At 41.7% G+C, this 71735-nt stretch overlaps 4 protein-coding genes across 4 annotated transcripts; all 4 read left to right on the top strand.

Annotated features, from left to right (window-relative positions):
- The first annotated feature begins 22114 nt into the window (after window positions 1-22114).
- On the top strand, window positions 22115-30746 carry LOC128399196 (vomeronasal type-2 receptor 26-like). The gene is made up of 6 exons (XM_053360443.1): window positions 22115-22272; window positions 23747-24038; window positions 24503-24820; window positions 25590-25817; window positions 27553-27679; window positions 29733-30746. Exons 1-6 carry the CDS (start codon window positions 22115-22117, stop codon window positions 30632-30634), a joined length of 2025 nt encoding a protein of 674 aa, XP_053216418.1. The 3' UTR covers window positions 30635-30746.
- A 788-nt stretch (window positions 30747-31534) lies between these two features.
- On the top strand, window positions 31535-42277 carry LOC128399195 (vomeronasal type-2 receptor 26-like). Its single transcript, XM_053360442.1, has 8 exons — window positions 31535-31706; window positions 32803-32983; window positions 36910-37201; window positions 37871-38580; window positions 38671-38734; window positions 39385-39612; window positions 39962-40088; window positions 41376-42277. The coding sequence occupies exons 1-8, from the start codon at window positions 31535-31537 to the stop codon at window positions 42275-42277; spliced, it is 2676 nt and encodes an 891-aa protein (XP_053216417.1).
- Window positions 42278-47083: 4806 nt separating this feature from the next.
- Window positions 47084-56743, top strand: LOC128399194 (vomeronasal type-2 receptor 26-like). Its single transcript, XM_053360441.1, has 6 exons — window positions 47084-47088; window positions 47177-47468; window positions 47951-48373; window positions 49952-50179; window positions 53826-53952; window positions 55842-56743. Exons 1-6 carry the CDS (start codon window positions 47084-47086, stop codon window positions 56741-56743), a joined length of 1977 nt encoding a protein of 658 aa, XP_053216416.1.
- Window positions 56744-57648: 905 nt separating this feature from the next.
- Window positions 57649-71344, top strand: LOC128399193 (vomeronasal type-2 receptor 26-like). Its single transcript, XM_053360440.1, has 7 exons — window positions 57649-57814; window positions 60892-61051; window positions 65233-65524; window positions 65996-66737; window positions 67811-67995; window positions 68439-68565; window positions 70443-71344. The coding sequence occupies exons 1-7, from the start codon at window positions 57649-57651 to the stop codon at window positions 71342-71344; spliced, it is 2574 nt and encodes an 857-aa protein (XP_053216415.1).
- The last annotated feature ends 391 nt before the right edge of the window (window positions 71345-71735 follow it).

The following is a 71735-nucleotide window of genomic DNA, read 5'->3' as shown; positions in this document are numbered from 1 at the left end:
CTGGACATGGAACACAACCATAGCAGCAAAACTTTTCCCCTTCTTTCGTTTTCTTCTGATTCCCAGCGTGGCAGTGGTCATTACACAGAGAAAAGGGAATCACCTATCCATAGCAGAAAAGCAGTTTAGGAGATCAGATAAACTAATTGCTTATTTGATTTCAATTAATGAAGTTCACTACACAGCAAACAAAGGGTTAATATAAAAAAGCTGCAGTATGCAGCTGCGTTAACTATGAATCTCATTATTTGGGATCCCTTCAAACCTATGACAAACTTTGCAATCATTTTGCAGGAAAAAAATCACATTCTAAGGTTCCCCAAAATATTGTCTGACTTCCCCAACATGGTGCAATACTGGACAACCCCAATCCAATATTGTTCAATTCACACCAAACCTGTGCCAAACTTTTGCATTTGTGAATTGTGGGTGACCAGTAGGGCACTAAGTTGGTCAGGTCAGCCACACATAATGAGGGCTCCCCAAAATGCACAGTTTGTAATGCAAAATGCTGCAAAACAATTGAAAAACAGTTCACCAGGACTTCATTTTAACCCTGCCTGGAGATGGCCTTTCAGCTGATTCCCTGGTGGCCTGTTGGAATGTGGAGTTAACCAGGGCTATTGACTGTTTGGCTGCAAAGCGCCCTCTTTGATTGCATGGAGCCCGGACAGCTCCATGGTTTTCCATGGATCTGAGGGCAATGAAACAATTGTTATGTACTGAAGTTCTCACCCTGGGCCAGCAGGGGGATACTGTAGATAGTTATGCAAATGAAGGATCGAAAGTGACGTTCAGTGATTGGATAGTTTTAGAAAGTTGCAACAGTTACGTTGTTCTGGAGCTCTATATAAGCAGACTGACTGAGCTCTTCAGTTCAGTTCTATTGTGGCCTCTGAATAAACAAGAGCTGTTCTTCACTGCCTCTATTGCATCTACAGAAAACAGCAGCAGAAGACTCTTTCAGGTGGTTCGCAATTTAGCGGAACCACCTGCTCCATCAGGGCCCATTATGGTCCACATGATCTCCTGCACTGATTGTTTTTGCAGATAAAGTCACTCAGATTCAGGAAGAGGTAGACTCCACTTTGGGAGCAGGGGTGGGGTGGGAAAGTGCTAGAGTCCTGTCTAGTCAAGTTGCATGGGATCAATTCCAATCTGTTACCTCCGAGGATGTAGACAGGCTGCTTGGAGGGGTGAAACCAAGCACCTGTCTCCTTGATCCTTGCCCATCCTGGCTTATGAAAGCTAGCAAGGAAGGGCTGGGAGATGGGCTTCACGAGGTGGTGAATACTTCTCTCTGTGAGGGAGCCTTCCCAGACCTGCTGAAAGAGGCGGTCATTAAATTGCTTCTTAAAAAAACATCTCTAGACCCAGCCAATATGGCCAACTATTGCCCAGTCTCAAATCTTCCATTCTTGGGCAAGGTGATTAAGCAAGTGGTTGCTGAACAACTCCAGGCACGCCTGGAAGAAGCGGACCATTTGGATCCCTTCCAGTCGGGATTCAGGCCTCATCATGGGAATGAAACTACCTTGGTCACGCTGTTCAATGATCTCTGGTGGGCTAGGGACAAAGGTGAGAGCTATTTCCTAGTTCTGCTGGATCACTCAGTGGCTTTAGATATCATTGACCATAACATCCTTATGGACCATCCAGAGGGGCTGTGAGCTGGGGGCACTGTTATGAGTGTTCAGACCCCTGGGCTCTCACTTGTGGGGTGCCTCAGGGTTCTGTCCTCTCCCCCATGCTTTTCAACATCTACATGCAGCCGCTGGTCCTGAATGGGGTAACTGTGCCCCTGAAGGAGCAGATGCGCAGCCTGGGAGTCATTTTGGACTCACAGCTGTCCATAGAGGTGCGGGTCAGTTCTGTGTCCAGGGCACCTGTTCACCAGCTCCATCACCCGCGGACTGTCTCACCAGAGCGGTGCATGCTCTAGTTATCTCTCGCTTGGATTACTGCATTGAGCTCTATGTGGGGCTACCTTTGAAGGTGACCCGAAAACTACAACTAATCCAGAATGTGGCAGCTAGACTGGTGACTGGAAGCAGCCACTGAGACCACATAACACCAGTCTTGAAAGACCTACACTTGCTCCCAGTACGTTTCCAAGCATCAGATGTCAAGGAAATAAACAACTATCTGACTTTTGCAAACAATACATGTTCTATTACTTAGTTATTGTCTCCATACAATAGAAAAAGCATTCTTCATGAATGATGAATGCGTCTCCTTCAAGAGCATCAGGAAAAGTTATAACACAGCAATAGATGACTAAGATACTGTACAGGTAGATGTGAAATATACAGGAAAGGGGGGCACTCACAGAATGTTATCACTTGACGTCTGGCCTTGGAGTAATTGGCTGACTGAAATAATATTTTATTTGCATTATATTACTCCCTTCTTTATGAATATTGCTTATGAATCTGCACTTAACACAGACCAAGTATGAAAAATGAGCTATTTTCATATAGCAGATAGAAAAGTTACAAAATTCTATCACCTTAAAAGTGTGATATTTCATGAAGTTCAGGCTTGGGGCAATTAGCAGATTGAAATAATATTTTGTTTGAAATATGTTACCTGCCAAGGCTGCAGATCTTGAAGTTCAAACTTTTTGTCTTCTGCTCTGTGCTTTGATCTGTATGAATAAATAGCATGCAAAGCATGAGCCACAACAAAGACAGCATTGTAGATATTGTAGCTGTGGCCAGTCATGCCTATTTCAAACAGATGCCCAGGAAGACACTCTAACTTCTCCTCCCCTGTACATGTTTCAATATTTTGCATGAGCAGATCTGGAAATGGACAGTGAAATGCTTGCTCCCAGAAGTCCTTGAGAAAACCACCGCCTGGATACCAGTAAGGTTTGATGATCTGAAGAAATTCATGGAACTCAAGAAGCTCTTTTGAGTGAATAGTGAAGGAAATGGCACCTTGAAAGAGATCAAGATCCCCATACCTTTGAAAACTCAATAATCCGAAATCAATTTGTGTTGTCATGATCCACACCTTTCTAAATGATGTCCTTTCCTTATTTCCAGAATCTCATAGAAATATAACAAATCTCAGCCAGGTCAATGTCTGAGAATCTCCATAGATGATGAAAATATTGCCTTTGTCATTTGTGAGACACACATAATAACTTTCAAGTATGTCATAAGTTCAATGAGCATATCGGAATGAGCTGCTTTTTCCGTTCTTTGTGTGAAGGATGAGCAGATCCCATGCTGGTAGAACAAGTGCTCCAGGGCACACAAGAATTTTTCTCCTCCGTCATGATCCGTAACCACCATGTGGTAAAGGGAAAGGAAGTGATCGATATCACTCTCGTCTTGCAGAAATGAGCCATATACAAGCTAACGGGATAAAACCAGACAGTATATAGGTAAGTATATAGATAAGTATAAACAATTACTTTTAGCATGTGACTGTTTATTCAACAAATGTTTGTTGAAGCAATTGCTTGCTTCCAGACACTTAAATTGAAGGATACTGCCAGTTGAATTTTCTAGAGTTGTGGTGATACTTACGTATTGAAAAACTGTGGTTTGCATGTTCAAGGTGCTGTGTGTGTGTGTTTGCGGTGCATGTTTTGTGGATGTCAACGTAAATGCATGGTGGGACATCCTGAACTCCTTCCTAGTAATATCTCTGGGGCTTCTTCAAATAAGGGAAACATGAATTGTCATAAACTATGAATGGGACAATAGAGAGAATGACACAAGACGTGTCTTAAAATAGACAATTTCCATGGCAGGATATCTACCACAATATAGTACAGAGCTACACTGGCTAGAGAATACTTCTCCCTATAGTCATCTGAGTCAGATGATGAGTAACGTACAGAACTTCTCTAGCCCTGCAAAAGGTCCCAACAAAATAAGAGTGGATTACCAATCAGCAGTCCAGTCAGCAAGTGAGCCACTGCATTTTGCACTAGCTGCAAAAGCCAGCCTCAGGGGCAGCCCCACAAAATGTGCATTGCAGGAGCAATTCATTCTGAAGGCTACCAGTGCAAATGAAACACTATCTGAAAGGCTTGAAGGCCTGGAAAAGCATGTGGAAGGAAGAGAAATAAGAGTGGATTACCAAAATGATGGATTATGCTGAATGGGCAAAGATGCTCATGAAGATCAGACATCAAGATGATAAAGTTTTTAAACAAGAATGGGACAATTTGGTTCAGTACCTTCAAATCCACTGTAGCTATTTAGAAACATTAGCAGCCTTGATATAACATTTATGAAGTAAAATGAATTAAAGTAGTAAATAAGGAGATGAAATAGAATGGATAATTATATGCAAGAAAAGAGGATAAAATATGGAAACCAGGGTGGGACAGGGGGAAGTCTGAGGGGTTTATATAATCCCAGTTTTGTATATATAGAAAATGTTTGGTGTGTATGGAAATAATGTTAACATAAGAGACTTGGGGGGGGGGTAAGAAAAAAGAAAGCAAGCCTGGGAAAGCAATTGATTAATTCTTTTCTTGTTGATGAATCTGGGAAGGGGGTGGGGGGGTTGTGTGTTTGAAGAAGAGTGTTGCCACAGATTTATTGTGTAGAGAAATGTTGGTTTCCCAGTCCTTTCATTAATCTAGAGTTTCAGAAGTGGTCTTTGTTGTAAGATTTGTCGCTTTGCATCCACAAATGGCTTCACTCATTATGATGATGATGGTGATTTTTAAAAAGTGTCACTGTGAGTTAAAACTCTGAAAAAGTTATTATCTCTCCATGCAATTATCCAATTTATTATAATTTGTTCAATTAATCAAAGCTCATGAGACTTTCCAGTAGCCACTTCTTAAGAGGCTTGTGGGAAGAGGAAATAAGCTGCACTGCAAGGATGCTTGATCTCTTTTTGTTGCTGCTTTTGCAAGTGGCTTTTGTGTACAAAGCAAATACTACCAGCTGTCCCACCAGTTATCCTGTTCCTGTTCCTCATGAGTGGTACCAGCCAGGTGACCTTATCATCGGTGGGATTTCTTCTCAAATCTTTTATGTATTTGATGAAGTTTTCTTCAAAGAAGAGCCTTCACAGAATATGTTCAAAGCTCCATAGTAAGTGTCTCCCCACATATCCCTTCAAATCCCCATTTCTTTAGTTTCATGTCTTACTGATTTTAAGTCTTAAAGTAGTGAGTTTTGACCTCTGATGTATATAAACTGCTTTGGTGACCTTTTCTGCCTAAAATTGGGCCAGTAGGGCCAACCATGAGTGCTTCTCATTCTCAGTCACTGTCTGAGTCTTCTAAGCAGACAGACATTAAAGAGACTTTCGTTCTCCCATACTAAAATTCTTTCTATTTTGTAGAGCAACAGAGGAATGGACAAGGAGACAGTCACCAAGGGGTATTCTGCAAACAAAAACTACATCATCTGAAAATGCTTTAATTTATAGGTTTGCTGTCCCACTTTGATACCTTGTATCTCATCACTTTCCCTTATATTTTTAAACTTTTAACACCAATATTAAGAATAACAGAGACACTGGCCAACTGTGTTACATTTTATATCCAAGGCAACCAAATTTTACAGTTCCTCATCCAATGGTTCCAGGGCAGCTGTGTCAAGCTCTTTTTGTACTCTCTTCAGAATTCTTGTGCTTTAAGCAATTCATTACAAAATGATATTCCTTCTGGGTATTCCCACCAATATTGTATTCATTTATTCAGTCATTCAATCATTCTCACATTAGGTTTTAAGCAGAACTAAGAGAAATAACAGCAGATTTAAAATGTGTATACGCAATCAAAGCTGGTCCTTCGGAATTCGTGTTCAGAGCTGGGGGCATTTTTGAGCACTGCTGGGCACTCTTTTGAGCACTCTTGATTCAAACAATGGGTTGAAGGTGATTTGCTGAAGTGTGATAATGTATTGTACATAATTTAAGTGGAGAGAGAAAGTTATTTTCTACATTTAAATAAACTCAAAAAGATTAACAGACCAATCCTTTATTTTTGAGAGCAGTTGCCGACATATATAATCCTTCTTTTTCTTTAAAATCCTTCATGGAATTTCTTTCAGAATTGTAATCCTGTGTCCTATAGCTGTTAACGTAAACTGTAAACTGTAAATTTTAAACAATCCCCTTTATTTGATTTGGCATAAGCTGACTTAATATGGAATATGGAAGACTGTCAATGAGGGCCTCAAGTTTCCTAAATCTGTTTTTTTTTTAAGAAATATTTTTTATTATTTTCCTCCTTAAACAATATTTTCAACAATACAATAAGAAACCCAAAGACTTTCTGTTCTACTGACCGTGTGATTTCCCTTCAGCTGGTTTTCCACTTTCAAATGCCATCTCACACTTTAGTTCTTTAACTTCTATTGCTCACATTGCAGGATTTATTTCAGTCCTGCTAGTGTCTTCAATTTTTACAATTATTATTCAAATATATAGTAAATTTACTCCAATCCCTTTGAAATTTTTGATTGTCTTGATCTTGAATCCTTCAGGTCAGTCTGGCCAGTTCTGCAAAGTACATCATCTTGCCACTCCGCAATCGTAGGTACCTCCTGTAACTTCCACTTTTGGGCCATTAAAGTTCTCGCTGCTACTGTGGCTTACATAAATAGTCATAGAATCATAGAATCATAGAGTTGGAAGAGACCACAAGGGCCATCGTCTTTGATCTATCTTCACAAATTCCTTTCCCATCAAACCTAGCAAAAAATGTTTCAGGTTTTTTGGGGAAGGTATATCTGAACATCTTTTTTAATTCATTATAGATCAATTCCCAAAAATCTCCATCTGATTCTTTACATTTCCAGCATGTTTTATCTCTCATTCTATACATTTTAGCTAACTTTTCTGGTGTTAGATACCATGCGTACATCATCTTCATTATATTTTATTTTAATGCCATACAAGCTGCAAATTTCAAATTTTCATTCCACAGTTTTCTCCAGAAATCACATTCAATATTATGCCCAAAATCTATTGCCTTTTAACATCAAAGTTTCCTCCGTTTCAAAAAATTTGGTCACATCTTGTACTTATCTCGATTTAAGTTTTCTTCATCTTGTTCTTGGATCTCCCAAATTTTTCACACTTGGGTGGCTCCTGCGGACCAATCAGACTGCTGCATTTTGGATCCTATTCAACTCAGTACATAACAATCTGCCTGTATAGCATCCAGTTTTTTCTTAACTTGGTGATTCTTCTCACTCCATTTTTTGACTGTCTCCTCAACAGAGATTGTACTTTTTCTTAACTCCTGTATATTTATAGAAAGCTGAGGCAGTGCACTGGTGCTGGTCCCAGGATTGTTTTCAATGCTGCCAGAGTCTCATTTGAATCAGTCTTCTTTTCAGCTTCCATTAAAGCTAAAACTCTTCTTCCTGTCTGGGAAGTTTGCAGTAAATACCTCACTGTTTCTGTGATAGTGTACTTTCTTTAAGTTAGTGGAAGTCAGCCACTTACACTCTTGCATTCTGAGACTTACAATGGCAGAGTCAATGAAGATGTCTGGCTGCATCTCGCCACTCTACCTGCCCATAACTGAGTCCTCTGACTCTATCCAGGTCAGTGGTGTAGCATGGTGGGTGCAGGGGGGGGGCCGGCCAACATCTGAGGGTTAGGGTTAGGGTGCGCAAATCCACGGGTTAGGGTGCGCAAATCCACGGGTTAGGGGTGCAAATTACTTGCCTTGCCCCGGGTTCTGACAACCCACGCTACGCCACTGATCCAGGTCAAGGAATGGTGATTCCAACATACTTGGGTGATCTCAAGCCTACTCCAAAAACCATCAGAGTGTTTAAAGGGTCATATAGGCCACCTGGGACAAAGCTGCAGGGTGCATTTCTGGCTAAGCCAGAAACCCACAATTTCCACTTGAAATTTTGAAAATATAACTTTATTTGCAGCATGGTGACAAAATTCTATCAGCATACCCTTGCCTTGGCATTTGCTGTAAAAGAAATCAACAAGAATCAAAAGATCTTGCCCAATCTCACCCTTGGATTCCACATCTATGATAGTTATTATGATGCAAGGATGACCTACCGGACTACTCTGGACCTACTTTTCAAATCACATAGATTTGACCCCAACTATATATGTGGTGCTCAAAAAAACCTCATAGCCATCATTGGGGGCCTTAGCTCTGTTACCTCCTTCTATATGGCTGACACCATAGGCCTCTACAAAATTCCACAGGTAGGAGCTATGAATGGGGGGAGATATATGGATTTTCATAATTTACATTCTTCCATTTCCAATAAAGCTGTCATTGAGGCTAACTAGGAAGAAAACTTTGAAACAGGCACATGTTCAAAATGAAGGTTCATCCTAACTTAAAACTTTCCTACCTGTTCACTTCCTTGTAGCTCACATATGGATCTTTCCCTCCAGAGGAGAGTGGTGCAGACCAGTTCCTTTTCTTTTATCACATGGTACCCAATGACAGCCATCAGTATATGGGAATAATCAACTTACTGAAGTATTTTGGATGGACATGGGCTGGACTTTTTGTTGCAGAGGGTGATGGTGGAGAAAATTTCTTGCAGACCCTGGTACCATTGCTTTCCGAGCATGGAATCTGTTCAGCCTTCAACCAAAAAATACCACAAGTAGCCCATTTAGATAAGCTGAGTGAAACTGTGGATGTGCTCTTGGATATCTATTTCTCTTTAACAGATGATAAAGTCAGTGCATGTATACTCTTTGGAGAATCATTGACGATTATGTGGATGAGAGGTATTATATTTCTGCGAGATCCTGAAAATAAGGAAAGTTCATCATTTGGGAAGGTATGGATCATAACAAGCCAGATTGATTTTATATTAAAGGGTCTTGAGCTCTTTCAAGGGGCAATTTCCTTCACAATTCATTCAAAAGAGGTTCTAAAATTCAATGAATATCTTCAGAACTTAAAACCTGATAAAACAGAAGGAGATGGTTTTCTGCAAGAGTTCTGGGAGGAAGCATTTGACTGTACATTCCCAAACTCCAGTGTGCCAGTGGAAGGCAATGAGCCATGTACTGGGGAAGAGAGGCTGGAGAGCCTTCCTACGCCTCAGTTTGAGATGGGCATTACTGGCCAAAGCTACAGTATCTACAATGCTGTCTATGTTGTGGCTCATGCTTTGCATGCCATGTACTCAAGAAGATTGAAGCAGAAAGCAATGGTCTGGGATAAGAAATTTGAACTTCAAGACCAACAGTCTTTGGAGGTAATGTGTTGAAATCAAAATCTTCTTTATCCAATGGATTGAATAGTCCAAGGTGGGGCTGCATCCAATTTATCCTCCACAAGTAGCTGATGAAATGGGATTATTCATCTTATTCACTGACAAACGCACAATCATTGAATAGTATAGTTGGAAGGGATCCCAAGGTTTATCTAGTCCAATTCCCTTCAATGTAGAGATGTATGTTGTGTATGTTCACATGATCTCATGTACATTTTGCTTGACATAACAATGCATTATCCATCTACCATCTGTTTAGGAAATAAGAGCTAATTTTGCACAAATAGGGAGCATGCCAAACCCAAGATCATCTGGGATAAGGGCGGGAGGAGCCACCACCCACCCGCTGGTAGAGGAGAGGGAACACCGCAACCAAGCCACGGAAATACTCGATTCAAGGTGGTGAGGTCGCCAGGTGGAGTACTTGGTAGCTTGGGAGGGAGAACCCAGGTCAGAAAACATGTGGGTCCCCACTGAATCAATCGAGGACGGCTATCTGGTGGGAGAATTCCACAGTTTGTTCCCGGATAAACCAAAACCACTAGCGAGATTCTGGGAGGAAGAATTTGGGACCACAGACGACGAAGGGGACTTTGTGGGTTTTCCTGCCTCCGAAGAGGAGGAAGGGGAGGTGTCAGAGGGAGAAGAATCAGACTGGGAGGCCCACCCCGCGGGAAGAGATCGGAGCGGGTGGGAAGCGGGTTTTGAATCCTCAGAGGATGGTGACAGCTCCTTCAGGGGATTCCCCGCATCGTCGGCCGAGGAAAGGGACGAGGTTGAATCGGAAAATCGGGCCGGGGGTGGAGGGGGTCCTGGGGGGGAGGTGGATGTCAGGGAACTGCCATCGGAGCCGGAGGTGGAGGGAACGCTCCAGAGGGATGCCGGAGAGGGTCCCAGTAGGGAGAGGGGCAGCCCATCTGCTGGGGAAGGAAATCAGCGTAGCACCAGTGGATAAGGGGGGCAGAAGGGGGAATCAGCGAGGGGGCTCCAGGACTCCTCACCGGAGACCAGCGGGGAGAGCACGGGTCCTCCAATGCCCACACCCTCCCTGCGCAGAAGACTTCCATGCAGGGAGAGTAGGAAGAGACTTGGCGTCAAAGAACTTCTTTGCTGGAAGAAGTTCAAGAAACGCCCACTGATGGATTCTGCCAGCGATTGAGACAGCCACGGTGAGAGGCTGTCCAGACAGAAAGGGTTCACCCAGGTAACCTAGCCAGGAGTGGCGACAACTTACGCACGAGCAACCCCTAGAACCATTACAGCAATCCATAAGTCGCTGACGTTGCTTGTGCGCAGCCCCAGAGAGGCAGCACAATGATCCAAACCAGGAAAGCCGGAGAGACGGAGCAAGCAGCTGGAGTGCAAAGTCTGGTAGAGAGGAACCGAGACTTGGAACAGCATGTAGCTCTCCTGACGGCGCGGCTGTGGATGTGGCTCAGGATGTGCAGGTCAGACCCACCCCCATCGCAAGGAAAGTACCAGGGCTGGTACACAAGTTTGGGGGAAAACCCCAGGACTACAATGCGTTCCGAACGGAAATAGAGTACGCTTTGGAACTGCAGCATAATGACTTTGCTGATGACGGGGAGAGGGTAGCTTACATTGTGGGGCATCTGGAGGATGGGGCGCGCGAATGGATCAGGCCCCAAATGGCGACGCAAAATGATGCCATGAAGGACCTTAAGAAATTCTTCCAGGCAATGAATGCAATGTATTCCAGTGAAGTGGAGCAAAGTGTGACTCGGCGGGAACTGATGGGGTGCAAGCAGGGGAGCCAGTCAGTTAGAGACTACTGGTCGCGCTTTGTGATGTTGATCCACCGGCTCGGCTGGAATCTGGACTCTGAACCGATACAAATGTTGTTTGAGGAGGGGTTGTCCCCAACTGTGAAGGACGAGTTGTCCCGCTCGCCCCGCCCACAGTCGATGGATCAGCTGACCAAGGCTGTGCTTGCGATTGGAGTACGGCAGGAAGCGTGGGCTCAGGAGAAACGCAAAGTGAGAGGGGAACATTGCCATGACTACCGCATTCCTGAAATACCGAGACAGCTTTCCCAGGCGGCTGAGCCAATGGAAATTGATGGCGCGCGCACGCCTGAGGTTTCAAACTCCAGTGAAGGTCGCAAGAGGGAGGGAAAGGATTGGAAAACCACCAAGAAGTGTTTCCACTGCCAGCGGCCAGGACATTTTGCCAGGGTCTGCCCTCAAAGAAAGGCCTGGCAAGGGATGGTGGGGGCTGCTGGCTGCGAGGAGAAGGGGGAGGAAGGGCAGGCGCAGGGAAAAGACAACGCCTGGCTGCCAACCAGCAGGGGCAGCAGCCAGGCCAGCAACCAATATAAGTGCCCCAGCCTGACCCTCCCAAAGCAGCTATAGCCATAGAAGTGGTGCTAGAACTCCCGAATGGGCACCCAGTCAAAGTTGAGGGGCTGCTGGATTCGGGCAGCTCCTGCAATTTCTTCAACAGGGACTTCGCTCTGGAGCACCAACTCCACCTGCTGCCCCTGGATTTTCCCTTGCAAGTGACCACCATCGATGGCAGGGAACTTCTTCGGGGGGGAAGTGACACACCAGACCCCGCCAATGCGAATGAGGGTTTCCAGGCACACGGAGACCATTGCCTTTCATGTGGCCACACTGGCAGGACCCCCAATAATACTGGGGATGAGCTGGCTGGCACTGCATGATCCAGTAGTGGCATGGCATCAGCGGTCAGTCACCTTTGGGTCAGCTTACTGCTTGGAACACTGTCTGGGGGGGGGCGGAGAACCCAAGAATGACAGTGGCCAGGGTGGCTGGGCTGGCTGTGGAACCAAAAGGGGAGGTGCCACCACAATATGCTGACCTGAAGGAAGTCTTCAGCGAGAAGGAGGCGGATAGACTACCCCCCCATAGGCCCTTTGACTGCCAAATCAATTTACTCCCAGGGGCTCAGCTGCTGGTGGGTAAGCTGTATGCCATGTCTGACCGGGAGATGCAGGAGTTGCGGCAATTTATTGTCAAGAACCTGAAGAGGGGGTTCATAAGGGAATCAAAGGCGGTGGGGGGCATTCCGGTGTTCTTTGTGGACAAAAAAGAGACTAATCAGCCCAGGCTAGTCGTGGATTACAAGGGGTTAAACCTGGTGTCAGAACCCGTGACCTTCCCAATGCCCAGGATTGACGACATTTTAACACGGGTGAGGCAGGGGAATTTTTTTACCAAGGTGGACCTCAGGGGAGCGTACAATTTGATTAGGATAAGGGAGGGGGATGAATGGAAAACTACCATGTTCACCCCCCTGGGGGCTTTTGAGTACTTAGTCATGCCATTTGGATTACAATCGGGCTCCGCCTGCTTTCAAGCATTTATGCACCACGTGTTGGGGCCCCTGCTGTACAAGAACTGCGTAGCCTTTTTGGATGACGTCTTAATCTATTCGGACAATGAGAAGCAACATGTCAGAGATGTCAGGGAAGTGCTAAAGAGACTGCAGAAGCACCAGTTTTGGGTCAAGCTGGAAAAATGCCAATTTCACGCCAGAGAGGTCGAGTTTCTGGGGTACAAGTTGTCAGACAAAGGCCTAGCTATGGACCCAAGCAAGGTGCAGGCAGTGCTGGAATGGAAGGCCCCCAAAACCCAGAAGGATGTGCAGAGGTTCTTAGGGTTCAGCAACTTCTACAGGAAGTTCATCAAGAACTTCGCTCACTTGACAGCGCCCATCACAGATTGTCTCAGTAGCAAAAAGTAGTTTGTGTGGACAGAAAGTGCCCAGCAATCCTTTGAAAGACTGAAGAAGGCGTTCGCTTCGGAAGAGCAGCTCCTGCACGTTGATCTGGAGAAGCCCATGAGACTGGAGACGGACGCGTCCGACCGAGCCATTGGAGTGGTCCTTTTGCAGCCAGGGGCCAAGCAGGGCTGGAGGCTGTGTGCCTTTTTCTCGAGGAAGCTGAGCAAGTCGGAGCAAAACTATACAGTGTATGACCGCGAACTGCTTGCGATCTATGCGGCGTTTCGCCAATGGAGACATCTGTTAGTAGGGGCGCAGCACAAGATCCAGGTTTGTACTGACCACAAGAACTTGGAATACTGGAGGACCGCGCGAGTACTCAACCAGAGACAGATTCGATGGGCTCGGGAGTTCTCCAAGTTTTCCTTCGAGATCCGATACGTGCCAGGAGAGGAAAACGTAAGAGCAGATGCTCTCTCCCGGAAGCCGGAGTACATGGAAGGAGAGGGACGGCCGGAGATCCGACATGTGTTTCCCGAGAACCGATGGGTGTGGGGGGGAGCGTTGGTTGGGAAACAAGAACTGGCCGGGCTTACTAGAAACGACGCGTTCGCTCAAACGAAAATCAGGGAACTCCGGGACAGAAGGGAAGACCATGGAGGGTTTGAGGAAAAGGAAGGGCTACTGTACTATAAGGGGGCGCTGTATGTACCGGGGGAGACCTTGAGGGGGAAGGTACTCAAACAACTCCACGACAACCCAACAGCTGAGCACTTTGGACAGCACAAAATCATGCTGCTCGTCACCAGGCAGTTCTGGTGGCCAAAGGTGAGGGAAGACGTACGGGAATATGTACGGGGGTGCGACCGCTGTCAGAGGGCAAAAGGGGAGAGGGCTGCCCCCGCAGGGTTACTGGAACCCTTACCCACACCGGGAAGACCCTGGGAGGTGGTGTCCATTGATTTTATGACAGATTTGCCCAAGTCAAGGGGGAAGACAGCAGTCATGGTAGTAGTTGATCTACTGACGAAGATGTGCCATTCCATAGCTTGCTCACATGCGGTGACGGCAGAGGAGACAGCCAGGTTGTTTGTGGATCACATCTTCAGGCTGCATGGGGCTCCCTCGAGGGTCATCTCGGATCGCGGGAAACAATTTACTTCCCGGTTCTGGAGGAAGCTCATGAGCTTGCTGCAGGTCGAGGTGGGCTTCTCGACGGCGAGGCACCTGGAAACCAACGGACAAGCAGAAAGAGTGAATAGTATACTCCAGCAATACCTACGCTGCTATGTCAGCGAGAGACAGAACGATTGGGTAGAGAAACTAGCGTTGGCTGAATTTGCGTACAATAACGCTGAACATGTGTCCACGGGAATGAGCCCGTTCATGGCCAATTATGGGTGTCACCCCAGGGCCTTCCTGGGAGGGGGGAGGAAGCATGGAGTGTACCCGTGGCAGAGCAGTTTGTAGAAGAAATGGAGGCCTTGCACCAGCAACTCAAGATGAACTTGGAGCGGGCCAAGGAAGTTTACAAGAGGCAGGCGGACAACCACCGTCAGGAGGGGGAAGCCATACGGGTGGGAGACCGGGTGTGGTTGTCAACCCAAGGGTTGCCCCTAAAGGGAGGGTGCAAAAAGTTGCAGCCAAGGCGGCTGGGACCTTTTGAGGTAACACAGCAGGTGAACAACGTGGCATTCAAGCTCAAGTTGCCTGACAGCATGAAGATACATCCGGTGTTCCATAGGTCCCTACTTTCACCATACAGGGAGGGGCGGGAATTTCCGGGGCGGGAGGGAGGAGCCGCCACCCACCCGCTGGTAGAGGAGAGGGAACACCGCAACCAAGCCACGGAAATACTCGATTCAAGGTGGCGAGGTCGCCAGGTGGAGTACTTGGTAGCTTGGGAGGGAGAACCCAGGTCAGAAAACACATGGGTCCCCGCTGAATCAATCAAGGACGGCTATTTGGTGGGAGAATTCCACAGTTTGTTCCCGGATAAACCAAAACCACTAGCGAGATTCTGGGAGGAAGAATTTGGGACCACAGACGACGAAGGGGACTTTGTGGGTTTTCCTGCCTCCGAAGAGGAGGAAGGGGAGGTGTCAGAGGGAGAAGAATCAGACTGGGAGGCCCACCCCGCGGGAAGAGATCGGAGCGGGTGGGATGCGGGTTTTGAATCCTCAGAGGATGGTGACAGCTCCTTCAGGGGATTCCCCGCATCGTCGGCCGAGGAAAGGGACGAGGTTGAATCGGAAAATCGGGCCGGGGGTGGAGGGGGTCCTGGGGGGGAGGTGGATGTCAGGGAACTGCCATCGGAGCCGGAGGTGGAGGGAACGCTCCAGAGGGATGCCGGAGAGGGTCCCAGTAGGGAGAGAGGCAGCCCATCTGCTGGGGAAGGAAATCAGCGTAGCACCAGTGGATAAGGGGGGCAGAAGGGGGAATCAGCGAGGGGGCTCCAGGACTCCTCACCGGAGACCAGCGGGGAGAGCACGGGTCCTCCGCTGCCCACACCCTCCCTGCGCAGAAGACTTCCGCGCAGGGACAGTAGGAGGAGACTTGGCGTCAAAGAACTTATTTGCTAGAAGAAGTTCAAGAAACGCCCACTGACGGATTCTGCCAGCGATTGAGACAGCCACGGTGAGAGGCTGTCCAGACAGAAAGGGTTCACCCAGGTAACCTAGCCAGGAATGGCAACAACGTACGCACGAGCAACCCCTAGAACCATTACATATACATTTTGGATAACTTAGTAGGAGTCAGATACCACCAGTACATCATTTCAAGTGATTTTCTTTCAGCATACAACATACAGGATGCTTCGTAATAAAGTTTCAGATCTGGCAGAGTGAAACCTCCTCTTTCTCTTGCATCTGTTAAGAATTTATATTTTATCCTTGGTTTCTTCTCCTGCCAGATAAACCTAGATATGTCTTTTTGCCACTGTTCGAAGCATCTAACTCTGCCTATTACGGGGGCTGATTGAAATAAAAAAAACGGTCTTGGCAGTCCATTCATTTTTATCACTGACATTCTCCCCCAAAATGATAGGTTCATTCTTCCCCATATCTCTAAATCTCTTTTTATTTCTTTACATAATTGTCTTTATATAGATTAATATTCTTAGCTGTTAACTAAACTCCTAGGTATTTTACTTTTTTATGTATAACTAATTCTGTATTTATATATAACTAATTCTCTTTTTTCTTGCTCCCTCATATTTTTAACCAAAACCTTAGTCTTATTTAAATTTAATTTAAAGCCTGTGAGCCTCCCAAAGTCCTCTATCTTTTCTAAAACTTTTGGTAGAGTATCTTTAAGATCTTGCACTGTAATTACAAGGTCATCTGAAAAAACATTTAATTTGTATCCTTTGTTTCCTACCATTATTCCTCTGATTCTTTTATCCACTCTTATCTCCCTCACCAAGGCCTCTAATACTAAAAATGAATAATAATGGTGAGAGGGGACATCCTTGCCTTGTCCCCTTTGTTATTTTGGATTTTTCTGTTATAACCTTATTAACAATCAACCTGGCCTGTTGTTCAGAGTGAATTTCATCTAGTCCTCTCCCAAATAATTCCCCAAGATTCATTTTTCTATCATTTTTTTCAATAACAGCCCATGAAACATTGTCAAAGGCCTTTTCAGCATCTATAAACATTAAGGTCTCTTGTTTCTCATTTCTTACTTCCAGATATTCAATAATGTGTATTATATTCCTTATATTATTCTACATTTGGCAACCTGGTAGAAATCCAGCCTGGTCATGAGGAATTATTTCTGCTAAGACACTTTTCAATCAATTGGCTAAAATATTGGCAAATATCTCATAATCATTAATTAGTAAGGAAATTAGTCTATAATTTTTAACTGACAATAAGACCATGTCTTGCTTTGGGATTAAGGCAATGTGGGCATCCTTCCAAGTATCTGGTACTTTCCCTAACTTTAAGATTACATTCATTACTTCTGTTAAAGGTTGTACCAGAAAGTCCTTTTTGTGTGTGTGTGTAATATTTTGCTGAGAGCCCATCAGGCCCTGCTGTTTTACCAATCTTAGGTTGTTTAATTGCTTCTTGCACATTCAGTGCCGTTAACAGCTCATTTAATAGAATAATTTTCTCTTTAGAAATTTGTGGAATTTTATTTTTTTTCTAGATATTCTTGTATTTTCTCTTAATTTTCAGGACCTGAACAAAATAACTCTGCATGGTATTTTTGAAATTGTTTCCTTACGTTTTTTGGATGATCCACTATTTTACTCTCTATACACAGTTTGTTTATCACTTTCAAGCCCTCTTATCCCCTCAGTTGCCAAGCCAGTAGTTTTCCTGGATTGTTTGCATATTTTTTAAAAAACAAATTATTTTAAAAAACTTCTTTGCTATTTCTTGATTGAGTTTCATTGAATACTGTGATTGCTATATTTTTATTGCTTCCTTTATGGAACTTTTTCCAGGTCTTTAAACTAATTCTTTCAAACTAATTCTTTCTAACCAGTTCATCTAAAATCTCCTTTTCAATTAGCTCCACTCTTATCTTTCTGGCATTACATTCAACAACTCAGTTGGAGAAACTCTGAGCTTCAATGGTAAAAAGCAAATGGGAGGTTTATTTGACATCATGAACATAGTTACATTCCCCAACAAGTCCTTCCTTCGAGTGAAAGTCGGACAAGTGGGTGACGATGCTCTTGAATCAAGAAAAATCATCATTCATGAGGACATGATAACATGGCACAAGGGTTTTAACCAGGTATGGGTCCAGGGGTATTACTGTGGTCCCTGCTCTCTCTTTCTGTTCCATTGAACAGAATCCAAAGCTCATTTGAACATCAAAATGCTTGATGAAGAAATCCCTCAGGTTCAATCCTCTGCATTTCCAAGTAGGAACTGAAAATATCACTTGCCTGTAATAATAATAAAGAGCCAGATAAATCAATGATTAGGCCTCTAAGATTATATTTAACATTCCCTTGATAAATTTATTTCAAGTTCACAAGCAAAATTAAATAAATTAATTAAATAATATGTAATTTTAAAAAATCTTTCTTGGTTATGGGTAGATGGTGCCTATTTCTGTGTGTAATGACTGCTGCTCCCCTGGTCATCAGAAGAAAAGGAAGGAAGGAGAAAAATTTTGCTGCTATGATTGTGCTCCATGTCCAGAAGGGAAGATTTCAGACCGGAAGGGTTTGTGACATAGAATTCATTTTTATTTTCATAAGAGAACTGCTTTGGGGCCTAAAACATACTTATTAATTTATGATTGCATGCTGTTTGCGTTGTTTCTTTGTTGACTTGCATTATATATCAAAGGGCATTTTGAAAAAATGAATGAGTCTCATGCAATACATTCTACATTGATTTGAGTTTAAGCCCTAAAAGAGTCAAAACGATCGTTCTCCCATTCAAGTCAATGAAAGCACACAAGGGGATTTGCAACCCCTTTAAACTGTTAAAATAGGGGTTTAAGTCCCATAGACTTTCAAGGAATAGCACTCAAAATAATGTTTCTGAGCTGCTGAGTTTCTGGGAGGCAGAGGAAGTATATGAATTACATTTGGAATTTGACCTGTTTCTGTTTTTCAGATATGGATGACTGTTTCAGATGCCCAGAAGGCCAATATCCAAACATGGACAAACATGGTTGAATCTCCAAAACTATAACCTTTCTTTCTTATGAAGAACCACTGGGGATCAGCTTAGCCTCAATAGCTCTTTCTTTTTCCACTGTCACAACTTTTGTGTTATTAGCTTTTGTGAAGCACAGAGACACCCCAATTGTCAAAGCCAACAACCGAGATCTTAGCTACACACTGCTCATCTCTCTTCTGCTCTGCTTTCAATCTTCTTTACTTTTCCTTGGCAAACCAGGGGATATGGTCTGCTTTCTTAGACAACCTGCTTTTGGCATCGTCTTCTCCATGGCTGTTTCTTGTGTGCTGGCCAAAACCATTACCGTAGTTGTAGCTTTCATGGCCACCAAACCAGGGTCCAGCATGAGGAAGTGGGTGGGGAAAAGACTGGCCAACTCCATTGTCCTTTCCTGCTCCCTCATCCAGGCAAGTCTTTGCACTCTCTGGTTGGCCACTACTCCTCCATTCCCAGATTTAGACATGCACTCACTAATAGAAGAAATCACTGTGCAATGTAATGAAGGGTCGGTGACCTTGTTTTCCTGTGTCCTGGGCTACATGGGTCTCCTGGCTTTCTTCAGCTTCCTGGCAGCATTCCTGGCCCGCAAATTACCTGACAGTTTCAATGAAGCCAAGTTCATTACTTTCAGCATGTTGCTCTTTTGCAGTGTTTGGTTGTGCTTTGTCCCAACCTACCTGAGCACCAAAGGGAAGTACATGGTGATGGTGGAGATCTTCTCCATCTTGGCCTCCAGTGCTGGCTTACTGTGCTGCATCTTTGCCCCGAAATGCTATATTATCATGCTGAGGCCTGAGCTCAACAACAAAGAACAACTAATAAGGAGAAAGAATTAATGTATCACTTAGTTTTGCCACCATTATATTATAAATGAAGGGTAGTATTTACACAAGTTCATTTAAAATATTTTTTCTGTCTCCTCACACAGTTTCTGTTGGTTCTTCAAATCCTATTTAGTCCCCTCACCTCATCTATCTCTCAGTTAACTGCCACCAGTCCCATGAAGGATTGGGGGTATTTAAATATGCTAATTAGAGCAGAGCAGGTGTTTTCTATGAAATGAAAACCTGGTATATTAAAGCATAATAAAGCTTTCATTTACTTAGTGTAGCCTAATTAAAAAAGTAAGCTAAACAGTAAGGACCTTCGTACTTACGGGACCGCCTCTCCTGGTATGTCCCTCAGAGGACCCTAAAGTCCATGAATAATAATAGCTTAAAGGTCCCGGGCCCCAAGGAAGCCAGACTATTCTCCACCAGGGCCAGGGCTTTTTCAGTGATGGCTCTGACCTGTCCCACGAGACTACGGCCCTGCTGAACTTGATCTCCACAGGGCCTGTAAGACAGAGCTGTTCCTCCTGGCCTTCAATTTGAATTAGCCTGATCCTCTGTTCCCTTTTCCCTTTCCTCTTCTATGAAGAAATCCTTTCTGGGACCCCACGTTTAAATTCTTCCCTGGTCTCCTTGCTGGCCCTAGTAGGACCAGCTTGACCAGTTAACCCTGGGGATCATTTGATGTCTACTTACTGGGCTTTTCTTCTCTCCCCCCAAAAATGACCCCTGAATTTTTGAATTTTATTGATATTGATGCTGAATTTTATGTTGTGTTTTATGTTGTTTTATGCTGTTTTTAAGTTGCATTTTAATCAATGTTTTATATTTGTTGTTAGCCACCCTCAGCCCGGTTGTTAAACCGGAAGGGCGGCGTATAAATAAAAAATCATTTATTTATTTATTTTTTATTTATTTTCTATATATGTGTATATATATATTTATCAGTTGAATTTTTAGTTACATACTGTACATACACATACATTATATTTCACATTTGTTCTTGTTCTCCCAAGCTGACTTCCCTCCTTCCTTCTTCTGGCTTTTTTGTGTCCTCTTTGACTTTTCGCATTGTCTTTGTCCATTTTCCATAAGATTGTTCTTCTTCATTTTTTCCATTAAATGTTCGTAAACAAATAAATCTTTCTAGATATACAAATTCTTGCTGTCTGTCTATATTCATTTACAAATATTGTTCAGTAATAATCCTAATATACATTTATAATTCATTTTGATATTATTATCCTGTAAATTTCTTGTATTTTCCCTTTATGAGAAATTATTTTAATTCTACTGGTTTCCCTATTTCACATCGTCTTCTCTCTATATAACATAAATTTTCCCCATTCTTTTTGATATGTTTCATCCCCCTGATGTTGAATTTTTTGCTGTTAATTTGGCTATTTCTGCGTAATCCATAACCTTGTACTGCCATTCTTCTATTGTAGGCAATTTTTGCTGTTACCATACCTGAGCCAGCAATAACCTCGCCACCACTGTTGTGTATAAGAACAGTTTCTGGTCATTCTTGTCAATGTCTTCTCCCACCATTCCCAACAGGAATGTATTGCTGTATTGAGTCAAGCTACAGATAACATTGAGATGATTCCCTCCGTTTCTTTGCTTCCTTTGGTTTATTGAGACCTGCTTTAGAACTGACAAAACATTCTAGTCCCAAATTACAGATTCACAGGACAATTCATAGTAGTGGAATCCTTGCTGAAAGGAAGAGGAAATACTTCTACTGCTACAAAGAAAACCAATGATTATCTTTTTTCACATTTTAAAGTTTTCATTCCACTGTGAATCCTGACCTGGACAATGCATGTTTCCTGGTGTTGCAGGATTACATCCCAAGTCGCAGTATAAATGAAATACAGGGTTGTTTTGTTTGAACACTTTGATATCACTCTCAATCACATTATTTCAGGGTGGCTTACAATACACAGAACTGAAATCATACTTGATCTTAACAATGCCTATATTTTTAAAACACAATTGACTGTGATTTGCATCTACAAAAGTAATGGCTTCACTCTGACTTTCCTGGCAATATTTGCTCAGGACAGAACTCATGGGCAGAGGTAACGTGGAGTCACAGTTTAGAAAACAAACCCAACCCAATGCATTGGTTACCAAAAGTGCCACTCTGCCCTAAACCTCTGGAAAAAAAAATGTCTCTCAGTGCAATTAACCAAATCACTGTTTTTTGTTCAATTCATCAAAGCTCGAGGGGCTTTGCAATAGACACATGAAAAGAGTCAATAAGCAAGCCTAGAAGTTGTTAGAATAAATAATACTCTATTCAGCAGAATAGTCAGTGTAGGGGCAGCTTCCAGGCATGACCATTTCATTTCATTTCTCACATTTCCCATTATTGGCCAAAAATTAAATGGGTGCTGCCATTCTCACCTTCTAATCAAGGCTCCATTGGTAACACCCTGTTTCTAAAGTGCAACTCACAAACCTCTTTTAGAATTGTATTGGCAGAGAAATTCCTAACCTAATGTAGTCCCTTCCTCTCAAAGGAAACGAGAGCAGCAAAGTGCAAACTATAGAAGGATTAAAGTGACGGAAATCATCTAAGAAGTATGCACAGACTGGAAGGTGTTTTGTCTTACGAGGCTTCTGGAAAGAGGAAATTAGCCCCACTGCTAGGATGTTTTGTCTATTGGTGTTGCTGTTTTTGCAAGTGCCTGGAGTGTGCAATGCAGATATGACTAGGTGTCCCACCAGTGACCCCTTTCCTGTTCCTCATGAGTGGTACCAGCCAGGTGGCCTCATCATCGGTGGGATTTCTTCTCAGATCTTTTATGTATTCTATGAAGTTTTCTTCAGAGAACAGCCTTCAGAGAATATGTTCACACTTCCATAGTAAGGATCTCGCCACTTATCCCTTTAAATCCCCATTCCTTTTGTCTTATGTCTTCCAGATTTTATGCCTTAAAGCAATAAGTTTCTTCTCACTGTTGTATGTAAGCTGTTTTGTTGGCCTTTAGTGGCTGAATAAGGGGATTAAAAAAAACACCCACCCACAAAATACTTTTGGGGAGTGCAAAGTGTTCTCACAATTTTCTGTCTCAAATTCCAAGCTTCTTAAAGTCATGGAAAATATTTATTATTTCATTATTCATCATTTATTTTTGAAGTGTTCTTCATGAGACTAGGAATTAAAAAGGCTTTGGTTTCCATTCCTCCATGTAATTGTCACCTGAGGTGCTGATTCTGTTCCGGTAAACTTTGTCATCCATCAAAAACTAAATTATTCATTTGGCTATCCAATGGGGTAAAATTATGTTACATTTGAAAATTAATTTTGAAAATGTAAGATACTATGCCATTTCATTCCCATGTACAGGAAAGTACAATAGATATGGGTGGGGAGGGGATCGAATAAATTGTGTACCATTTGCAGTTTGCAAGCAACTGGAGCAGCACATGCAGATAGTATTCCCTGGACTGAATTCCTTTCTGGACATGAAAGGAATGAGTAAACATTGGTAATTTCTGCTCCCAGTTCTATTTTCAGCACAATTGCCATTTGAAGTATCATCCTGAGACGTGAAAAGAGCTAAGACATCTACACATAAAAGAACAATTTAAAAAACAATTTAATACATATTTAGAATCAAATCAGATCCAATATAAATACTAACTGCAACAAAAGTTGGGTGTCATTCTGAATAGAAATGCCCAGGTTTGAATTGGATGTTGTCAGATTTGTTCCCTTTAGGATCAATGGTACTTTGAAAGTCATGACTAACTTGCTTCATTGGTTTAAATGAGAACTAACTTTAAGGAACTTACAGTGTATTCTTAAAAATAAACACCAGAAGCTGCCTTATACTGAGTCAGACCATTGATTGATCTTGCTCAGTATTGGAAACAGAAATAGGTAGCAGATCTCTAGAGTTTCAAGCAGGGAGACTTTCCCAGATCTACCTGGAATTGTCACCTGGGACCTTCTAGATGAAAAACTGATGGTCCACCAAACTGCCAAAGAGCAACAATCCATCCAGGACTGTCTACCAAGAAGTCAATGGGATTCATTTCTTGGTAGGTTTAGGACTGGAGCTTTCATGGTCCAGAGCTCACTTAACCATGAATATGCAGTGGTTGAACACAGAAAGAGAGCTGAGAGTTTTTAAAATCTAGTCAATTGAAAAGGAAAAGCAAGAGATTAACAATAGTTTTTTTGAATTAATATGCAGAATTAAAAGTAAGTGCTGTTGGGGCTATATGATTTTTTTTTAATATGAGTTACAGAAACGATCAATTTTGTGATATGTTGATTCCACACATTGCAGATTTTACACTAGAAATTCTGAATATCTAACTTCATTTGCAGCGTAGTGACAAAATTCTACCAGCACACCCTTTCCTTGGCTTTTGCTATAAAAGAGATAAATGACAGCCCCAAGATCTTGCCCAATCTCACCCTTGGATTCCACATCTATGACAGTTATTATGATGTGAGGATGACCTATCGGACAACTCTGGACCTACTTTTCAAATCACATAGATTTGTCCCCAACTACAAATGTGACATTCAAAAAAACCTTATAGCCATCATTGGGGGACTTAGCTTTGATACCTCCCTCTCTATGGCTGACACCATAGGCCTCTACAAGATACCACAGGTAGGACCGATGAATGGGCTTTTCACAATTTATATTTTTTTCTATTAATAATAACACAGACTGGACATTAGACTCTCCTGGACATCCTATTTGGAACGGCAATTGGCGTAAAATGAAGCAGCCATATTACTGACTGGGATTCCATTTAATAGGATGTTGATTATGAAGATGATGACAATAATAATAATGCTTCAGAAATAGGCTGTTTACTGAGGTGCTAGCCTTGCAAGCCAGCGCTAAATTATATATATATATATATATATATATATATATATATATATATGGTGAAGGAAAATATTCAGATTTTTAACAATAGAAAAAAATTATCTAGGAGAGTCCTCGGGTTGAACTGTCCTTGAACCTATGAATGGCTCTGACTTAATCTTTGTTGAATGAACAGGCACAGGATCAAAATTAAGGTTCATCCATAGGTAACTCTATAATGTTTGTACACTTCCTTTTAGCTCACATATGGGTCATTTCCTCCAGGGGAGAGTGATGCAGACCAGTTCCTTTCCTTTTACCACATGGTTCCCAATGACAGCCATCAGTATATGGGGATCATCAGCTTATTAAAGCATTTTGGATGGAAATGGATTGGACTTTTTGTTTTGGAAGGTGACGGTGGAGAAAATTTCTTGCAGACTCTGGAACCATTGCTTTCTAGGCATGGAATCTGTTCATCCTTCACACATAAAATACCACAAGTAGCCAATATAGATAAGCTGAGTGAAACACTTGATGTGCTCTTGGATATTTATCTCTCTTTAACAGATGATAAAGTCAGTGCATGTATAATCTTTGGAGAATCTTTAACCCTTATATGGATGGGAGGTGTGCTATTTCTAGGAGATTCTGAAAAGAAGGGAAGCTCATCATTTAGAAAGGTGTGGATCATAACAACCCAGATTGATTTCATATTAGTGGCTTTCCAAAAGCTTTTAGATCTTCAGACCTTTCAAGGTTCCATTTCCTTCACAATTCATTCAAAAGAGCCTCCAGGGTTCAATGAATTTCTTCAGAGCATTAAGCCTGATAAAATAAAAGAAGATGGTTTTCTTAGGGACTTCTGGGAGCAAGCATTTGACTGTACATTCCCAAACCCCAGTTTGACAGCGGAAGCCAATGAATCATGTACTGGGGATGAGGGGCTAATGAGCCTTCCTGGACCTCTGTTTGAAATGGGCATGACTGGCCACAGCTACAGTATCTACAATGCTGTCTATGTTGTGGCTCATGCTTTGCATGTCATTTACTCAACGAGAGCAAAGCAGAGAGCAATGGCCCGAGATAAAAAATATGAACATCAGAATCTGCAACCTTTCAAGGTAAAGTGTTGAAATCAAATTCTTCTTAATTCAATGGCTTTAGTAGTCCAAAAGGAGACCACCAAGATTATCATCCACAAGTACAATTTATTCCCGGAGAAACCTAGAATCATGGAACCATAGAATTGCATAGTGGGAAGGGATTCTAAGGCTTAACTTTACTAAACCATACTTGCAAATGTAATGCTTTTTACCCCTTTATGTCTTGTTATGTTTCAATTAGCTCCACCCTTTTCTTCTTGACATTGCATTTAACAACTCTGCTGGAGAAACAGTGAGTTTCAGTGGTAAAAAGCAAACCGGAGGTGCACTTGACATCATGAACATAGTCACATTCCCAAACAAGTCCTTCCTTCGAGTGAAAGTTGGTCAAGTGGACAATGATGCTCTTGAAGCAAGAAGAATCATCATTCATGAGGACAAGATTACATGGCACAAGGGTTTTAACCAGGTATGGGTCCTGGAGTATTATTGTGGGCCCTGCAGGCTATATCTGAAAAACAAAATGGTTGAAATACAAAGGTCCCAAGTTCAATCCTCTGAATCTCCAAGTAGACTTTGAAAATAACACTGGTCTGTAATCAAAAGCAGCAAGATGAACCAATGATCAGCTCCCCCCCACTTTTAAGAGATTTTTTTAGGACAGGTACTTTCTGCATCTCCAAGTAGGCTTTGAAAATGACACTGGTCTGTAATAACAAAAAGCCAGCTGTACCAATGATGATGATGATGATGATGATGATGATAATAATAATAATAATAATAATAATAATAATAATAATTTTTATTTATACCCTGCCCTCCCCACCAAGGCCGGGCTCAGAGTGGCTTACAAGCAATAATAAAAACAAGTTGAATGATTACAACTTAAAAACAAAATTTTTAGTTGAAAAGGCCCTGGCTCTGGTTGAAGCTAATCTAACTAACCCGGGACGACTAGGGTGTTGCTATTTATGGATCTTGAGGCTCTCCGTTGCTCATACCAGGAGAGGCGGTTCCGTAGGTATGAGGGTCCTAGGCCATGAAAGGCTTTAAAGGTCAAAAGCAGCACCTTAAATCTGACCCTGTACACTACCGGGAGCCAGTGCAGCTTGAAAAGCACTGGGTGAATATGCTCCCATGGCAGAGACCCCGTGAGGAGCCTTGCTGCAGCATTCTGCACCCGCTGGAGTTTCTGGGACAGCTTCAAGGGCAGCCCCGCGTTGAGCGAATTACAGTAGTCAAGACTGGAGATGACCGTCGCATGGATCACTGTGGCCAGGTCGGGCGGGAAAGGTAAGGGACCAACTGCTTGATGCGGCGAAGGTGGAAAAATGTCGCCTTGGCCATGGAAAGGGAGGTGTCAAGGATTACACCCAAACTCTTAACGGAAGGCAATGGCACTAATTGGGCCCCCGCAAGAGAAGGGAGTTGGTCCCTCATCCCCATGCCATCCCGACCCAGCCATAGGACCTCTGTCTTCGTTTTAGGATTTAGTTTCAATCGGTTCCCACGAAACCATCCAGCCACAGCTTCCAAGCATCTGGTCAGTGTGTTCGGGGCTGAGTCGGTGTGGACATCCATCAGCAGATAGAGCTGAGTGTCGTCAGCATATTGGTGACAGCACAGCCCAAAGTTCCGGATAATCTGGGCAAGGGGGCGCATAAAGATGTTAAAAAGCATCGGGGAGAGAATTGCGCCCTGCGGCACTCCACACACCAAGGAGTGGCGCGACGACATTTCCCTCCCTAGTGCCACCCTCTGTCCCCGACCAGAGATAAAAGAGCACAGCCAGTTACGGGCTATGCCCTATATCCCCATGTCTGCGAGGCGGTGGTCCAGACGATCATGATCGACCATGTCAAAGGCTGCTGACAAATCTAAAAGGATCACCAGTCCTGACCCGCCTCGATCCAGTCGTCTACGGAGATCATCTGTTAGGGCAACCAGAGCTGTCTTGGTCCCAAAACCAGGACGGAAACCGGACTGAAATGGATCTAAAGCCGTTGTCCTATCCACCTTTTTAGGGATTCATGATCTACATTTATAGCACAAGTTTATACTTAACATTTCTGAGATGAGTCTTTCAAGTTCATGGGCAAAAAAGAAAACAAATAAAGAAATTAAATATATTTTTATTTTAATTATTTTGAGGGGAGGAATGGAGACTTTCTCCCACCTGACTTTTCTTTTCTCCTGATGGATAGGTGGTGCCTATTTCTGTGTGTAATGACTGCTGCTCACCTGGTCATCAGAAGAAAAGGAAGGAAGGGGAGAAATTTTGCTGCTATGATTGTGCTCCATGTCCAGAAGGGAAGATTTCAGACCAGAATGGTTTGTGACTTAGAATTCATGTGTTATTTTCATTGGATAGGATTGGGATGGTTTGCTTCTTTAGATCTAATTGCTATCTTTAATTACCATGCTGCCTCGAATGTTTCTCTGTAGACTTCCAATATCTTCCCAGGGACTTTTTGAAAAATGAGGAAGCCTCATGCAATACATTTTATATAGATTTGAGTGTGAGCTCTAAAATAGACAAAATGATCTACGGTAGTTGTACACCTACCTTATGATATCCTAAACAGAAAAAAATATAAAAATGGCCGAAACAAAACTATCAAAATGTCCATAGAGAAATGTTAACACACCTGATGATGGTCACGGTAAGTTTGACAAATTTCTGCTTTTGAGAGATGAAATCAACATTTGATTACAAGTACTAGATGCTGGGTCTGACGGGTCAGTTTCTCCTTAGTGCTCTCTGCCACACATGACAGATGCGAAAAAGTATTGGGGCACCCTGCAAATAGACAACCAGATACACAGTTCTAGATAGGAAACAGTGAAGTGAAGATGTGCCAGAAATCCATGTCTGGCCAATCTGCACAGGACATCACAAATTCAAAATTATACCTTTTATTCCCAGAAAAAAGAATTTTACTGTCCTGCATTTGGATTGTTTTATTGGTTATTCAGTTATTATATTTTTTAATCACTTTACATTGTGATTTACGACCAAATAGACTAGGGCTGGCTGACCCATGAGGAAATATGAAGGTCCACCAGTAAGGTCCAGCAGAGCAGCAGATCCCAGTATGGATCTTAATTCAAGGCCAACCTACCCATGAGGAAAGGTGAGGTGGCTGCCTCAGGAAGCAGAATGCACATGGGTAGAAAATATCCATGTGAGTTTTACATCCCCTCTTTTTGTTGTTGCCATTTGGGGTCTGCTTCAAGTGCCAAAATCTCTTGGGCAAACCCTGATATAAACAATAAAGCCAAGAGGAAAGAGAAATACATTAGAAACATTTCACCCACTTCTAAAAGGCCACATATAGTTAAAAGCCAAAAGGCTTGGTGGTCAAAGTAAACATATGCCTTGAACCTAAAGATATATAATGATATTCTGACAGGAGCCGCCCCAGGGAGAGCATTCCACAAATGGGCAGCCACCACCCCAAAGGTCAATTTTGGGGATTGCCATTCTCCAGATCTCTTGTTGAGGAGATAAGAGAAGAGCCTCAGATGGCAATAGGAAATTCTGGTACAGTTCATATGGGGAGAGGCAGTCCAGGGAGGATTTCATCCTGGGGCATTTTAAGGCCTTATATGTCAAAACCAGAACTTTGCCCAAAAACTAATGGGGACCTAGTGCAGTCAGGCCAGAGTGAGTTTCATGTTCACACTGTCTTGCCTAGAACAGCAACATGGCCAAGAATTTTGCCCAAGTTGTAGTTTCTAAACCATCTTCAGAGGTGGCCCATCTATAACCCATTGCAGTTCACTAACCTATATATAACCAAAGGAAAGATGACAGAAGTTAGGCTATCCCTGTCCAGAAAAAGGCAGCTGTGGTGGCGGCCAAAACTGAGGATGCAACCGCCAATTAATCTAGGGAACCTCATTCTTATCTGGATTGTGCTTCAGTTTATAAGTAAAATCATGAAAATAACTATCCACTGTCTCTGCATCCAGCCAAAATAGGTGCAGATGTTGTAATAGCTGCTACAGAGTATCACATAACATGCATGAGAATAATTGTTATACAGAAAGCCCACAACATATCCAGGAGTTACAATTCCGGGATCACACCTAAAGCCCAAGTTGTTTATAGTCAATAATACTGGATTCAGTGGCACGTGGGATTGGCCAAGTCTTTTTTCCCAGGCACAAGCTCCCTTTCCTCTATTTATTTTTCATTTGCTTGCCAATTGTGTAAAGTGAACAAAGGTCAAATGTGTGTAAGTTGTGGGCTAATTAAAGTGCACTTTCATTTTACAACAGTACATTAAGAATGTCCAGGTTGAAATCCCAAAACGGTCATATGCGAGGCAAAAGAAGCAAATAAATTTTGTTTAGAATTTGACCTGTTTCTGTTTTTCAGATATGGATGACTGTTTCAGATGCCCAGAAGACCAATATCCAAACAGGAACAAACATGGATGCATCTCCAAAACAATGAGCTTTCTTTCATATGAAGAACCCTTAGGGATCAGCTTAGCCTCAATTGCTATTGGTTTCTCCATTGTCACAACTTTAGTGTTTTTAGTTTTTGTGAAGCACAGAGATACACCCATTGTCAAAGCCAACAACCGAGATCTCACCTACACACTCCTCATCTCTCTTCTGCTCTGCTTTCAATCTTCTTTGCTATTCCTTGGCAAACCAGGGGAAATGGCCTGCTTCCTCAGACAACCTACTTTTGGCATCATCTTCTCAATGGCTGTTTCTTGTGTGCTGGCCAAAACCATTACCGTAGTTGTAGCTTTCATGGCCACCAAGCCAGGGTCCAGCCTGAGGAAGTGGGTGGGGAAAAGACTAGCCATCTCCATTGTCCTTTCCTGCCCTTTGATTCAAGCAAGTCTGTGTACTCTCTGGTTGGCAACTTCTCCCCCATTCCCAGAATTAGACATGCACTCACTAATGGAAGAAATCACTGTGCAATGTAATGAAGGGTCGGTGACCTTGTTTTCCTGTGTCCTGGGCTACATGGGCCTCCTGGCTTTCTTCAGCTTCCTCTCAGCATTCCTGGCCCGCAAATTACCTGACAGTTTCAATGAAGCCAAATTCATTACCTTCAGCATGTTGCTCTTTTGCAGTGTTTGGTTGTGCTTTGTCCCAACCTACCTGAGCACCAAAGGGAAGTACATGGTGATGGTGGAGATCTTCTCCATCTTGGCCTCCAGTGCTGGCTTACTGGGCTGCATCTTTGCCCCAAAATGCTATATTATCATGCTGAGGCCAGAGCTGAACAACAGAGAGCAACTAATAAGGAGAAAGAATTAAGGCATCTCTTTGATTTGCCATCATTTTATTGTTAAAAAGGAAGGGGTAAGGTTTATGCATAATTCATTTATACTATTTACAAAAGTTCATTTAAAATTATTTACATGTTGACTTCTTGGAGGAAATTTTGCTGGTTAACACTCCCGTTGCCAGCGAAGACTTAAATCTTTGTTAGTACACTCTCCCTTGTGTGATAGGGAGATTAACCTCACATGCTCTGAAGAAAGCCGTTCTTTAAACCGAGTATGAGAACTTTCTGGAGGCAGATAAAGTTTTGGAGAGAGAATCTGCCATTGTGCCCAGATACTGCATAATATCCTTGAAGGTTAGCTCTCAGGACCTCAAATCAGCAAAGCCTCTCTTCATTTAACAATATTTGATATTGGGATATTTTGAGATTATAACTTGGATGACCCTTTCTGCCAATTAATTTTCACCTGGAATGTTACTTGACTGCTGTCATAAAAAGAGACATTAGTTAGAATATCTAACAGACTGTAAAGTAAAACCAAAGACATACCTATTTATTTCAGATTCAGAAAGATTAAAAATGGATAAGGATGCTCTGGTGATTAAGAATTATCATTTTTTCTTACTTTTAACCCCCTTCCTTTCTGTGAGTACTGGCTTCTTTCTTAAAGAGACAGACACAAAACTTCAAGGCAGAGACTGTTAAGGTGGAGAGAAATATAATCCAATATGGCAAAGATATTGTTGAATACCCCACTGATTGTTGGTATTGTGTGGTATTTATTGGGTGAGCAATTGAAAGAGTTCATAGTTGAGAAGTATAAAATGATGAACAAAAATTGATCAGAGAAAAATCAGACCAAAGAATACACAGGTTCTTTGGGGGGGGGGAGGGATACTGATCAAGGTCTGCCTGAACAGAAATGGAGAATGGTTGCAGGTGATGGAATGGACAAGACCTTCACAAATGTGCCTGGAGGGGTGAACCAGACAAATGATGGAGTTGTTATGCTGAAGGAGCGGAATGAATCCATTGACAGAGATAGCAAGAAACTTCATGAGATGACAGAGATAGAGTCGAGAGAAAGGATCCCGTGTACAAGTTGGAATGAATTTAGAGGGAATAGTCACCAAGCCTCCGGCCTTTTGGAAACAGAATGAAAGAAGAGGAAATGGAAGGGACTTTCTTTTTAAGGACACAAAATCATGGCAAACTGGAAATGGGAATGGAAGATATGGAGCTGCATAGCACAGTGATTAGTAGCCTACATAAAGGGGAAATTCTCTTTTATGTATTGTGGTTCCAAGCTGTATATGGCTTTGTACACCAATACCAGCACATTGACCTCATTTGCAGGCAGTTCAGTTCCTTCATCTGCAGTGGCATAACATGATGGTGAAACTTTGCTCCAGTGAGCACCGCAGTTTGCGCTAGCTGCGCATTCCAAGCCAGCCTCAGGGGCAGTCTCACAAAAGGTGCACTGCATTCTTAATGCAATCTGGAGGTTACCCATGCAAGCAAAACACCATCTGGAAGTTTTAACAATCTGGATAATCAATTGATTAATTCTCCTCTTTTTGATGATGCATCTGGTGTGTGGGTGTGTTGTGCTTTGCGGGAGGAGGTTCCCTAGACTATTAGTGTAAAGAAATGTGTTTCCCTGCCTTCTGTAAAACTAGGGTTGTGTGGCCCTTAGTTCAGGATTTGCTGTTTTGCATCCACAAAGAAAATGGCAGCACTCTGACTTTCCTGAGTTATGTTCATTCGCCAGAGAAGATTTCAAGCCACTTGCCACTTAGTGGGCCACTCAGGGTCAGAGGTAACATGGAGTCACATTTTAGAAAACAAACCCAGCTGAACTTGTTGGTTATCAAAACTGCTACTCTGAGCTAATACTCTGAAAACAATACTATCTATTCATGCAATTAAACAAATCATTATATTTTGCTCAGTTTGTCCAGGCTCAAGAGACTTTCCAGTAGTCACTTGGAAAAATTCAATAGGAAAGCCTAGAACTTGTTATAATAAATAATATTGTATTCAGCAGAGTGGTGAGGGTAGAGGCAAAGGCCAGAGAAGACCATGCTCATGTTATTTCTCACGTTTTCCCTTTATTTTCTCCTTAAGAGGCTTGTGTGAAATGGGATAAGGTACACTGCTAGGATGTTTTGTGTATTTGTGTTGCTGTTTTTGCAAGTGCCTGGAGTGTGCAATGCAGATTCGACCAGGTGTCCTACCAGTGACCCCTTTCCTGTTCCCCATGAGTGGTACCAGCCAGGTGGCCTCATCATCGGTGGGATTTCTTCTCAGATCTTTTATCAATTTGATGAAGTTTCCTTCAGAGAACAGCCTTCACAGAACATGTTCAAAATTCCATAGTAAGTGTCTCCCCCGTATCCCTTCAAATCCCCATTCCTTTTGTGTCATGTCTCCTAGATTTTAAGATTTAATGTAGCGAGTTTCTTATCACTGAAATATGTAAGCCACTTTGGAAGACTTTTCTGGCTGAAAAGGATAACAATGCTTCAGGCAAATATATGATTATACTGGTTCACAAAGAAGCATTTACATAATTGAGAAAGCTCCAACAGGTCAACCCTTGAGTACTTCTCATTGTCAGTCACTGCCTGGGTATTGCTTTCCATCCCCAAAGAAAATGGCACCACTCTTCTACTCAGCTTGCAGACTTTCAGCACAGACAATTGTTCTCCATTTTATAAAGCGATAGAGAGAAGGGAATGAGGTTTAAGTTTGGCTTTAACTGCACCCAAAGTATGTGTGATTTCTACACAGCCCTGGTGTTTGGGAGGTGGAGAGTAAAGATGAAAAAGATAACGTTGAAACTGAATTCAAAAGTAAAACTAGTGCTGTATCAAAGCTGGCCCTCCAGTTTCACAAACTATTTCTTCCCCACGAAAGTGTTTTTTAAAATTCCTTTTGCCTTTTAAAAAACCATTTGTGCACCTACTTATTTCAGATTAAACAGGGTTGCCATATGAACCAGAATAATTTGTTAATGTCCAGGGTGGATTGGGGACTACATTGGCGCCCGGGGTGATTTTTAATTTAACAGTAGATGTCCAGGATTTTCTGTGTAAGAAGCAGTGATTTTCTCCCAGATGTCATTTTCTTTTTGCACTTTCCTTTTCTTTACACTTCAAGTAAAGAAAGAATTATACTGGGTCACAAATAATTAAATACATCCACCTCTGGGCACTCCTTAGTCTCAATCACATTCGGAGAGCAAAGTGTTCTCAAAATGTTCTCTCTCAAATTTAAAGCTCATGCTTCTCAGATTAATGGAAACTATTTATTACTTCATTTGATATTGTTTATTTCATTTCCAAATTGCTTTACATGAGGCTAAGGATGAAAAAAAGGCTTTGTTTTCCATTCTACCCTGTATATATCACATGCAACACAGATTTTGTTCTGTTCTGCTGAAGTTTATCTTCCACCAAAAACTAATCTATTCATGTGACTGTCCACTGAGATGAATTTATGTATTGTTTCATGCAATTAATTTCAGTGCACAAGAAACACAATAAAAAATGGGAGGGACGTTTAATAAATCATTTGTCATTTGCCACTTGTATGCAAATGGAACCTGAAGGGCCCTGCCCTGCTTCTCTCCACCTGGGTTGGGGAAGGGCCTGACAGGCTCCATCAAGGAGTGCTGCTGCTGCTGCTGCTGCTGCTGGACAGAGAGGGCTCCGTTTTTGTTTGTTTGGTTTTTTTAAAAAAATGGCTTTTATGTTTTATCTATGTCATTTTAAATTGTGATTGCTATTAATGCAATATTCTTAGTTTTAGATTTTATGATTTGCGTTGAAATTGCTTTCCATTCGGTTGTGTACTTTTTGAAGTGTTTTATTTATTGTTTATGACTTTTGTTATGCTGGTAATTGTGTAAATCTTGTCATATTGTAAGCCGCCTTGAGCACTGCTTTAACTATGGAAAGGTGGCATACAAATAAATGATGATGATGATGATGATGATGATGATGATATTCCCAGGACTGATTTCCTATCTGGCCATAGAAGGAATGAGCAAACAGTGGTAACTTCTGCTCCCATTTCTGTTTTTAGCAGAATTGCAATTGAACTTATCGTCATGAGACATGAAAAGAGCTAAGACATCTGCACATAAAAGAACAATTTAAAAGCAGTAAAACACATTATTTCAACTTTTACATTCCTTCAGAAAATGTTTCTTACACTTCAAACGTATGCAGGCATCTTAGAATACATAAATGTTTATGTAATGACCGCTCCCCGCTTAAAAACGGGGGGCGCCCTTTGCGTGGACGCGTGCAGCCCCTGGATCTCGAGCGGCTCCAATAGCTTAGGCTTGGCCTTGCCTTCCCTCAGGTGGGGTACCTGGAGGTCTCCGCCTACCTCAGTCATTTGCCCAATCCCACCTGGGGGAAGCGTTGCCAAGGAGACCAGTCCAGGTAGGGGAGGGATTACCTGCCCACACAATAGAGGGAGGATCTTACCTGGGAATCCTCACTTGGCTCCAGAGCTTCTCCCACCCTACCCACCCTCAGTTAATGCCTTATTTTGCAGGTTAACTTTTCTTCACAGGTTTCGCAGGTTAACTTTTCTTCACAGGTATGCGGGCGCTGCTACGTAAGGTCGCTGTTAAAGGGCCGGAAAGGAATTTCCCTGCATTGGCAGGTTTCGCCTTTCCCGTAGCAAAACGTCACAACTTTGGCAGTATCAGGCCTTGGGCGGAATCCTTTAGTCCATCTTCCTCTTTGCGGCGGCGATACCAGGGTTCCCCGTTAAAGGGGTTTCTGAAGGGAGGCTTTGGCCGTGCGCCGAAAGGTTGTCATTGCTCTCCCCTGCGGCGGCGGCGTAACGGGGGCGGCTGTCTCTGCTTGAACATATGTTCTCCAGAGCCGGCCCATCCCCCACACACACACTGAAAAACCCTGATGCTCCCTAGATCCCCGGCTGGGGACTGGGGAGGGAGAACGCCCAATGCCTGAGCCAAGGTCTACCCACATTTGAAATTCAATAAAGTTGTGGCCAATTTAATCCCATAGCACGTTGTCTCGAGTCGTTATTCCGCATGACGGGGGGACCGCGGGGGATCTGGGGACTCCGCCTGTCCACGCAAAATCTAATTTCTGATTTTAATTTTTCTATGTTTCTTATTGTATCATTTAATGTATAATTTTTGTAAAGGGATGGAACTTTTTAATGAACATTTGTATATTTTACACACACACACACACACACACACACACACACACACTGCTAAATCTGAGTGCTTCATTCCTCTGAAAATAAGATGCACTTGAACAAAATGGTTTGCTGTTCTGAATAGAAATACATAGGTTAGAATGGGAATGTGTCAGATATTTTCCTATTGGAATCAATGGGATGTTGAAAGTCACAATTAGTCTCATGGATTTTAATATGAACTAACTGTAAGGAAATTATGGTGCACTCAAGATGACTGAAGGAATCCAACACGATGTCCTGATGTTAAATGCATGAGGTCGCAAAGAGCCGAGGGTGGAGTGAAAGTGTAGGTTTTTTTGGGGGGTGGGGGGAACTGTCTTGGTACCTAGGACTTTGCTCATATGGTGCAGTCCTACAAATAAACACCAAAAGCTGTCTTATGCAGAGTCATACTATTAGTTAATCTAGCTCAGTATAATAAACAGTAATGGGTAGCAGTTCCCAGAGTTTCTAGCACAGCAACATTCCCAGACCTAGCTGGAGATGTCAACTATTGGACCTGGGATCATCTAGAAGAAAGACAGATGATCCACCAAACTGTCGCAGAGCAGCAACCCACCCACAACTGTCTACTAAGAGGTAAGCCCCACAGAGTTCAATGGAACTTATTTCGTGATAAGTATAAGATTGTCACACACATTCTTTATTATAGTCCAAAGACTGACAAAAGCGAATTTGAAAGCAAACTACAGCAGAAATTCAGGAAAGACAATACTAGGCAGTCACTGTGTTTAGGGTTCTAGGTTTCATGGTCCAGGACAAACTTGGTATAAGAATTGCTCACATACCAAAGAGCTGTGGGTTATGTTCTGTTTTTTCAATCAAGTCAGGTGAAAAGTACAAGCAACAGATTTACTACAGATTTTTCAACTATACAGAATGCAAATGACTTTATGAAAAATCAATGTTATATGGATTGTTTGGTGTTTCTTAGAAAGAGAAGAGAAAATAATCTCATTTCAAAATATATTTTAATTTAAGACAGAAATGATCCATATTATGATATGTTGATTCCATACACTATAGAATTTACACTTGAATTCATTTGCAGTGTGGTGACGAAATTCTACCAGCACACCCTTGCCTTGGCATTTGCTGTAAAAGAGATAAATGACAGCCCCAAGATCTTGCCCAATCTCACCCTTGGATTTCACATCTATGATAGTTATTATGATGCAAGGATGACGTATCGGACAACTCTGGACCTACTTTTCAAATTGAATAGATTTATCCCCAACTATACATGTGACATGGAGAAAAACCTCATAGCCATCATTGGAGGACTTAGCTCTGATACCTCCTTCTATATGGCTGACACCATAGGCCTCTACAAGATTCCTCAGGTAGCAGCTTTGAATGGGAACAGGGATGTGGATTTTCACAATGTACACTCTTCCATTGCTTATAATCCAGACTGGCCATGAAGCTCAATTGGAAAACATCTTTGAAACATCAGCAGCAAAATACAGGAGTAATCTTATTAGCTGGGATTCAATTTAGAAAGATACTACTACTAGTAGTAGTAATAAATTTTTATTTATACCCCACCCTCCCAAGCCAAGACTGGGCTCAGGGGGGCTAACACAAGGTATAAAAACTATTGATTGAAATACAACTTAAAAACAAGATTAAAATACAACATTAAAATGCAGCCTCATTTCAGTAGGAACTCAAATCAAAAATCTTTTTGGGGATGAAAATGTCAAGTCTTCACCAAGGCCAATAGTAATTATAATGATGAGAATGACAACGAAAAGAATAACAGACCTTCAGAAAAAGACTGTAAACCGAGGAACTAGTTTTAGAAATCAGTGCTGAAATTTCAGAACATTTATAGTATGAGGGATGAAGAAAAATTACCAGAATTTTTTATTTAAAAAATCACAATAACTCTAGAAAACTTAGCTGGAACAGGAAAGTTGTGACTTGCATTTGTTGAAGGAATAGGCACATGCTGAAAATGAAGGTTTATGTTAATGTTAACTCCATCATGCCTGTACACTTCCTTTTAGCTCACATATGGATGTTTTCCCCCAGAGGAGAGTGATGCAGATCAGTTCCCTTCCTTTTTCCGCATGGTACCCAATGATAGCCATCAATATATGGGGATCATCAGCTTACTAAAGCATTTTGGATGGAAATGGGTTGGACTTTTCGTTGTGGAAGGTGACAGTGGAGAAAAATTCTTGCAGACCCTGGAACCATTCCTTTCCGAGCATGGAATCTGTTCAGCCTTCACACAAAAAATACCACAAGTAGCCCATTTAGATGAGCTGAGTGTAACAATTGGTGCGTTCTTCGATATTTTTCTGTCTTTAACAGATGATAAAGTCAATGCATGTATAATCTTTGGAGAATCTTTAGCTCTTGCATGGATAAGAATTGTTATATTTCTACGAGATCCTGAAAATAAGGAAAGTTCATCATTTAGGAAGGTTTGGATCATAACCACGCAGATTGATGTCGTATTAATTGGTATTCAAAGGTTTTTGGATTTTGAGCTCTTTCAAGGATCCATTTTCTTCACAATTCACTCAGAAGAGCTTCTAGGGTTCAAGACGTTTCTTCAGAATATAAAGCCTGATAGAATAGACAGAGATGGTTTCCTCAAGGACGTCTGGGAGCAAGCATTTGACTGTACATTGCCAACCCCCAGTGTGCCTTTCGATAGTAACGAACATTGTACTGGGGAAGAGAGACTGAAGAGCCTTCCGGGGGCACTGTTTGAAATGGGCATGACTGGCCACAGCTACAGTATCTACAATGCTGTCTATGTCGTGGCTCATGCTTTGCATGCCATTGTCTCAACTAGATTGAAGCAGAAGACTTTAATGGCAGATGGAAAGTTGGATCTTCAAGACTGGCAACCTCTGAAGGTAATATATTGAAATCAAATTCTTCTTAATTCAGTGGGTTGAATATTCCAAGGAGGGGTTGTATCAACCAGTACCTGATGAAATGGCATTATACATTTATTCAATGAGAAAATTAGAATCATTTAGACATAGAGTTTTAGAGATGGAAGGACCCCAAGGCTCAACTAGTCCAATCCCAGCAATGTAGGAATGTATGTGGTTTATGTTTACATCATCTCATGGCAATCCAGCAAGCCAAAACTGAGATCTGCTGGGATGAGGGTTTATTGGAATCCTTAGCTCTCAGGCTGATCCATCTGATGTTTCCCATCCCAGCAATACAGAAGATACTCTGATTATGTCTTCCATCCCAGGTCAACCGTGTTTCAGCTGACTGAGTCAAGGATTTGATAGGTTATAAAGAGGGGGAGTTGGGGGGAGGGCAGGGTGAAAATTATCCCAATTCTAAAACCTTTTCAGCTCATACACATGACCCGTAAACCCAGAAAACCCATTCTAGGGGGAAGGGGTTGTATGAGCCAAACTCTGAATTAAAGGCCTTTTGCCCTCACCTAAGCTTGTACATCTAGAAATAGTGGGGACTTTCCAAATCACAGCATTATGTTAAATTTCATATCAATTGTAACCCCTTTATGTTATGTTTCAATTAGCTGCAACCTTTTCTTCGTGGCATTATATTTAACAACTCTGCAGGAGAAACAGTGAGTTTCAATGGTAAAAATGAAATGGAAGGTGCATTTGACATAATGAACATAGTCACATTCCCAAACAAGTCTTTCCTTCGAGTGAAAGTTGGACAGGTGGACAATGACGCTCTTGAAGCAAGAAGAATCATCATTCATGAGGACATGATTAAATGGCACAAGGGTTTCAACCAGGTATGGGTCCTGGAGGGTTAGTATGAGCCCTCCAAGCTCTGTCCCACTGGAAAGAGTCCAAAGCTCATCTGAATAACAAAATAGTTGAAATGTAATGGTCCCATGATCAATCGTCTTCATTTCTAAGTAGGGCTTGAAAATAACAATAGTCTGTAGTCATAAAGGGCAATTTCTTTTGCATTTTCTTAGGGATTTTCGCTTTACTTTTGTAATATAGGTTTATAGTTTAGGTTTCTTGAAAGTGTTTATTTCCCATTCCTGGGCAAAAATTAAATAAATGAAGAAATTACATAATATTTTTCTGTAGGGGCATTTCTCCTATCTGAATTTTCTTTCCCATTATGAATAGGTGGTACCTATTTCTCTCTGCAATAACTGCTGTCCCCCTGGTCATCAGAAGAAAAGGAAGGAAGGGGAGAAATTTTGCTGCTATGATTGTGCTCCATGTCCAGAAGGGAAGATTTCAGACCAGAAGGGTTTGTGACATAGAATTCATTTCTATTTTCATCAGAGAGATTGTTTGTTGCTGAAGATATACAGTACTTAGTAGATGAATGTTAATGCTCCTGATGGTGGTCCTGATGATGATCATGAAGATTTTGACAAATTTCTGCCTTTAAGAGGTGAAATCAAAGTGTGGTTATGAGTAGTAGGTGCTGGGTCTGAGAGTTAAGTTTCTCCTTAATTCCCTCTGCAACATTTGCTATGTTTGGGAGGAAAGTTAAGCCCCCTCTGTATCAACAGTGAGAAGTTTCACATAAGCTTAAAGTTGTATGGCAAGAGACATAGGTAGTTCAAGATAGGCAATAGTGAGGTGGTGATATACCAGGGCTTGATTGACTACTGGTCAATCTCTAAAAGGCATCACATAAGGAAAATTATGCCTTTGCAGTAATCTAACCTAGACATTTCCAGAGCATAGAGAACAGAAGTTAGGCTATCCCTGTCCAGATGGAGCCATAAGCCAAAGCTTAGGCAGTGTAAGCCAGCCAAGACCAGGCAGTCTCTCATCAACCTCTGGTCTAAGGAACTGCCCACTAACAATTCATCAGTCTTATTTTGCTTCATTTTGTAAGATAAGTATAATAATTAATAAAAGAATTAGGTATGTGGTCACAGCCAGCCAAAAGAGGTTCAGAAGTTGGATCATCTGTTCCACAATACCATACAATAAGCCTAATCATAAAATTGTAGAGTTCGAAGGGACCCCAAAAGTCATCTAGTCCAACCACCTGCAATGCAGAAATATCAGCTAAGGCATGCATTACATATGACCATCCAACTTCTGCCTAAAACCTCCAAAGGAGAGTCCACAACCATTTGAGGGAAATTGTTCCCCTTTCGAAAAGCTCTCAGAAAGTTTTTATGTATGTTTAGTCGGAATCTAAGAATAATTGTTATACAGTAAGGCCACAAGTTATGTGAGTTACATGCTGGGGAATCACACCTAAAACAAAAAATGGTGTATGGTTAAAACACATTGGGTTCCATGGTGGGAGGGATTGCCAAAGCCTTTATGCCCGACGCACTCTCCCTTTCCTCCTATTTTATTTTTATTATTATTTATTAATTTGCTTGCCAAGCGAGTAAAGCCGAATGCACACAACTTAAATGTGTTTGGGGCTTATTGCAATACTAAAGTGCATTTTTTATTTTATCCCAGGTCATTAAGAATGTTCAGGTTGAACTCCCAAAATGGTTATATAGGAGACAGAGGATGAATATGAATTACATTTGGAATTTGACCTGTTTCTGTTTTTCAGATATGGATGATTGTTTCAGATGCCCAGAAGACCAATATGCAAACAGGAACAAAGATGGATGCATCTCCAAAACAATGAGCTTTCTTTCTTATGAAGAACCCTTAGGGATCAGCTTAGCCTCAATTGCTATTTGTTTCTCCATTGTCACAACTTTAGTGTTTTTAGCTTTTGTGAAGCACAGAGATACACCCATTGTCAAAGCCAACAACAGAGATCTCACCTACACTCTCCTCATCTCTCTTCTGCTCTGCTTTCAATCTTCTTTGCTATTCATTGGCAAACCAGGGGAAATGGCCTGCTTCCTCAGACAACCTGCTTTTGGTATCATCTTCTCTGTGGCTGTTTCTTGTGTGCTGGCCAAAACCATCACCGTAGTTGTAGCTTTCATGGCCACCAAACCAGGGTCCAGCCTGAGGAAGTGGGTGGGGAAAAGACTGGCCAACTCCATTGTCCTTTCCTGCTCTTTGATTCAAGCAAGTCTGTGTACTCTCTGGTTGGCAACTTCACCCCCATTCCCAGAATTAGACATGCACTCACTAATGGAAGAAATCACTGTGCAATGTAATGAAGGGTCGGTGACCTTGTTTCCCTGTGTCCTGGGCTACATGGGCCTCCTGGCTTTCTTCAGCTTCCTCTCAGCATTCCTGGCCCGCAAATTACCTGACACTTTCAATGAAGCCAAGTTCATTACCTTCAGCATGTTGCTGTTTTGCAGTGTTTGGTTGTGTTTTATCCCAACCTATCTGAGCACCAAAGGGAAATACATGGTGATGGTGGAGATCTTCTCCATCTTGGCCTCCAGTGCTGGCTTACTGGGCTGCATCTTTGCCCCGAAATGCTACATTATCATGCTGAGGCCCGAGCTCAACAACAAAGAACAACTAATAAGGAGAAAGAATTAATGTATCACTTAGTTTTGCCACCATTATATTATAAATGAAGGGTAAGGTTTATGCACAGGTCATTTATACTATTTACACAAGTTCAATTAAAATGATCTGCACGTCTCCTCACACAGTTTCTATTGCTTCTCCAAATCCTGATTATTCCCCTCACCTCATATCTCTCAGCTAACTGCCACCATCCCTGTGAAAGATAGGACCTATTTAAATATGCTAATTAGAGCAGAGGAGCTGTTTTTTATGAAATGAGTACTTGGTACACTAATGTGTAATAAAGCTTCCATTTACTTAGCATACGGTTTGAATCCCCTCAACGGGGTGAGCTCCTGTTGCTCGGTCCCAGCTCCTGCCAACCTAGCAGTTCGAAAGCACGCCAAAAAGTGCAAGAAGAGAAATAGGTACCACTCAGGCGGGAAGATAAACAGCATTTCCGTGTGCTGCTCTGGTTTTGGTGTTTCGTTGCACCAGAAGCAGCTTTGTCATGCTGGCCACATGACCCAGAAAAACTGTCTGTGGACAAATGCTGGCTCCCTTGGCCTTTAAAGCGAGATGAGCGCTGCAACCCCAGAGTCATCTGCAACTGGACTTAACTGTCAGGGGTCCTTTACCTTTACCTTTTTTATATGAAAACAGTAAACAAAATAATATAAACTGAAAATGATGGGAAAAAAAGGAAAAAGAAAGAAGGAAGCAGAGGAAAGCTGAGCTCCACAGCAGATCAACAGAGAAGCGGTGCCTGGCAAGGGTTTTCTAAACAGGAATGTGTTCTGATGATTTGCTGTATTGAGTCAAGCTACAGATTACATTGAGATGCTTCCTTCCGTTTCTTTGCTCCCTTTGGTTTATTGAGACCGGGTTTAGAACTGATAAAATATTCTAGTCCCAAATTAGAGATTCACAGGACAATTCATACTAGTGGAATCCTTGCTGAAAGGAAGAGGAAATACTTCTACTGCTACAAGGAAAAAGCCTCTCCTCCTCCAGGGGGGGAGGGGTTATGAGCGGGAGACGATTCCCGCATCATGCAGGGGGCGTTCCGCCCCCTGCTTCAACTCCAGGGCTGGCGCACCACGCCCCTCCCCGGTTGGACACCCAATAGGGAAGCTCGGTGGGGGCGTGGCTTGCCGCTCAAACATGGCCGCGCCAGCCATCCCCACCATTGCACACACATTTCTTCGAGTCACCCATCCTCCACTCCCTTTAGATTAGCTTTCCTGAGACTTTGCTATGGACCTCTGGTTGGTCGCCCTGTTCAACCAGGGGGCCTGGTAGGAGTTTTTCCAATTGGCTAAATTGGCCCGACCTCTTGGTTTTTTCCGCCTACCTCGTAGCAACCGTCACAACTTTCATGGTATTTGGCGGTTAGGCATTGGAATGTGTTGTTGGTGTTTTGAGGCGCAAGGTGTGGCCATCGCCTTCCCCGACAATTTTGGGTATTCCGCTAAAGGAATCCGGCGGTCATGGATCCTGTCCGATGCCCGTGTGGCGGGGCCATGGCACGACCCTCAGTGACATCAGGAGAGAGCTTATAGTTGTATTAGCATCAACAGGCTCCCCCTACTGCTGGTTAACCCCTCTGTGGTCCAATGCCTAAGCCAATACCTTCTCACATTCTGTAATCAATAAAGTTGTGGCCTTTTCCTTACCCATTAACCTTACATACTGTGTCCACGTGTCTTTATTCCCCAAGCGGGGATTGGGTCCTCGAATCACAAGCAATTATTATCTTTTGTCACATTTTAAAGTTTTCATTCCACTGTGAATCCTGACCTGGATAATGCATCTTTCCTGGTGTTGCAGGATTACATCCCAAGCCCCAGTATAAATGAAATATGGGGTTGTTTTGTTTGAACACTTTGATATCACTCTTAATCACTTTATTTCAGGGTGGCTTACAATACACAGAACTAAAATCATACTTGATCTTAACAATGCCTATATATATATATATTTTTAAAAAAATTGACTGTGATGTGCATCTACAAAAGTAATGGCTTCACTCTGACTTTCCTGGCAATATTTGCTCAGGACAGAACTCACGGGCAGAGGTAACATGGAGTCACAGTTTAGAAAACAAACCCAACTCAATGCATTGGTTACCAAAAGTGCCACTCTGCGCTAAACTTCTGGAAAAAAAATGTCTCTCCATTCAATTAACCAAATCATTGTATTTTGTTCAATTCATCAAAGCTCAAGGGGCTTTGCAGTAGACACATGAAAAGAGTTAATAAGCAAGCCTAGATGTTGTTAGAATAAATAATACTCTATTCAGTAGAATAGTTAATGTAGGGGCAGCTTCCAGGCATGGCCATGTTCATTTCATTTCTCACATTTCCCCGTTATTGGCCAAAATTGAAATGGGTGCTTGCAATCTCGCCTTCTAATCAAGGCTCCATTGGGAACTCCCTGTTTCTAAGGTGCAACTCACAAACCTCTTTTAGAATAGTATTGGCAGAGAAATTCCTAACCCAATGTAGTCCCTTCCTCTCAAAGGAAACAGGAGCAGCAAAGTGCAAACTATAGAAGGATTAAAGTGACGGAAATCATCTAAGAAGTATGCACAGACTGGAAGGTGTTTCGTCTTACGAGGCTTGTGGAAAGAGGAAATTAGCCACACTGCTAGGATGTTTTGTCTATTGGTGCTGCTGTTTTTGCAAGTGCCTGGAGTGTGCAATGCAGATATGACTAGGTGTCCCATCAGTGACCCCTTTCCAGTTCCTCATGAAAGGTACCAGCCAGGTGGCCTCATCATCGGTGGGATTTCTTCTCAGATCTTTTATGCATTCTATGAAGTTTTCTTCAGAGAACAGCCTTCACAGAATATGTTCACATTTCCATAGTAAGGGTCTCCCCACTTATCCCTTCAAATCCCCATTCCTTTTGTCTTATGTCTTCCAGATTTTATGCCTTAAAGCAATAAGTTTCTTCTCACTGTTGTATGTAAGCTGCTTTGTTGGCTGAATAAGGGGATAAAAATGCTTCGATTGCATGAATAATTCTACTGGTTTACAAAGAAGCATTTACATAATTAAGAAAGTTCCAGTATATTCATCCCTGAACCCTTCTCATTCTCAATCAGTATCTGAGTTTATTAAGCTAAGAGATGTTCAACACAGACTTTTGTTTTGCCAAAATAAAAATGTGGGAGAAGGCGGTATGTTTGGTTTTATTTTCCCCATATAAATGTACAATTCCTACATAGAACATAGTACAAATATTGTGGAGGAAAAGGGTGGAAATGAAAAGAAAAAAAATACAGGCAACGTGGAAAAGAGAGAGCATGTTTCAAATCCTGTCCACCTGATACACACCCACCCACAAAACACCTTTAAGGAGTACAAAGTGTTTTCACAATTTCCTATCTCAAATTCCAAGCTCATGCTTCTTAAAGCCATGGAAACTATTTATTATTTCATTATTCATTATTTACTTCATTTTTGAAGTGCTCTTCATGAGACCAGGAATTAAAAAGGCATTCCGCCCTTTAATTGGCACCTGAATTGCTGAGTCCAGTCCTCTAAACGTTAACTTCCATCAAAAACTAAATTATTCACCTGGCTATCCATTGGTGTAAATTTATGTAACATATGTAATTTATTTTGAAATGGGTGGGCAGGGGATCGAATAAATTGTGTACCATTTGCAGTTTGCAAGCAACTGGAGCAGCACCTGCAGATTGTATTCCCTGGACTGATTTCCTTTCTGGACATGAAAGGAATGAGTAAACATTGGTAATTTCTGCTCCCAGTTCTATTTTCAGCACAATTGCCATTTGAATTATCATCCTGAGATGTGAAAAGAGCTAAGACATCTGCACATAAAAGAACAATTTAAAAAACAATTCAGTACATATTTAGAATCAGATCAGATCCAATATAAATACTAATTGCGACAAAAGTAAATATATTTTGCTGACTGTGGCACAGTGAATTCTCATTTCCCCACAGTTGATGTGGTCTTCCCAATTACGAAAAGTGACACAGATGCTTAAGGTATATTTAAATTGATAAAAACAGGGGATAGGAAGACACCTTCTATTTCAATCTTTACACACAGGCATCTTAGAATACATATTTACGCCATATTTATTTGATTTCTGATTTTAATTTTTATATGATTTTTATTGTATAATTTATGGTTCTGATAATTAATTTTTAAGGCCTCAATCCTCTGAGAGTAAGACCCACTGAACAAATCTGGATGTCATTCTGAATAGACATACCCAGGTTTGAATTGGATGTTGTCAGATTTGTTCCCTTTAGGATCAATGGTGCCTTGAAAGTCATGACTAACTTGCTTCATTAGTTTAAATGAGAGCTAACTTTAAGGAACTTACAGTGTATTCTTACAAATAAACACCAGAAGCTGCCTTATACTGAGTCAGACCATTGATTGATCTTGCTCAGTATTGGAAACCGAAATGGATAGCAGATCTCCAGAGTTTCAAGCAGGGAGACTTTCCCAGAACTACCTGGAGTTGTCGCCTGGGACCTTCTAGATGAAAAACTGATGGTCCACCAAACTGCCAAAGAGCAGCAATCTGTCCAAGACTGTCTACCAAGAAGTAAATGGAATTTATTTCCTGATAAGTTTAGGACTTTGGCTTTCATGGTCCAGAGCACACTTAATCATGAATATGAAGTGGTTGAACACGGAAAGAGAGCTGAGAGTTTTAAAAATCTAGTCAATTGAAAAGGAAAAGCAAGAGATTAACAATAGGAGTTGTCGAATTAATATGCAGAATGCAAATGACCTGATGAAAAATAAATGCCATTGGGGCTATATGGTGTTTCTTACCTTAGACATATGAGGTACAGAAATGATCAATTTTGTGATATGTTGATTCAGCACATTGCAGATTTTACACTAGAAATTCTGAATATCTAACTTCGTTTGTAGTGTGGTGACGAAATTCTACCAGCACACCCTTGCTTTGGCATTTGCTATAAAAGAGATAAATGACAGCCCCAAGATCTTGCCCAATCTCACCCTTGGATTCCACATCTATGACAGTTATTACGATGCAAGGATGACCTATCGGACAACTCTGGACCTACTTTTCAAATCACATAGATTTGTCCCCAACTACAAATGTGACATTCAAAAAAACCTTATAGCCATCATTGGGGGACTTAGCTTTGATACCTCCCTCTCTATGGCTGACACCATAGGCCTCTACAAGATACCACAGGTAGGACCGATGAATGGGCTTTTCACAATTTATATTATTCTGTCACTAATAATCCAGATTGGTCATTTGACTATCCTGGACATCCTATTTGGAACGGCAATTGGCGTAAAATGAAGCAGCCATATTACTGACTGGGATTCCATTTAATAGGATGTTGATTATGAAGATGATGACAATAATAATAATGCTTCAGAAATAGGCTGTTTACTGAGGTGCTAGCCTTGCAAGTCAGGGCTAAATTCCACACACACACACACACACACACACACACACACACATATATATATATGGTGAAGGAAAATATTCAGGTTTTTAAAAATCACCATAACAATAGAAAAAAATTATCTAGGAGAGTCCTTGCGTTGAACTGTTCTTGAATCTATGAATGGCTCTGACTTAAACTTTGTTGAGTGAACAGGCACAGGATCAAAATGAAGGTTCATCCATAGGTAACTCTATAATGTTTGTACACTTCCTTTTAGCTCACATATGGGTCATTTCCTCCAGGGGAGAGTGATGCAGACCAGTTCCTTTCCTTTTACCACTTGGTTCCCAATAACAGCCATCAGTCTATTGGGATCATCAGCTTATTAAAGCATTTTGGATGGAAATGGATTGGACTTTTTGTTTTGGAAGGTGACGGTGGAGAAAATTTCTTGCAGACTCTGGAACCATTGCTTTCTAGGCATGGAATCTGTTCATCCTTCATACAAAAAATACCACATGTAGCCAATGTAGATAAGCTGAGTGAAACACTTGATGTGCTCTTGGATATTTATCTCTCTTTAACAGATGATAAAGTCAGTGCATGTATAATCTTTGGAGAATCTTTAACCCTTATATGGATGGGAGCTGTACTGGTTCTAGGAGATTCTGAAAAGAAGGGAAGCTCATCATTTAGAAAGGTGTGGATCATAACAACCCAGATTGATTTCATATTAGTGGCTTTCCAAAAGCTTTTAGATCTTCAGACCTTTCAAGGTTCCATTTCCTTCACAATTCATTCAAAAGAGCCTCCAGGGTTCAATGAATTTCTTCAGAGCATTAAGCCTGATAAAATAAAAGAAGATGGTTTTCTTAGGGACTTCTGGGAGCAAGCATTTGACTGTACATTCCCAAACCCCAGTTTGACAACGGAAGCCAATGAATCATGTACTGGCGATGAGGGGCTAATGAGCCTTCCTGGACCTCAGTTTGAAATGGGCATGACTGGCCACAGCTACAGTATCTACAATGCTGTCTATGTTGTGGCTCATGCTTTGCATGTTATTTATTCAACGAGAGCAAACCAGAGAGCAATGGCCCGAGATAAAAAATATGAATATCAGAATCTGCAACCTTTCAAGGTAAAGTGTTGAAATCAAATTCTTCTTAATTCAATGGCTTTAGTAGTCCAAAATGAGACTTCACCCAAATTATCATCCACAAGTACAATTCCCTGAGAAACGTAGAATCATGGAACCATAGAATTGCATAGTGGGAAGGGATTCTAAGGGTTATGTAGTCCAATCCTCTGCAGTGCAGGAATTTATGTTGATATAATTTGGTTTATAAAGGGACGCCGGTGGCGCTGTGCCTAGGACTTGCTGATCGTATGGTCGGCGGTTCGAATCCCTGCGGCAGGGTAAGCTCCCGTCGTTCGGTCCCAGCTCCTGCCCACCCAGCAGTTCAAAAGCACCCTTAAGTGCAAGTAGATAAATAGGTACCGCTTTATAGCGGGAAGGTAAACGGCGTTTCTGTGTGCTGCGCTGGTGCAGGCTCGCCAGAGCAGCTTCGTCACGCTGGCCACGTGACCCGGAAGTGTCTTCGGACAGCGCTGGCTACCGGCCTCTTAAGCGAGATGAGCACGCAACACCAGAGTCGGTCATGACTGGCCCATAAGGGCAGGGGTACCTTTTACCTTTAATCTGGTTTACTTTCCCCCTCAGAATAAATTTAATCTACATTGCATTATTACTGGCCCATCTGTGGGGACAAAAAAGAAGATTTTTCACAAATATGGAACAATGCAAACCCAATATCTTCTGGGAGGAGGGTAGATTTTAATGGGTGAAAAGTGGGATGAGACAACCTTAAGTTCCTCATGCCCAGCAAAATTGAAGATGCTCCAATATATGCCATCCATCCTAGGTTAATTGTGGCTCAGCAGACTCAGTCCAGGATGTGATATCTTTTTTAAAATGGTGTTGTAGGCTTGGGTCATGGCCTGGTAAGAATTCTGTTCTAAAACCCTTTCAGAGAATTCACATGAGCCAGAAACCCAGCAGAACATAGACTGGGGGAAAGGGTGGTATCAGTCAAACTCTGTATTAGAGACCTTTTGACCTCCCTCAGACTTGGGCCAATCAGAAATGCTCAATTTCTGAAAGGCGTTCCAGGTAATCTTAAATGGCTTCCTAAAGTTTAGATTATTGACCTGTGCTAAACCATACTTGCAAATTTTATGTTTTTAACCCCTTTATGTCTTGTTATGTTCCAATTAGCTCCACCCTTTTCTTCTTGACATTGCATTTAACAACTCTGCTGGAGAAACAGTGAGTTTCAATGGTAAAAAGCAAACTGGAGGTGCACTTGACATCATGAACATAGTCACATTCCCAAACAAGTCCTTCCTTCGAGTGAAAGTTGGTGAAGTGGACAATGATGCTCTTGAAGCAAGAAGAATCATCATTCATGAGGACAAGATTACATGGCACAAGGGTTTTAACCAGGTATGGGTCCTGGATTGTGATTGTGGGCCCTGCAGGCTCTGTCCCACTGGAAAAACTCCAGAGCTCATCTGAATAACAAAATGGTTGAAATGCAATGGTCCCATGTTCAATCCTCTGCATCTCCAAGTAGGCTTTGAAAATAACACTGGTCTGTAATAAAAAAAACAGCCAGATGGACCAATGATCAGTTGTCCTATCCACCTTTATAGGGATTCATGCTCTACTTTAATAGCACAAGTTTATACCATCGGCTGTGGTGAGGACTGCAGGGCCTGCTCCCTTCCAAGGCCTTTTCCAGCTGGCCCAGGGGGCGTGGCTCAGGCCCTCACAACCCGGTTACAAAAGGAATCATGCTGCAGTGAGGCTTGGACCATCGGCTGTGGTGAGGACTGCAGGGCCTGCTCCCTTCCAAGGCCTTTTCCAGCTGGCCCAGGCGGCGTGGCCCAGGCCCTCATTCTCCCATCTACAAAAGGACTCCTGTGGCAGTGCCTAGAGAGTGGGGCTGGACTCATTTGGAACAAACTCTTGGGGAAGTGCGGGGTTGTTCTGCTGTTGCTTCCCTGTTCCAAGTGGCTAATGTGTTTTAAAATGTCCTTAAGCAGACAGTGGCATTTTAAGTTTTTTTCTTTCTCCTTTTTGCTTTGTTGGGGGGGGGTAGGTGGGTGAGATGGATGGATATCTGGTTGGGGATTAATTTTAGTATAACTGTTCTGTTTTTTTGCTGTTTTATTGGTTGTTGTATAGTTTACGTTTTGTTTTTAAGGGGCAGGATTAGGGCTGCCTGGGAGTGGGCCCCAGCCAACACAGTGGCTGGGGCAAGTTCCACGGGGTGGGGGGGGAGCACTAAGACATCCGATCTCTGTGATCATGGGCAGGAGATGAAGTTACGCTAAGACCAGACCATGTCATTACCAAGGAAGCAGGCTTAGTCGTTGTTTGAAGACTATCCCTGCCTCTGGGTCTGGCCTTGACCTAGTTGGGTTGATACCTAGTTTGGTTGTCCTTGGGAATTTTAGCATCCATGCCGACATGACCTTACAAGGGGCTGCTCAGGACTTTGTGGAAAGCACGGCCTCCATGGGGCTGTCCCTGAATAGGTTTGGCCCGACTCATAGTGACGGACATGCCTTAGACCTGGTGTTTACCTCTAGTGACACGGGTGACCTGACACTAAGTAAAAGTGAAACAAAAGAAGTGCCATGGTCAGATCACTTCCTGGTGCAACTGGACTTCTCCGCAACCCTTCCCCTCTGCAGGGAGGTGGGACCAATTCAGATGGTCCACTCCCACCACTTAATGGATCCAAATGGTTTCCAGAAAGTGGTAGGGGATGCTTTATCCCATGCTGATGGCCTTTCAGCTGATTCCCTGGTGGCCCGCTGGAATGCAGAGTTAACCAGGGCTATCAACTGTCTGGCTCCGAAGCGCCCTCTCCAACTGCATGGAGCCGAGACAGCCCTGTGGATTTCTTCGGAGCTGAGGGTGAGGAAACAATCGTTGAGACGACTAGAGCGTCGGTGGCAGAAAACATTCTGAATCGGACCAGACACGCGTTAGAGCTCCACATCGAGCCTACCAAGTGGCCATAGTGACAGTGAAGAAGAATTTCTTCACCACCTCTATTGCATCTGCAGAAAATAGTGGCAGGAGACTCTTTCAGGAGGTCCGCAATTTAATGGAACCACCTGTACCACCAGGGCCTTGTAAAGACCCCAAGATCTCCTGCAATGATTTTGCAAAGTTTTTTGCAGATAATGTCGCTCATATTCGGAAGGAGGTAGACACCACCGTGGAAGCAGGGCCAGGGCAGGAGAGTGCTGGAGCCCTGTCTGATCAAGTTGCATGGAATCAATTTCAATCTGTTACCCACGAGGATGTGGGCAGGCTGCTTGGACGTGTGAAACCAACCACCTGTCTCCTTGAACCTTGCCCTTCCTGGCTAATAAAAACAAGCCATGAAGGGCTGGGTGATGGGCTCTGCAGGGTGGTGAATGCTTCCCTCTGTGAGGCAGCATTCCCAGATCCGCTGAAAGAGGCAGTCATTAAACCACTTCTTTAAAAAAACATCTTTAGACCTGGCCAGTATGGCCAACTCTTGCCCAGTTTCAAATCTTCTATTCTTGGGCAAGGTGATTGAGCGGATGGTTGCTGAACAACTCCAGGCACGCTTGGAGGATGCAGACCATTTGGATCCCTTCCAATTCAGGCCTCATCATGGGACTGAAACTGCCTTGGTCGCGCTAGTTGATGATCTCCGGCGGGCTAGGGACAAAGGTTAGAGCAGTTTCCTAGTTCTGCTGGATCTCTCAGCGGCCTTTGATACAATCAACCATAACATCCTTCTGGACCGTCTAGAGGTGCTGGGAGCTGGGGGCACTGTTATACAGTGGTTCAGCTCCTTCCTCCTGGGCCGTGTTCAGAAGGTGGTGTTGGGGGATGAGTGTTCAGACCCCTGGGCTCTCACTTGTGGGGTGCCTCAGGGTTCTGTCCTCTCCCCCATGCTTTTCAACATTTACATGCAGCCCCTGGGAGAGATCATTAGGGGGTTTGGACTGGGTGTCCATCAATATGCAGATGATACCCAGCTCTACCTCTCTTTCAAATCAGAACCAGTGAAGGCGGTGAAGGTCCTCTGTGAGTGCCTGGAGGCGGTTGGATGATGGATGGCTAATGGATTGAGGTTGAATCCTGACAAGACAGAAGTGCTGTTCTTGGGGGACAGGGGGCAGGCTGGTGTGAAGGACTCCCTGATCCTGAATGGGGTAACTGTGCCCCTGAAGGACCAGGTGCACAGCCTGGGAGTCATTTTGGACTCACAGCTGTCCATGGAGGCGCAGGTCAATTCTGTATCCAGGGCAGCTGTCTACCAGCTCCACCTGGTAGGCAGGCTGAGACCCTACCTGCCCGTAGACTGTCTCACCAGAGTGGTGCATGCTCTAGTTATCTCCTCCTTGGACTACTGCAATGCACTCTACGTGGGGCTATCTTTGAAGGTGACCCAGAAACTACAACTAATCCAGAATGCAGCAGCTAGACTGGTCACTGGGGGTGGCTGCCTAGACCACATAACACTGGTCTTGAAAGACCTACATTGGCTCCCAGTACGTTTCTGAGCACAATTCAAAGTGTTGGCATTGACCTTTAAAGCCATAAACAGCCTCGGCTCAGTATACCTGAAGGAGCGTCTCCACCCGCATCGTTCTGCCTGGATTATGAGGTCCAGTGCCGAGGGCCTTCTGGCGGTTCCCTCATTGCGAAAAGCAAAGCTACAAGGAACCAGGCAGATAGCCTTCTCAGTAGTGGCGCCCTCCCATCAGATGTCAAAGAGATAAACAACTACCTGATATTCAGGTAGTTCAGGGAAGTTTTTAATGTGTGACATTTTAGTGTATTTTTTGTCTTGTTGGAAGCCGCCCAGAGTGGCTGGTGAAACCCAGCCAGATGGGCGGGGTGCAAATAACAAAATTATTATTATTATTATTATTATTATTATTATTATTATTATTATTATTATTATTTCTGAGATGAGTCTTTCAAGTTCATGAGCAAAAAAGAAAACAAATAAAGAAATTAAATATTGTATTTTTTTTATGGGGAGGAATGGAGACTTTCCCCCACCTGAATGTTCTTTCCTCCTGATGGATAGGTGGTGCCTATTTCTGCGTGTAATGACTGCTGCTCCCCTGGTCATCAGAAGAAAAGGAAGGAAGGGGAGAAATTTTGCTGCTATGATTGTGCTCCATGTCCAGAAGGGAAGATTTCAGACCAGAATGGTTTGTGACTTAGAATTCATGTGTTATTTTCATTGGATAGGATTGGGATGGTTTGCTACTTTAGATCTAATTGCTATGTTTAACTACCATGCTGCCTGGAATGTTTCTCTGTTGACTTCCAATATCTTCCCGGGGACATTTTGAAAAATGAGGAAGCCTCATGCAATACATTTTATGTGGATTTGAGTGTGAGCGCTAAAATAGACAAAATGATCTATGGTAGTTGCACACCTACTTTATGATATCCTAAACAGAAAAAATATATATAAAAATGGGCAAAACAAATGGTCAAAAAGTCCATAGAGAAATGTTAACACTCCTGATGGTGGTCATGGAGAGTTTGACAAATTTTTACTTTTAAGAGGCAAAATCAAACTGTGATTATTATTAGTAGATGCTGGATCAGACATTAAAGTTTCTCCTTAGTGGCCTCTGCAACACATGTCAGGTGCAAAAATCCATGGGGCACCCCTCAAATAGACAACCAGATACACAGTTCTAGATAGGAAACAGTGAAGTGATGATGTACCAGGAATACATGTCTGGCCAATCTGCACAGGACATCACAAATTCAAAATTATACCTTTTATTCCCAGGAAAATGAATTCCACTGTCCTGCATTGGGATTGTTTTATTAATTATTACAATTCCCCTTTCTTCCTGATGCCATTTGGGATCTGCTTCAGGTGCCTAAATATCTTGGGCCAACCCTGAAATAAACAATAAACCCCATGCACATATTAAAGCCAAGAGGAAAGAGAAATACATTGGAAATATTCCACCCACTTCTAAAAGGCCACATATGGTTAACAGCCAAAAGGCTTGGTTGTCAAAGTAAACATTTGCCTTGCGCCTAAAGATATATAATGATATTCCGACAGGAGCCGCCCCAGGGAGAGCATTCCACCAATGGGCAGCCACCACCCCAAAGGTCAATTTTGGGGATTGCCATTCTCCAGATCTCTTGTTGAGAGGGTAAGAGAAGAGCCTCAGATGGCAATAGAAAATTCTGGTACAGTTCATATGGGGAGAGGCAGTCCTGGGAGGATTTCATCCTGGGGCATTTTAAGGCCTTATATGTCAAAACCAGAACTTTGAAATTGGCCCCAAAACTAATGGGGACCTAGTGCAGTCAGGCCAGAGTGAGTTTTATGTTCACACTGTCTTGCCTAGAACAGCAACATGGCCCTAGAATTCTGCCCAAACTGTAGTTTCTAAACCATTTTCAGAAGTGGTCCATCTATAACCTGTTGCAGTTATCTAACCTATATATAACCAAAGGAAAGATGACAGAAGTTAGGCTATCCCTGTCCAGAAAAAGGCAGCTGTGGTGGCAGCCAAAGCTGGGGGAGCAACCACCAATTAATCTAGGGAAAACCATCCACAAAGAATGCCTCATTCTTATCTGGATTGTGCTTCAGTTTATAAGTAAAATCATGAAAATAACTATCCACTGTCTCTGCATCCAGCCAAAATAGGTGCAGATGTTGTAATAGCTGCTATGCAGTATCACATAACATGCATTACAATTATTGTTATACAGAAAGCCCACAACTTACCCAGGAGTTACATCCCGGGGATCACACCTAAATCCAAAATTGTGTATAGTCAAAAACATTGGATTCAATAGCAGGTGGGATAGGCCAAGTGTTTTTACCCAGACACAAGCTTCCTTTCTGCCTAAATTTATCTATTTGTTTTTCATTTGCTTGCCAATTGTGTAAAGTGCACAAGGGTCAAATGTGTGTAAGCTGTGGGCTAACTAAATAGCACTTCCATTTTACCACAGTTCATTCAGAATGTCCAGGTTGAAATCCCAAAACGGTCATATGGGAGGCGGAAGAAGACCATGAATTTTGTTTAGAATTTGACCTGTTTCTGTTTTTCAGATATGGATGACTGTTTCAGATGCCCAGAAGACCAATATGGAAACAGGAACAAAGATGGATGCATCTCCAAAACAATGAGCTTTCTTTCTTATGAAGAACCCTTAGGGATCAGCTTAGCCTCAATTGCTATTTGTTTCTCCATTGTCACAACTTTAGTGTTTTTAGCTTTTGTGAAGCACAGAGATACACCCATTGTCAAAGCCAACAACCGAGATCTCACCTACACTCTCCTCATCTCTCTACTGCTCTGCTTTCAATCTTCTTTGCTATTCCTTGGCAAACCAGGGGAAATGGCCTGCTTCCTCAGACAACCTACTTTTGGCATCATCTTCTCCATGGCTGTTTCTTGTGTGCTGGCCAAAACCATTACCGTAGTTGTAGCTTTCATGGCCACCAAACCAGGGTCCAGCCTGAGGAAGTGGGTGGGGAAAAGACTAGCCAACTCCATTGTCATTTCCTGCTCTTTGATTCAAGCAAGTCTGTGTACTCTCTGGTTGGCAACTTCTCCCCCATTCCCAGATTTAGACATGCACTCACTAATGGAAGAAATCACTGTGCAATGTAATGAAGGGTCCGTGACCTTGTTTTCCTGTGTCCTGGGCTACATGGGCCTCCTGGCTTTCTTCAGCTTCCTCTCAGCATTCCTGGCCCGCAAATTACCTGACACTTTCAATGAAGCCAAGTTCATTACCTTCAGCATGTTGCTCTTTTGCAGTGTTTGGTTGTGTTTTGTCCCAACCTACCTGAGCACCAAAGGGAAGTACATGGTGATGGTGGAGATCTTCTCCATCTTGGCCTCCAGTGCTGGCTTACTGGGCTGCATCTTTGCCCCAAAATGCTATATTATCATGCTGAGGCCAGAGCTGAACAACAGAGAGCAACTAATAAGAATAAAGAATTAAGGCATCTCTTTGATTTGCCATCATTTTGTTGTTAAAAGGGAAGGGTAAGGTTTTTGCATAATTCATTTATGCTATTTACAAAAGTTCATTTAAAATTATTTACATGTTGACTTTTTGGAGGAAATTTTGCTGGTTAACACTCCCGTTGCCAGATAAGAGTTAAATCTTTGTTAGTACAATCTCCCTTGTGTGATAGAGAGATTAGCCTCACATGCTCTGAAGAAAGCCATTCTTTAAACTGCGTATGAGAACTTTCTGGAGGCAGATAAAGTTTTGGAGAGACACTCTGCCATTGTGGCCAGATACCGCATAATATCCTTGAAGGTTAGCTCTCAGGACCTCTAATCAGCAAAACCTCCCTTCTTGTAATGATTTTTTGGGATTGGAATATTTTGAGATTATAACTTGGACAACACTGTCTGCCAATTAATTTTCAGCTGGAATGTGACTTGACTGCTGCCTTAAGAAGAGACATTAGCTAACAATAACTAACAGACTTTAAAATAATACCAAAGATGCAACCTATTTATTTCAGATTTAGAAAGAAGATAAATGGATAAGGATGCTCTGCTGTTTAAGAATCATCATTTTAACTTTCTGTGAGTACTGCCTTCTTTCTTAAAGAGACAGACACAAGACTTCAAGGCAGACACTGTTAAGGTGGTGGAGAGAAATATAATCCAATATAGCAAAGATATTGTTGAATACCCCACTGATTGTTGGTATTGTGTGGTATTTATTGGGTGAGCAATTGAAAGAGTTCATAGCTGAGAAGGATAAAATGATGAACAAAAATGGATCAGGGAAAAATCAGACCAAAGAATACATAGGATCTTTGTTTGTGTGTATGTGTGTGTGGGGGGGGGAGTGATACTGATAAAGGTCTGCCTGAATAGGGAAGGAGAATGGTTGCAGGTGATGGAATGGACAAGACCTTCACAAAGGTGTCTGGAGGCATGAACCAGACAAATGAAGGAGTTGTTATGCTGAAGGATTGGAATGAATCCATTGACAGAGATAGCAAGAAACTTCATGAGATGCCAGAGATAGAGTTGAGAGAAAGGATTCCATGTACAAGTTGGCATGAATTTATTTATTTTTTTAGAAGATATTTATTGAAGTTTTAAAAAACAGAAAAAAGTCATAACAGAAAGAAAAACATACAGAAAAGAATTACAAAAAATACAATAACAACACAAAAAAAGAAAAAAATAGTTAAAAACCAAATCGATTTTTCACATTTTTCAGAATTCTCATTATCTTGTTTCTTTGACTTCCTCACACCTCCCCTTTTTGTATTCCCAATCACATCATTAGTTCAGCAAATCCTTACCCCTTTTTCTTTATAACATTTAATTCAATTTTTCAACTAATTTACATCTTTATACCTTAATCAATTATCAAACCATTTTTACATACTCTTACTTATCTTATTACTAAGTCCACTTAGGTCCAGTCCAACATCATTTTAACATTCATTAATTTTACAATATTTCTGTAAGTAGTCTTTAAATTTCTTCCAATCTTCTTCCACCAGCTCTTCTCCCTGGTCACGGATTCTGCCAGTCATTTCCGCCAATTCCATATAGTCCATCACTTTCATCTGCCATTCTTCCAGAGTGGGTAGATCTTGTGTCTTCCAATATTTTGCCATGAGTATTCTTGCTGCTGTTGTAGCATACATAAAGAAAGTTCTATCCTTCTTTAACACCTGTTGGCTGACTATGCCCAGAAGAAAGGCCTCTGGTTTCTTCAAGAAGGTATATTTAAATACCTTTTTCATTTCATTATATATCATTTCCCAGAAAGCCTTTATCCATGGGCACGTCACCACAGGTGAAAGAATGTACCTTCTGACTCTTTACATTTCCAGCATTTGTTATCGGGCAAATGGTAGATTTTTGCTAGCATGACTGGTGTCATGTACCATCTGTATATCATTTTCATAATATTCTCTCTTAGGGCATTGCATGCCGTAAATTTCATGCCAGTGGTCCACAACCGTTCCCAGTCAGCAAACATAATGTTATATCCAACATCCTGTGCCCATTTAATCATAGCAGATTTTACCGTTTCATCTTGGGTATTCCATTTCAACAGCAAGTTATACATTCTCAAAAGTATCTTTGTTTTTGGCTCTAACAATTCTGTTTCCAATTTTGATTTCTCCACCTGGAAGCCGGTTTTTTTGTCCAAATTATAAGCTTCCCTTATTTGATAGTAATGAAGCCAGTCTCACACTTTATCTTTTAATTTGTCAAAACTCTGCAATTTCAATTTATCTCCATCCTGTTCCAAAATTTCCCAATATTTTGGCCATTTGGCCTCCATATTGAGCTTTTTCTGAGCCTTTGCTTCCATTGGTGACAACCACCTTGGGGTTTTATTCTCAAGTAAATCTTTGTGTCTTATCCAGACATTAAACAATGCTTTTCTGACAATATGATTCTTAAATGCTTTATGAGCTTTAACCTTGTCATACCACAAATATGCATGCCACCCAAAAACATTATTAAAACCTTCCAAATCCAAAATGTCAGTGTTCTCAAGAAGCAGTCATTCTTTCAACCAGCAGAATGCTGCTGATTCATAATAAAGTTTAAAGTCTGGCAGGGCAAATCCACCTCTTTCCTTTGCATCAGTTAATATTTTAAATTTTATTCTTGGCTTCTTGCCCTGCCAGACAAATCTAGAGATATCTTTCTGCCACTTCTTGAAACAGTCCATTTTGTCCAAAATCTGTAATGATTGAAACAGAAACAACATTCTTGGCAATACAATACAAGTTGGCATGAATTTAGAGGGGAAAGTCACCAAGCCTCTGGCGATCCTTCTGGAAACAGGATGAAAGAAGAGGAAATAGAAGCGACTTTCTTTTTAAGGACACGAAATAATGGCAAACTGGAAATGGGATTGGAAGATATGGAGCTGCATAACACAGTGATTAGTAGCCTACACAAAGGGGAAATGCTCTTTTATGTACTGTGGTTCCAAGCTCTATATAGCTTTGTACACCAATACCAGCAGACTGACCTCATTTGCAGGCAGTTCAGTTCCTTCATCTGCAGTGGTATAACATGATGGTGAAAATTTGCTCCAGTGAGCAGCGCAGTTTGTGCTAGCTGCACATTCCAGGCCAGTCTCAGGGGCAGTCTCACAAATGGTGCATTGCATTTGTCATACAATCTGGAGGTTACCCATGCAAATAAAACACCATCAGGAAGTTTTAACAGTCTGAATAATCATTTGATTTATTCTCCTCTTTTTGATGATGCATCTGGTGTGTGGGTGTGTTGTGCTTTGCGGGAGGAGGTTCCCCTAGACAATTAGTGTAAAGAAATGTGTTTCCCTGCTTTCTGTAAAACAAGGGTTGCATGTGTGGCCCTTAGTTCAGGTTTTGCTGTTTTGCATCCACAATGAAAATGGCAGCACTCTGACTTTCCTGGGTATGTTCATTCGCCAGAGAAGATTTCAAGCCACTTGCCACTTAGTGGGCCACTCAGGGTCAGAGGTAACATGGAGTCACATTTTAGAAAACAAACCCAGCTGAACATGTTGGTTACCAAAACTGCTACTCTGAGCTAATACTATGAAAACAATATTATCTATTCGTGCAATTAATCAAATCATTATATTTTGCTCAATTTGACCAGGCTCAAGAGACATTTCAGCAGTCACTTGGAAAAATTCAATAGGAAAGCCTAGCAGTTGTTATAATAAATAATGTTGTATTCAGTAGAGTGGTGAGGGTAGAGGCAAAGTCCAGAGAAGACCATGCCCATCTTATTTCTCAAGTTTTCCCTTTATTGGCCAGACTTGAAATGGGTGCTGGCAATCTCACCTTCTAACCAAGGCTCCATTTGTTACACTTTGATTCTAAATGCAACTCACGAATATCTTCTGGAATAGTTTTGCCAGAGCCAGTTATTACCCAATGTGGTCTCTTCTTCTCAAAGGAAATGAGAGCAACTGCAAATTATAAATCAATTAAAGCATCTGAAAATATCTAAAGGCTATACCGATATAGACATAGACTGCAAGATTTTTCTCCTTAAGAGGCTTATGCAAAAAGGAAATAAGCTACACTGCTAGAATGTTTTGTGTATATGTGTTGCTGTTTTTGCATGTACCTAGTGTGTACAATGCAGATCCGACCACGTGTCCCACCAGTGACCCCTTTCCTGTTCCTCATGAGTGGTACCAGCCAGGTGGCCTCATCATCGGTGGGATTTCCTCTCAGATCTTTTATACATTTGATGAAGTTTCCTTCAGAGAACAGCCTTCACAGAACATGTTCACAATTCCATAGTAAGTTTCTCTGCGCTTATCCCTCCAAATCCCCATTCCTTTTGTGTCATGTCTCCTAGATTGTAAGCATTCATGTAGTGAGTTTCTTATCATTGACCTATGTATAGTGGCTACTTTGGAAGACTTTTCTGGCTGAAAAGGATAAAAATGCTTCAGGCAAGTACAGTGGTACAGTACCTCTGGTTACAAACTTAATTTGTTCTGGAGGTCTGTTCCTAACCTTAAACCCTGCTTAACCTGAGGTACCAATGTAGCTAATGGGGCTTCCTGCTGCCACCGCACCACCAGTGCACAATTTCTGTTCTCATCCTTGGGCAAAGTTCTTAACCCGAGGTACTATTTTTGGGTTAGTGGAGTCTGTAACCCAAAGTGTTTATTACCTGAGGTGTTTGTAACCTGAGGTACCACTGTATATAATTATACGGCTTCACAATGAATCATTTACATAACTGAGAAAGCTCCAACAGATCAACCCCTGAGCACTTCTCATTGTCAGCCACTGTCTGGGTATTGCCTTCCATCCTCAAGGAAAATGGCACCACTCTTCCACTCAGCTTGCAGACTTTCAGCACAAAATTCTGTGGATAGGTGGTGCCTATTTTTTGAATATCAGTTCAAAATTCCATAGTAAGTGTCTCCCCCGTATCCCTTCAAATGTCTCCTAGATTTTAAGATTTAATGTAGTGAGTTTCTTATCACTGAAATATGTAAGCCACTTTTGAAGCCGTTTCTGGCTGAAAAGGATAAAAATGCTTCAGGCAAATATATGATTATGCTGGTTCACAAAGAAGCATTTACGCAATTGAGAAAGCTCTAACAGGTCAACCCCTGAGTACTTCTCATTGTCAGTCACTGCCTGAGTATTGCTTTCCATCCTCAAAGAAAATGGCACCACTCTTCCACTCAGCTTGCAGACTTTCAGCACAGACAGTTGTTCTTCATTTTATGAAGTGACAGAGAGAAGAGAATGAGGTTTAAGTTTGGCTTTAATTGCATCCAAAGTATGTGTGATTTCTACACTGCCCTGGTGTTTGGGAAGTGAAGTGTAAAGTTGAGAAAGATAATGTTGGGGATAAATTCAAACATAAATCTAGTGCTGTATCAAAGGTGGTCCTCCAGTTTCACAAAATATTTCTTCCCCCTTGAAAGTGTTTTTTAAATTCCTTTTACCTTTTTTAAAAAATTTGTGCACCAACTTATTTCAGATGGAATAGGGTTGCCATATGAACCTGAAGATTTCGGTAATGTGCAGGGTTGTGTATGTGCTAATTTGGCACCTGGGGGGGGGATTTTTAATTTAATAGTAAATGTCCAGGATTTTCTGTGCTTCCTGCTAAAAAAAAGCTAAACTTTGGACGATCACCCCCAAAAAGGATGAGCAACACTGTCCAGATTTTTACTTCTTGAAATATGGCAACCCTAGATTAATCCTGTCTATGTATCTATCTATCTATCTATCTATCTATCTATCTATCATCTATCTATCTATCTATCTATCTATCTATCTATCTATCATCTATCTATCTATCTATCATCTATCTATCTATCTATCTATCTATCTATCTATCATCTATCTATCTATCATCTATCTATCTATCTATCTATCTATCTATCTATCTATCTACCATCTATATCTATCTATCATCTATCTATCTATCTATCATCTATCTATCTATCTATCTATCATCTATCTATCTATCTATCATCTATCTATTTATCTATCTATCATCTATCATCTATCATCTATCTATCTATCTATCTATCTATCTATCATCTATCTATCTATCTATCTATCTATCTATCTATCTATCATCTATCATCTATCATCTATCTATATCTATCTATCTATCTATCATCTATCTATCTCTATCATCTATCTACATACACATACACACAAACAAACAAACATATAGATCTACATGCACATGAAAACACATGCCAGAAAGTTTTATTTAAATTACACACTTCACAGAATATGTTCAAAGTTACATAACAAGGTCTATATCCCCTCAAATAATAAAAATAATTATTTTTTCATTTTGCGGTGGTAGACCTTAGCATTTCAAAAGTAGTGGCAGCCTGTGCAACACCCAAATCTGGTACCCATTCTTGCCTTCCACCTGTGACTTTTGTGTCATATACTTTAGATTTTAAGGCGTAAAGCACTAATTATCCTGTGTAAACTGCTTTGCTGAAGAAGGGATAGAAACACTTCAAGTAAATAAATAACTGGGTCACAAATAGTCCAATACAACCACCCCTGGGCACTCCCTATCTCAATCACATTAGGAGAGCAAAGTGTTCTCAAAATGTTCTCTCTCAAATTTCAAGCTCATGCTTCTCAAATTAATGGAACCGATTTAACACTTCATTTTATATTATTTATTTCATTTCCAAATTGCTTTACATGAGCATAAGGATGAAAAAAGGCATTTTTTCCATACTGCCTTTTATATATCACATGCAGCACTGATTTTGTTCTGTTGTTCTGAAGTTAATCTTCCACAAAGAACTAAACTATTCATCTTGTTGTCCACCGAGATGAATTTATGTAGGTAACCATTACATTATTTCATGCAATTATTTTCAATGCACAAGAAACACAATAAAAATGGCAGGGAAATTTAATAAATCATTTGTCATTTGCAGCTTGTATGCAACTGGAACAGCATATGTTTATAATATTCCTGGGATTGATTTCCTGTCTGGACATAGAAGGAATGAGCAAACAGTGGTAACTTCTGCTCCCATTTCTGTTTTTAGCAGAATTGCAATTGAACTTATCATCATGAGATATGAAAAGAGCTAAGACATAAACACATGAAAGAACAATTTAAAAGCAATAAAACACATATACTTCAACTTTTATATGCCTTCTGAAAATCTTTCTTACACATCAAACATATGCAGGCATTTTAGAATGCATAAATGTTTATGTAATATCTGATTTCTGATTGTATTTTTATATGTTTCTTATTGTATCATTTAATATAGATTTTTCTAAATGGATGTGATTTTTTAATGAAAAATTGTATATTTTAAACACACACACACACACACAGAGAGAGAGAGAGAGAGAGAGAGAGAGAGAGAGATTCCTAAATCTCAGTGCTTCATTCCTCTGAGAATAAGACCCACTGAACAAAATTGATTGCTGTTCTGAATGAACACATAGGTTGGAATAGGAATGTGTCAGATGTGTTCCTATTGGGATCAATGGGACTTTGAAAGTCACAATGAACTTGCCTCATTGATTTTAATAAGAACTAACTGTAAGGAAAATATGGTGCAGTCCAGAGCCACCATCTTCTCAAGATGACTGAAGGAATCCAACACGATGTCCTGATGTCACAGGCATGAAGTCGCAAAGAGCCAAGGGTGGAGTGAAACTGCCCTCTAAAAAATGTGTGGTATTATTTTTTTTGGGGGGGGGGCTGCCTTGGCACCTAGGATTTGGCTCACATGGTGCAGTCCTACAAATAAACACCAGAAGCTGTCTTATGCAGAGTCATACTATCAGTTAATCTAGCTCAGTATAATAAACAGTAATGGGTAGCAGTTTCCCGGAGTTTCTAACACAGACCTAGCTGGAGATGTCAGCTATTGGACCTAGGATCATCTAGAAGAAAGACAGATGATCCACCAAAGTATCGCAGAGCAGCAACCCACCCACAACTGTCTACTAAGAGGTAAGCCCCCCAAGGTTCAATGGAACTTATTTCCTGATAAGTATAAGATTGTCACACACATTCTTTATTATAGTCCAAAGACCGACAAAACGAATTTGAAAGCAAGCTACAGCAGAGATTCAGGAAAGACCTTACCAGGCAGTCACTGTGTTTAGGGTTCTAGGTTTCACGGTCCAGGAAAAACTTGGTATAAGAATTGCTCACATACCAAAGAGATATAGCTGTGGGTTTTGTTCTGTTTTTTCAATCAAGTCAGGTGAAAAGTACAAGCAACAGATTAACTACAGATTTTTCAATGATGCAGAATGCAAATGACTTGATGAAAAATAAATGTTATTTGGATTGTTTGGTGTTTCTTAGCTTAGAAAGAGCATTTACGAGAAGAGAAAATAATCTCATTTCAAACTATATTTTAATTTGAGACAGAAATGATCCATATTATGATATGTTGATTCCACACACTGTAGAATTTATATTTGAATTCATTTGCAGTGTGGTGACGAAATTCTACCAGCACACCCTTGCCTTGGCATTTGCTGTAAAAGAGATAAATGACAGCCCCAAGATCTTGCCCAATCTCACCCTTGGATTCCACATCTATGATAGTTATTACGATGCAAGGATGACTTATCGGACAACTCTGGACCTACTTTTCAAATCAAATAGATTTATCCCCAACTATACATGTGACATGGAGAAAAACCTCATAGCCATCATTGGAGGACTTAGCTCTGATACCTCCTTCTATATGGCTGACACCATAGGCCTCTACAAGATTCCTCAGGTAGCAGCTTTGAATGGGAACAGGGATGTGGATTTTCACAATGTACACTTCCATTGCTTATAATCCAGATTGGCCATGAAGCCAATGAATGAATCAATTGGTGCAAAATAGAGGAGTCATGTTAATATCTGGGATTCAATTTAGAATGATACTAATAATAGTAATGATGATGATGATGATGATGATCATAGAGCTTTAGAAAGATAATATAAAGTGATCCACTAGCCTAACATACCAGTGCTGAATCTCCAGAAAATGTACAAAATGAAAGAAGGAAGAAAATTTCCAGAATTTTTTATTTTAAAAAATTGTAATAATTCTAGAGAATTTAGCTAGAAAAGGAAAGTTGGATTTAACTGTCCCTGAACCCACACCTTGCTCTGAATTACATTTGTTGAATGAACAGGCACATGCTCAAAATGAAGGTTTATCTTAATGTTAACTCCATCATCTCTGTACATTTCCTTTTAGATCACATATGGATCTTTTCCCCCAGGGGAGAGTGATACAGATCAGTTCCCTTCCTTTTTCCGCATGGTACCCAATGACAGCCATCAATATATGGGGATCATCAGCTTACTAAAGCATTTTGGATGGACATGGGTTGGACTTTATGTTGTAGAGGGTGACGGTGGAGAAAAATTCCTGCAGACCCTGGAACCATTGCTGTCCAAGTATGGAATCTGTTCAGCCTTCTTCCAAAATATACCACAAGTAGCCCATTTAGATAAGCTGGGTAAAACGATGGATGTGATCTGGGATCTCTCTCTCTCTCTAAGAGATAATAAAGTCAGCGCATGTATAATCTTTGGAGAAAGTTTATCCCTTGTTTGGATGAGAACGGCTATATTTCTTAGTGATCCTGAAAATAAGGAAAGCTCATCATTTAGAAAGGTTTGGATCATAACAACCCAGATTGAAGTAATATTAACAGGTCTTCAAAGGTCTTGGGATCTGGATTCCTTTCAAGGTGCAATTTCCTTAACAATTCACTTAAAAGAGCTTCTAGGGTTCAACACATTTCTTCAGAATATAAAGCCTGATAGAACAGACAGAGATGGTTTCCTCAAGGACGTCTGGGAGCAAGCATTTGACTGTACACTGCCAACCCCCAGTGTGCCTTTGGATAGTAATGAACATTGTACTGGGGAAGAGAGACTGAAGAGCCTTCCAGGTGCACTGTTTGAAATGGGCATGACTGGCCACAGCTACAGTATCTACAATGCTGTCTATGTTGTGGCTCATGCTTTGCATGCCATTGTCTCAACTACATTGAAGCAGAAGACTTTAATGACAGATGGAAAGTTGGATCATCAAGACTTGCAACCTCTGAAGGTAATATATTGAAATCAAATTCTTCTTAATTCAGTGGGTTGAATATTCCAAGGAGAGATTGTATCAACAAGTACCTGATGAAATGGCATTATACATTTATTCAATGAGAAAATTAGAATCATTTAGTCATAGAATTCTAGTGATGGAAGGTCCCCAAGGCCCATCTAGTCCAATCCCAGCAATGTAGGAATGTGTGTGGTTTATGTTTACATCACCTCATGGCAAGGCAGCAAGCCAAACCTGAGATCTGCTGGGATGAGGGTTTATTGGAGTCCTTGGCTCTCCAGCTGATCCATCTGTTGTTTCCCATCCCAGCAATACTGAAGATACTCTGATTACGTCTTCCATCCCAGGTTAACTGTGTTTCAGCTGACTGAGCCAAGGATTTGATAGGTTACAAAGAGGGGGAGGTTGGGGGATGGCAGGAAAATTACTCCAATTCTAAAACCTTTTCAGCTCATTCACAGGAGCCAGAGACCCAGATGAACCCATTCTGGGGCGAAGGGGTCGTGTAAGCAAAACTCTGTATTAAAGGCCTTTTGCCCTCACCTAGGCTTGTACCTTTTGAAATACAGTCACACCTTGATTGTTGAATGCAATCCATTCCAGAAACCTGTTTATCCATTCCAGAAACCTTCCACAACCGAGGCATGGCTTCCAGTTGGTTGCATGAGCTTTTAACACTCAAGCAGGAACTGTGTCAAAGGTTTGGTTACCAAAAAAGATTAAAAAACCAGAGCATTTACTTCCAGGTTTTTGGTGTTCGGGAGCCAAAATGTAAGATAACGGAGGTGTTTGGGAACCATGGCTCGATTATAGTTATAAAAGAGGGACTTTTCAAATCACAGCATTTTGCTTAACTTGTAAATAAATTTTTACCCCTTTATGTCTTGTTATTTTTCAATTAGCTACAACCTTTTCTTCGTTGCATTATATTTAATAACTCTGCAGGAGAAACATTGAGTTTCAATGGTAAAAAGGAAATGGAAGGTGTATTTGACATCGTGAACATAGTCACATTGCCAAACAAGTCCTTCCTACGAGTGAAAGTGGGACAAGTGGACAATGGTGCTCTTGAAGCAAGAAGAATCATCATTCATGAGGACAAGATTACATGGCACAAGGGTTTTAACCAGGTATGGGTCCTGGATTGTGATTGTGGGCCCTGCAGGCTCTGTCCCACTGGAAAAACTCCAGAGCTCATCTGAATAACAAAATGGTTGAAATGCAATGGTCCCATGTTCAATCCTCTGCATCTCCAAGTAGGCTTTGAAAGTGACACTGGTCTGTAAAAAACAACAACAGTCAGATGGACCAATGATCAGTTGTCCTATCCACCTTTTTAGGGATGCATCCTTTACTTGTACAGCACAAGTTTATACGTAAAATTTCTGAGATGAGTCTTTCAAGGTCATGAGCAAAAAAGGAAACCAAGAAATTAAACTTCTTCTTCTTCTTCTTCTTCTTCTTCTTCTTCTTCTTCTTCTTCTTATTATTATTATTATTATTATTATTATTATTTTGTGGGGAGGAATGGAGACTTACCCCCACCTGAATGTTCTTTCCTCCTGATGGATAGGTGGTGCCTATTTCTGTGTGTAATGACTGCTGCTCCCCTGGTCATCAGAAGAAAAGGAAGGAAGGGGAGAAATTTTGCTGCTATGATTGTGCTCCATGTCCAGAAGGGAAGATTTCAGACCAGAATGGTTTGTGACTTAGAATTCATGTGTTATTTTCATTGGCTAGGATTGGGATGGTTTGCTACTTTAGATCTAATTGCTATGTTTAATTACCATGCTGCCTGGAATGTTTCTCTGTTGACTTCCAATATCTTCCCAGGGACATCTTGAAAAATGAGGAAGCCTCATGCAATACATTTTATGTGGATTTGAGTGTGAGCGCTAAAATAGACAAAATGATCTATGGTAGTTGTACACCTACTTTATAATATCCTAAACAGAAAAAAAAATGGCCAAAAGAAATGGTCAAAAAGTCCATAGAGAAATGTTAACACTCCTGATGGTGGTCATGGAGAGTTTGACAAATTTTTACTTTTAAGAGGCAAAATCAAACTGTGATTATTATTAGTAGATGCTGGATCAGACATTAAAGTTTCTCCTTAGTGGCCTCTGCAACACATGTCAGGTGCAAAAATCCATGGGGCACCCCTCAAATAGACAACCAGATACACAGTTCTAGATAGGAAACAGTGAAGTGATGATGTACCAGGAATACATGTCTGGCCAATCTGCACAGGACATCACAAATTCAAAATTATACCTTTTATTCCCAGGAAAATGAATTCCACTGTCCTGCATTGGGATTGTTTTATTAATTATTACAATTCCCCTTTCTTCCTGATGCCATTTGGGATCTGCTTCAGGTGCCTAAATATCTTGGGCCAACCCTGAAATAAACAATAAACCCCATACACATATTAAAGCCAAGAGGAAAGAGAAATACATTGGAAATATTCCACCCACTTCTAAAAGGCCACATATGGTTAACAGCCAAAAGGCTTGGTTGTCAAAGTAAACATTTGCCTTGCGCCTAAAGATATATAATGATATTCCGACAGGAGCCGCCCCAGGGAGAGCATTCCACCAATGGGCAGCCACCACCCCAAAGGTCAATTTTGGGGATTGCCATTCTCCAGATCTCTTGTTGAGAGGGTAGGAGAAGAGCCTCAGATGGCAATAGGAAATTCTGGTACAGTTCATATGGGGAGAGGCAGTCCTGGGAGGATTTCATCCTGGGGCATTTTAAGGCCTTATATGTCAAAACCAGAACTTTGAAATTGGCCCCAAAACTAATGGGGACCCAGTGCAGTCAGACAAGAGTGAGTTTTATGTTCACCTGTCTTGCCTAGAACAGCAACATGGCCCTAGAATTCTGCCCAAGCTGTAGTTTCTAAACCATTTTCAGAAGTGGTCCATCTATAACCTGTTGCAGTTATCTAACCTATATATAACCAAAGGAAAGATGACAGAAGTTAGGCTATCCCTGTCCAGAAAAAGGCAGCTGTGGTGGCAGCCAAAGCTGGGGGAGCAACCACCAATTAATCTAGGGAACCATCCACAAAGAATGCCTCATTCTTATCTGGATTGTGCTTCAGTTTATAAGTAAAATCATGAAAATAACTATCCACTGTCTCTGCATCCAGCCAAAATAGGTGCAGATGTTGTAATAGCTGCTATGCAGTATCACATAACATGCATTAGAATTATTGTTATACAGAAAGCCCACAACTTACCCAGGAGTTACATCCCGGGGATCACACCTAAATCCAAAATTGTGTATAGTCAAAGACATTGGATTCAATAGCAGGTGGGATAGGCCAAGTGTTTTTACCCAGACACAAGCTTCCTTTCTGCCTAAATTTATCTATTTGTTTTTCATTTGCTTGCCAATTGTGTAAAGTGCACACGGGTCAAATGTGTGTAAGCTGTGAGCTAACTAAATAGCACTTCCATTTTACCACAGTTCATTCAGAATGTCCAGGTTGAAATCCCAAAACGGTCATATGGGAGGCGGAAGAAGACCATGAATTTTGTTTAGAATTTGACCTGTTTCTGTTTTTCAGATATGGATGACTGTTTCAGATGCCCAGGAGACCAATATCCAAACAGGAACAAACATGGATGCATCTCCAAAACACTGAGCTTTCTTTCTTATGAAGAACCCTTAGGGATCAGCTTAGCCTCAATTGCTATTTGTTTCTCCATTGTCACAACTTTAGTGTTTTTAGTTTTTGTGAAGCACAGAGATACACCCATTGTCAAAGCCAACAACCGAGATCTCACCTACACTCTCCTCATCTCTCTACTGCTCTGCTTTCAATCTTCTTTGCTATTCCTTGGCAAACCAAGGGAAATGGCCTGCTTCCTCAGACAACCTACTTTTGGCATCATCTTCTCAATGGCTGTTTCTTGTGTGCTGGCCAAAACCATTACCGTAGTTGTAGCTTTCATGGCCACCAAACCAGGGTCCAGCCTGAGGAAGTGGGTGGGGAAAAGACTAGCCAACTCCATTGTCATTTCCTGCTCTTTGATTCAAGCAAGTCTGTGTACTCTCTGGTTGGCAACTTCTCCCCCATTCCCAGATTTAGACATGCACTCACTAATGGAAGAAATCACTGTGCAATGTAATGAAGGGTCGGTGACCTTGTTTTCCTGTGTCCTGGGCTACATGGGCCTCCTGGCTTTCTTCAGCTTCCTCTCAGCATTCCTGGCCCGCAAATTACCTGACAGTTTCAATGAAGCCAAGTTCATTACCTTCAGCATGTTGCTCTTTTGCAGTGTTTGGTTGTGTTTTGTCCCAACCTACCTGAGCACCAAAGGGAAGTACATGGTGATGGTGGAGATCTTCTCCATCTTGGCCTCCAGTGCTGGCTTACTGGGCTGCATCTTTGCCCCAAAATGCTATATTATCATGCTGAGGCCAGAGCTGAACAACAGAGAGCAACTAATAAGAATAAAGAATTAAGACATCTCTTTGATTTGCCATCATTTTGTTGTTAAAAGGGAAGGGTAAGGTTTATGCATAATTCATTTATACTATTTACAAAAGTTCATTTAAAATTATTTACATGTTGACTTTTTGGAGGAAATTTTGCTGGTTAACACTCCCGTTGCCAGATAAGAGTTAAATCTTTGTTAGTACAATCTCCCTTGTGTGATAGAGAGATTAGCCTCACATGCTCTGAAGAAAGCCATTCTTTAAACTGCGTATGAGAACTTTCTGGAGGCAGATAAAGTTTTGGAGAGACACTCTGCCATTGTGGCCAGATACCGCATAATATCCTTGAAGGTTAGCTCTCAGGACCTCTAATCAGCAAAACCTCCCTTCTTGTAATGATTTTTTGGGATTGGAATAT

The sequence above is a fragment of the Podarcis raffonei genome, chromosome 13 (assembly GCF_027172205.1).
Source record: "Podarcis raffonei isolate rPodRaf1 chromosome 13, rPodRaf1.pri, whole genome shotgun sequence".
Classification (NCBI taxonomy): Eukaryota; Metazoa; Chordata; class Lepidosauria; order Squamata; family Lacertidae; genus Podarcis; species Podarcis raffonei.
This window is presented reverse-complemented; position numbering and strand designations above follow the sequence as displayed.

Excerpts from the sequence above, each read along its gene's own strand:
- LOC128399194 (XM_053360441.1), top strand. Across the intron at positions 48,374-49,951 it reads GAAGCTCATCATTTAGAAAG|CTCCACCCTTTTCTTCTTGA; the intron begins GTGTGGATCATA and ends TGTTCCAATTAG. Across the intron at positions 50,180-53,825 it reads GGCACAAGGGTTTTAACCAG|GTGGTGCCTATTTCTGCGTG; the intron begins GTATGGGTCCTG and ends CCTGATGGATAG.
- LOC128399196 (XM_053360443.1), top strand. The coding sequence starts at position 22,115 with ATGACTAGGTGTCCCACCAGTGACCCCTTTCCTGTTCCTCATGAGTGG. Across the intron at positions 25,818-27,552 it reads GGCACAAGGGTTTTAACCAG|GTGGTGCCTATTTCTGTGTG; the intron begins GTATGGGTCCTG and ends CCTGATGGATAG. Across the intron at positions 27,680-29,732 it reads GAAGATTTCAGACCAGAATG|ATATGGATGACTGTTTCAGA; the intron begins GTTTGTGACTTA and ends TCTGTTTTTCAG.
- LOC128399193 (XM_053360440.1), top strand. The coding sequence starts at position 57,649 with ATGGTTGCAGGTGATGGAATGGACAAGACCTTCACAAAGGTGTCTGGA. Across the intron at positions 57,815-60,891 it reads GTTGAGAGAAAGGATTCCAT|ATCCGACCACGTGTCCCACC; the intron begins GTACAAGTTGGC and ends TGTACAATGCAG. Across the intron at positions 61,052-65,232 it reads AACATGTTCACAATTCCATA|TGTGGTGACGAAATTCTACC; the intron begins GTAAGTTTCTCT and ends ATTCATTTGCAG.
- LOC128399195 (XM_053360442.1), top strand. The coding sequence starts at position 31,535 with ATGGTTGCAGGTGATGGAATGGACAAGACCTTCACAAATGTGCCTGGA. Across the intron at positions 32,984-36,909 it reads AACATGTTCAAAATTCCATA|TGTGGTGACGAAATTCTACC; the intron begins GTAAGTGTCTCC and ends ATTCATTTGCAG. Across the intron at positions 40,089-41,375 it reads GAAGATTTCAGACCAGAAGG|ATATGGATGATTGTTTCAGA; the intron begins GTTTGTGACATA and ends TCTGTTTTTCAG.